Source organism: Peromyscus eremicus, chromosome 2 (genome assembly GCF_949786415.1).
Source record: "Peromyscus eremicus chromosome 2, PerEre_H2_v1, whole genome shotgun sequence".
Classification (NCBI taxonomy): Eukaryota; Metazoa; Chordata; class Mammalia; order Rodentia; family Cricetidae; genus Peromyscus; species Peromyscus eremicus.
In genome coordinates, this window is record NC_081417.1 from 34,684,105 (window position 1) to 34,756,193 (window position 72,089).

General features: G+C 41.0%; 2 protein-coding genes across 3 annotated transcripts in view; one reads left to right on the plus strand and one right to left on the minus strand.

Annotated features, from left to right (window-relative positions):
* Nucleotides 1-8,991, plus strand: part of Sbspon (somatomedin B and thrombospondin type 1 domain containing) — a 29,678-nt gene extending 20,687 nt beyond the window's left edge. Inside the window, exons 3-5 of the mRNA XM_059255679.1 lie at nt 4,274-4,364; nt 5,473-5,649; nt 8,483-8,991. Coding sequence (XP_059111662.1) covers nt 4,274-4,364; nt 5,473-5,649; nt 8,483-8,600 — 386 coding nt within the window. The 3' untranslated portion in view covers nt 8,601-8,991. The remainder of the gene's footprint in view (nt 1-4,273; nt 4,365-5,472; nt 5,650-8,482) is intronic.
* Nucleotides 8,992-21,211: 12,220 nt separating this feature from the next.
* Terf1 (telomeric repeat binding factor 1) lies at nt 21,212-52,278 on the minus strand. 2 transcript variants are annotated; one of them, XM_059253995.1, is made up of 10 exons: nt 51,950-52,278; nt 49,483-49,578; nt 44,874-44,995; nt 43,010-43,096; nt 40,074-40,223; nt 39,410-39,522; nt 32,900-32,959; nt 30,825-30,913; nt 28,285-28,391; nt 21,212-22,144 (listed from the first exon to the last, which is right to left on the minus strand). In XM_059253995.1, exons 1-10 carry the CDS (start codon nt 52,233-52,235, stop codon nt 21,983-21,985), a joined length of 1,272 nt encoding a protein of 423 aa, XP_059109978.1. In that variant the 5' UTR covers nt 52,236-52,278; the 3' UTR covers nt 21,212-21,982. The 2 variants fall into 2 exon arrangements, with proteins under 2 accessions (XP_059109978.1, XP_059109979.1); XM_059253996.1 differs by lacking the exon at nt 51,950-52,278 and adding an exon at nt 51,681-51,795.
* Between the last annotated feature and the right edge of the window lie 19,811 nt (nt 52,279-72,089).

Below are 72,089 nucleotides of genomic sequence, written 5' to 3' on the forward strand. Positions count from 1 at the left end.
AGGAACCTGACACGGGTTTCACTAGGCTACAGTTGAGAAATCAGTGGGGCTGCATTTCATTCCGGGACTCGAGGGGCCAGTTTGTACCATCACACATTCAGACATCCATACCTTCTGGAGATTTAGATATCTTGAGGGTATGGGGATGTCTTATTCTGTTTTTCACAGGGAATAGGACAAGCTCGTTATCTTGTGCTTACACACGAAGACAATAGAGTTCTAGGAGGTAACTGATAGTGTGGGGCTACCAGAACTAACGCTTGGAGCCCATGGCTACAAATCCTGTGCCGATTCCCTCCACATTGTCATCGTTAAAATTAGGATTAGGGAGTCTGGTGACTCAGACAAAAATATAAAAGCCCCAGGAAGCCAGTGAATAAGATTACTCTTTTCTTAATGAGTTTTTCTTGTTTGACTTAAGGTATATGATTATATTTTATCCTAAAAACAAATATAAAAAAAACCGAACTGTTGCACATTACTGAGGTTTATGTGAGTTTTCCTCCCCACAAAAGACCAATGTGCATTAATATAAACTGTGTTTCCAGGTAGGGGCTATTTGCCAAATTTCCCTTTTATTCTCCTCTGCACTGTATGCACAGAGCAGCTTGCTTTTTTTTGTGGCATGCCCTTGTGTCAGAGGGCTTATGAAATTCTCAAAGCAAATTTCATTTACTTTCATGTTCAAAGGAAGTATGTGCAGTGCCGTGCTTTTTAAAAAGTGACACTTGTTGTAAAAGTGAACAATGGTGGGTTCATAGGTTGCCAAAGAGTTGGCAAATGGTCTCTGAACAAAGACTATATTACATCTGAGTATTGCTGCCAGCAAGGGAAAAGGAAGGGGGGACCATCATTTATGGAGAGACTGTGTCCTGAGGCACCAGCGATGTATGCGCTTCCACACAGAAGCAGAGGTGGGGCTGAAGGCAAAAATAACTTTTAAATTATTTACAGCCCTCGAGATATGAAAATTAAGCTTGTGGGTTGTTATTAATGAGTGGCTTTGGTTCAAAGCACTGCAGGTCATCTGGCTCCTGGGCTGGGTGCAGAAGACGCATGTGGGGGGAAGGGTAACCTGGATCCAAACCCTGCAGCCGCTGGCTGGCGTGGGGGCAGGCAGGATCCCGAAGGAACTGGTTTGCTTTTAAGATGTGCCATAAGCCAGGGGTGTTGAGGCTCAGGCAAGAGGATTGGGAGTTCAAGACCAGCCTGGGCTACATAGCAAGACTCTGTCCCCAAACAAACAGTAACACAGACTATCAACATAGAAACTAAACATGAATAGCGGCTCTCCTGTTGTCCAGACTAGTCTTGAACCTCTGATCCTCATACATCTATCTCCTGAGTGATAGGATTATATATATATGAACCACCGTGCATGTTTTTCACCCCACTGGTAGATATAGAACTCGGGACCTCATTCACGTTAAGAGAATGCTCTACTAACTGAGCTACACTGGCAGCCCCTGGACAGTAAGTCCTAAAGACCAGAAGGTGAAATCCAGGCATGGTGGCATGTGCTTATAATGCCTGTGTTAAGAAGATGAAGCCACATGGTCTCTAAAGATCAGTGGCCATAGTGAGCAGCCAGCCTCAACAGAGACCCTGTCTCATGAAACAAGGTGTACAGCTTCAAGGACTGACATCTGAAGTCCCCTCCCTGACTCCTCTGGCGTGAGCACACACATGCACATGCTAGGCCTGGCTTCATCTATGAAAACTTAGTAGACCTTCCTATTTGGGAAGGTCAAAGCCTTGTGGGCTGATGAATCTGCGTTTGCAGCTGCTGCCTGATTGCTGCTGCTGCTGCTGCTGCTGCTGCTACTGCTGCAGCCCCAGCCAGACTTGGAGCCAAGGAAGAGTCTGAGGAGTCAGGTAAAGATAGGGGATTTGATCTCTGACCAATGCTTCCAAAACAACCAACTCCACTGGTTTTGCAGAAGGAACATGTCAATAAAGGGTTACTTCTTTTAAAATAAAAAGAAAGAGAGGGAGAGAGAAATAGAGGAAAAAAGGAAAAGAAAATCTGAAAAAGAATTAAGGCCTGCCATCTTGTGGCTGTCATGGGCCAGGAAAATCAACATGTAGTATGGAGGCTTTCTTTTCTTTTCTTTCCTTTTTCTTCTTCTTTTCTTTTCCTTTCTTTTTTTTTTTTTTTAAACTAGTGCCCTCACATCAGTTTGCTCATGTTAATGATTTTAGCATCTCAAAACCTAACATCAGCTTGTATCTGTCCTTATCTAGAAATTTCTGAAGCAAAAGGCAGAGGGGCTGTTGAGTCACTCAGGCTCTGTCCATACAATCTGTAGATTCACCCAAGCAGGACTGGAGATATTTTGGGAAAAACTGTCTGTTCTGAACTTATACAGCTATGCGTGCGTGCGTGCTCGCGTGTGTGTGTGTGTGTGTGTGTGTGTGTGTGTGTGTGTGTGTATGTGTGTGTGTGTGTATAGAAGTCAGAAGTTGATGTTGGGTATATTCCCCAGTCTGTCTCCACCTTAGTTTTGAGCCAGGGTCTCTCATTGAGCCTGGAGCTCGTTGATTTAGCAGGACTGGCTGGCCAGCGAACCCAGGGATCCTCCTGTCTTTTTCTCCCCAGTGTTAGGATTCTATAGGAACTCCTGCCATGCTTGGATTTTCCTTTTTAATATGATTGCTAGCATGGAGGCCCAGCTTCTTTCCTATGACATCTTTGTGTGTTTGGTTTTTGTTTTGTTTTTTCGAGACAGGGTTTCTCTGTGTAACAGCCCTGGCTGTCCTGGAACTTACTCTGTAGACCAGGCTGGCTTTGAACTCGCAGAGATCAGCCTGCCTCTACTTCCCGAGTGTCGGGACTAAAGGTGTGTGCCACCACCACCAGGCTAAACCAGGACTTCTTAACCTTTTTCTACTTGTGACTCCTTTTCACCTTCCAATTTCCATCCACATTTACCCTAATGAATAAGTATATAAAACAGGTAAATAAATAAAATGTTTACTGTCATAATGAAATTTATTTTAAAACAATTCTTTTTTTTACATATAATTTTACCCCTTATTAAAGGTGAAAGCAAATCCACATACTAATGAGATAGATTGGGCGTACTTATTTTTATGTAAAAAGCAAGTCCTGGTTGAATATTTGGTATACAGGACACAGAACATCTTTGACATTTTTCAGAGTTTGATTGATATTTTGATTTTATAATCATCAATTTTGTGCACACCACCTCACAAAAATATATAGTACAAAGAAGCAGAAAGATGTTTAGGGCCATTTCAGAAGTTGTTGGAAATTTTGTCCTAATCCCAAGTCAAAATCACTGAATGACTTAATTTTTTTTTAAAGAAAGTCAAGTCAGTAACTCAAACAGCAAGTTTTAAATTCTAATACAACACTATATAAAGATATACTGATTTAATGCTTCTATGAAAACATCAAGGCCTTGTTTACCATAGTCGAGTCATTGTATTTCAATAAGGGCAGAGAACTTTGCATCTACACTAAAAACATTACAAACCTTAATACACCACAGCCTCAAAACTGAGCCAGTGTTCCAGCCAGGGTTTCCTGATGTGATGTCCATACACAGGGCAAAGTGTACATATTCAGAATCACGGCTGTGGTGAAGTCACGCGATGTAACGTGGGCGTGCGTTGCTAGAAACAGCTCACACTCATTGTGCATCTGCACATCCAGAAATGTTTTACTCTTGCTCAGATTTCACAACCTTCACATTCGGTTGTAGGGATTTAGTGGGGCAAAGCTACCAGGCTGTGGTTCCCAAGAGGCTTGGGGACACCTGTATTTTCTTGCCTTGCTTCTTCTATTCTTTCTCATTTTTTCCTGCTTGTTTTCTCTTCTTTCCCTTTTCTTTCTTTCATCTATCCTTGAACTTCATTTTCATTGCCTTTTCCTCTCTTCTCTTCTTCTTTTTCTTTCGTTCTCTTTCTCATGCTGTAATATCCATACCACTTTCTTTCCCTTGCCCCCTCCCCATTTTTCTTTTATTTCTGCCAGCTTTTTGTTTTGGTCCCTCTCCTTCCTTTACATTTTCATGCCTGGAGGTCGATATGCTCAGCAGGGGTCTGTGGCGTCCTCTGTAGCTCTCTAGATGCATATAAATACTGATTCAGTTTGCTTCAGAGGATGCTGTAACAGTCTCGCTTGATGCTGTGCCACTAAGACCTTTGGATTTGGGAACAGAGGCCTCAGGCCGGCACAGAACCCAGTTTGGGAAGCCTTATGGAGTACTGGACTGCACAAATACAGTGTAATTCTCCCTTTTTCTAGTCCCTGCATTTATCACTAGTTCTGCATTCAACAAGAAGAGGACAATACAAGCCGCATCTCCACAGTGGTCTACACACACCGAGGATGCTGGGTAATTTGTTGCTTTAAAATTACTGTTACATTTTCCCTGCTTTTCCTTCCTTCCTTCCTTTCCTCCCTCCCTCCCTCCCTCCCTCCCTCCCTCCCTCCCTCCCTCCCTCCTTCTGTCCCTCCTTTCCTCCCTCCCTCCCTTCCACTTCTCTTTGGTTTTTCAAGACAAGGTTTCTCTGTGTAGCCCTGACTGTCCTGGAACTTGCTCTGTAGACCAGGCTGGCCGAGAACTCACAGAAATCTGCCTATCTGGGATTAAAGGAGTACACTACCATACCTGCAACTTCTGAGAGTCTTCATGAACTGTTTTGTGAATTTGAAAGTTGACACACTTTCTTTTGGAGGGCTTCTCATTGATACTTCATGCACGGGCTGGAAGGCATCTCCATGCTCACCTGGGTCCACTCTTCTTCCATCAGATAAGGGAGACCTAACAGCCACATGCTCAGATCCCCAGGATCCTTACTAGCGATGAGTTATTGAATCTCAGATTTTTTCCCTCTTTTTTTTTTTTTTTTGGTTTTTCGAGGCAGGGTTTCTCTGTGTAGCTTTGCGCCTTTCCTGGGACTCACTTGGTAGCCCAGGCTGGCCTCGAACTCACAGAGATCCGCCTGCCTCTGCCTCCCAAGTGCTGGGATTAAAGGTGTGCGCCACCACCGCCCGGCTGAATCTCAGATTTTTACTCTTAAAAAATTATAATGTTTAGTTAAGCATGGTGGTGCACACTTGTAATCCTCACATTTAGGGTGGGGTGGAGTTAAGAGGATCAGGAGTACAAGGCCAGCCTCAGCTGCATTGTTGAGTTTGAGGCCAATATGAGGTATGTGAGCCTCTATCTCAATCTCATGTATGTATGCATATGTATGTATGCATGCATGCATACATGTACCTATGCTGGTTACAGTGGCACATTTGTAATGCCATCACTTAGGAGACTGGGGAGAGAGGATTACTACTAGGTCAACTTGGGCTACCCAATGAAACCTTGTCTAAAAAGTAAAGAATGAATAATCTTTACCATGTGGGGTTGACATGGCCCCTTAACACTTCCTACAGTATCGGGCTGCTTCTAAGAATGGTAACTGACCTCTTGACTTCTTTTGCTCCAGATACTGTATGGAGTTCAGGACAGAGTCCCTGACTCCTCATTGTGCCCTGGACAACCGTCCCCTCACTCGCTGGATGCAGTATCTCCGAGAGGGATACACAGTGTGTGTGGACTGTCAGCCTCCGGCCATGAATTCCGTGAGCCTGCGTTGTTCCGGAGATGGCCTGGATTCTGATGGGTAAGGAAGGGCCACTGACCGAAGGGCTTTTCTGCTCACCCTGAGGATCCGTCCTCTGTGTCCTGAAGAGCTGAGCAGTATGTAGCATATCAACGCAGGGCAGGATGTGAGCAGTGAGGAGAACCTATCCAGGGACCCCTATCCAGGGCTTTGGTTCCCACTGTAGGACTCAGAAGCTCTCTGGAGCAGAAGTACACAGGCCAGCTTGGTTATTGGGGTTCATTTCAGATGAAGCTCCCCAAAGACTACCAAACCTCTGGTCACTCTAAAGTACTATAGACGACTTGACTCTGAATCTCTTGGGTTGGAGAATTAGAACACACACGTTCTTGGTCCTACTTCTTAGGACCAGGTGAACCAGAGTTTTAGTAATCTCGGAGGTCTGGACCTAAAACTTGTCCTATAAAATGTCAGAAAGCAGTTATTTTTGGCTTTTCATCCAATATATCTTTTGTCATAACTACTGTACTCTGGCATTGGTCATAAAAGCAGCCATTGATACTATTTAAAGCTTGGCTTTGTTCTAACAAAACTCTATGTGTGAACCCCAGAATTTAAGTTTTGGATGATTTTCATATGTCATGATATATTACTCTTTTGATTTTTCCTTAACTCTTTGTTGCTGTTTGAAATAGGTTCCCACTCTAGCTAAGGATAGCCTGGAACCCACGACACAGGTCACGGTGGCCTGGAACTCATGGCAATCCTCCAGAATCAGCCTCCAAAATATTGGGATTGCAAACATAGATTACCATACTTGGCTTCTTTTAATTCTTACAAACACAGACGTTGTGGCCGGAGGGACAGCTCAGCAGTGAAGGGTTTGTGCTGCTTTCCCAGAGGACCCGAGTTCAGTCCTCGGCACGCAGGTTGGGGAGCTCACTGCTGCTGCTAACCGCAGCTCGGCTTTTTGGGTTCCCGAAAGACTCACACACATATGCACATAATTAAAAATGAATAAAATCTTTAAAAAATTAATATTCATCCTTAACCCACAAGTCCCATTCAAAAAGATGGAGTGGGCAAATAAGGGGTCATAGTGTGCTGGCCCTGCCAGGTGATTCGAACCCCAGTCATGTTTCCGACCTGCTGTGCCGGAGGTGGGCTTTCTGCGAACAGCGACTCCAGACATTGTGTCTCCCCAAAAGCCTCTCCTGGTCCTGCACTCACTTTCAGTTAGACCCACTAAACGCCTTTTACAGCTAGAAAAAAGGAATCACCGGAGACGCTATGGATAAGAACCAATTTAGTCACACCATAATGGTTTCCAGCATGTCAGGTGTAATTGGTAAAAATAGATTAAAAGTAAAATCCTGACCTTTCCAGTTAGTCATTCATTATTCCCATCATGTTTTAATATTTAATAATTTGGTTCGTGTTTATTAGTCACTTGTGCCTGGCGGTCTCTATTGAGTTAGCCATATGAGCAATAAAGTGGGAAAGGAATTCATATCAAATGAAACCTAATATTTGGATTTAATGTTTTTCTGAATACCTCATCTCTATTTTGACTTTAAATGAATTTATAATTCAATTTGTACCCAATAAAGAGAGCACTTAAACCCTGGTTACTATATGAGTGACTTAATGAATAATATTTTTAATTCTCTGGCTTTGTTTTCTGTACTTTTTCCATTTTTTATTATGAAATCAAAGAGTTGGAATAGGACGAAAGTGGTCATTTGGCTAGACCCTCCTAGCTTAACCATACACAGAACACCATTGTCTGTGTGCAGCACCTACGTTCACCTGGGAGAAATGGACAAGGAAACCCCAAGCAACTCTCTGAACATGAGTGTCCTCAAGTAGGGATTAATCGATACCTTACATTGGCAGAACCCAAGAAAGTCTTCTCTGTGACTGTAGAAAGGGGGTTGGGGGGTGGCTAGAGATGGCTCTGTGGTTAAGAGCACTGGACGCTCTTCCAGAGGATCCAGGTTTGGTTCCCAGCACCCACATGGCAGCTCACAACCATCTGTAAACACAGTCCCAGGGGATCCAATACCCACAAGGATACATTTAGGCAAAACACTCATACACATAACATTTTAAAAAATGAATAAATAATTTAAAAAACTGATGTGTAATATATTTTGAAACTGTGTGATTACTATCTATCTTAGTTATGGTTTCTATTGCTGTGATACAACACTATGATCAAAAGCAATTTGGGAAGTAAAGGGTCTATTTAACCTTATAGTCTATAAGTCTTTCACTGAGGGAAGTCAGGGCAGGAACCTGGAGGCAGGAACTGGAGCAGAGGCCATGGAAGAATGCTGCTTAGTTGTTTGCTCCCCATGGCTTGCTTAGCCTTTCTTACAGTATCTAGGACCACCAGCCTAGGGATGGCAGGGCCCACAGTGAGCTGACCCCGTCACATCAAGCATCAATTTAAAAAAATGTAGGGCTTGCCCACTGGCCAGTCTGGTGGGATCAGTTTCTCAATTGAGGTTCCCTCTTCCTGAATGGCTCTAGCTTGTATCAGATTGATGTAACACCAGTTAGCATATTGTCTTTAAAAACATCAACAAACAGCACATTAGGGCTGGAGAGGTGGCTCAGCCATTAAGAGCACTTGTTACTCTTGTAGAGGACCTGGATTCAGTTCCCAGCACCCACATAGAGGCTAACAACCCAGCTCCAGGGGTTCAAGTACCCTCTTCTGGCCCCTGTGGTCACTAGGCATGCATACACTCACATATGTGAGGGCAAAACAATCATACACACAAATTAAAAATACACAGATCTTTTTAAAAAAAGTTATAACCGTGTAGATTAGAATTTCCTTTGGTTTGCTTTTAGTATAACCTACGTTTCTATAATATTGTTTCAGAAATCAGACTCTTCGCTGGCAAGCCATTGGCAATCCTCGATGTCAAGGGACCTGGAAGAAAGTGCGGCGGGTCGACCAGTGTTCCTGTCCAGAAGTGCACCGCTTCATTTTTATATAGAGCATCGTGGAGTCACTTGGCAGGGTGCTTGCCAGTGGGTTGGGTATTATTAAGCTGAGTTCAACACTTCAGAAGCCTCCAAAAACTACGTCAAGTCCCCGGGCACTCTCCATTGTTTTTGAGAAAGAAAACTTAGGGATAGTTCTCAAGGATCACAATCTCTTTGTTTTTATTTTTACTGAGTTAAGGACCCACACTCAAAGCTCCTATGGCTATGACCTTGACCTTACCTCTGGCCACAGAGTACATGTCTGTTTGTACTAGAATCACTACCATGGGCTCCAGTTTGGGGTAAGTTTTTGTCTAAGGGCATCTACGTATTCTTTGTTTTTATTGGTTTTTTGTTTTGTTGTTTTAAATTAAAGACAAGGTCTCACTATGTAGCCTAGAACTCACTATGTAGACCAGGCTGGCCTCTAATTCATACTCAACTGCCTCTGCTTCATGAATGCTGGGACTAAAGGAGTGTGCCACGATGCTCGGCTATTCTTTGTCTCTATTCTTTTTTTGGAGGGTGCGGGGGTGTGCAGGGTTTCTGTATAGCCCTTGCTGTCCTGGAACTCACTCTGTAGAGCAAGGTGGCATCGAATTCAGAGATCCACCTGTGTCTGCCTCCCCAATGCTAGGATAAAAGACATGTGCTACCTATTCTTAGAAGTTTCTCACTTAAAAAAAAATACACATACGTGACTCTCACACGTAAAGCTCCTATATATTACCTTACAGGTTATAAACTAATTTCAAGTAAATTGTCACAAATAATTTTTCATAGGGAAAGTTATTAAAATTTCATTTGGTGTTTTGTGATGAAAAGCCAACACCCATGCTAAAAATATTTTTAAAGAAGAAATTTTCTTTGGCTAGTTGAAAAGATTAAATATCCATGCTAGATCAATAGGAATTACTTAAAGTGTTACAATTTTCCTGAGATTTGGCACCAATGAATGAGCCAAATGCTTTAGTTCTAAGCACTCTATCATCATTCATAGCTAAGATTGTTTCCAACGTTTAGTGCCTGACGCAGGATCAAACAATCTTGTAATGTCCGACTTCACATTTAGTTGCACTTACTCATTTTCTTTCTACAGCACATGTTTAGGGTGAGACGCAGAGGTACATCTGATAGGAGGCATGGATCTTCCTGCAAATGTCATGATCTCATACACAGGCAATAAAATATTAGCTTTACCTTATGGTTGGAAGATAGGTGTTTGTACCCACATGGCATGGTGTGCTTTCAGGTCTAGGATGGCAAGCTGTGGAGCCTCGTCCAGGTTCTTCATCCTGGACTCTACTTCGGTAAAGGTCATCCTGAGTGTGCCCAAGACTCCAGTACAGGACCTCAGCCTGGTTTCGTTTTGAAGTGGGTTTTCAACTGAGGATTATTTTCTTTGAAGAATTGAATCAATATTTGAAAGCTATAATTCCTTTGGTCTGGATTGAATTGCATAATTATTCACTAACATGGTCAACTAAAATATATATATTTTTGGTACTGGACATGTAACAACAGAAGGCCAACAGAAAGCTTAAAAGGATGGCAAATGTCTGCAATGGTATTTGTGATTATATTTTCATTTAACTGCTAAGGCTGTTTTCATGGAAAATTAATAAAAAACAACTTCAATTGTGGGGCTGGAGAGATGGCTCAGCAGTTAAGTGTGTGCTCAGTACTCTTGTAGAGGACTGGAGTTTGGTTCTCAGCATCCATGGAGGGTGGCTCATAACAACCTGCAGCTCCAGGATGTTTGGTTGGGCACTCTGAGGCCTAAGTAACCAGTTAAGTGTATTGAAAGAGACATGCACCTTTAGGTCTAGGTGAGAAATACAGCTTACTTCTCTTCCTTCCCAAATAAATTACGCAGATAACATAGGTGAGGAGATGGAAGGCAGCCTCAGCTCAGTAACTTTGAATGTATCATTCCCCCCCCCCCCCCCCGACAAGGTCTCATGTAACAGACTGGCCTGGAACCCACTATTTAGTTGAGGGCAGCCTTGAACTCCTGATTCCTCCCCAACATCCCCCAGGTGCTAGCATTACAGGTGTGCATCCTCACTCTAGTTTTTGGTACTGAGGATTGAACCTAGGACATTATGGATGCTAAGAAAGCCCCCTAGCCAACTGGGACACACATTTTTAAGATTGAAAGAAAATGAGATTTTACTGATGGATACACAAGAGCTGGATGAGGTAGAAGGAACTTCATTTTATATCATTTAGAGAAGATGGAATCAGCAGTAAGAACCTTTCTCCAGAAAGGCAGGAGGACCCTCACAGTGCAGGGTGACTTTTTGAAGATCCCCTGTTTGCTGAGCAAAAACTAGGGCCCCTAGAGAGGAACAAAGATTCTTGAGGAGGCTGAGACTCTTCAGCATCAGTAGGTGCATTACACCAGACACAGAACGATGTCTGGGATATCAAAAGACAAAAGAATCCAAACTATTCTAGACAGAGAAATCTGGTTCATATGTATAGGACCAGTAATTAGAACAGTGTATGACAATTTATAATGCAACATTTGAAGCTAAAAGACAAGAGTGATACCTTTGAAATTCGAAAAGGAAATTTTTTCAAAATAAAATTCTATATCCAATAAAATTACTCAACATATACAAGGGATTTTTTAGACATGTAAAACATGCAAGTTTCTACTCTATGCTCCTTTTCTGGGAGGACTTCAGAGGGGTGCTCAACCTAAAGTGGAGTGGAGTGTAAACCAAGCAGGACTACCCAGAGACTAAGGAACAGGCCCAGGAAAGACAAGTGGGATTCTCAGGGTAGAAGGACAGCCCAGACCAGGCTAGCCACACAACTCCCTGCAGGCAGGACAAGAAGGCAATGCAGTGACAGAATGTCTGTCACGTGGTGACAGGCTTGGAGACTTTCAATTTGGTTAGAGGAACTGGGCATATGGAAATTGCAGACACACGGAAACTATAAAGCTCAGGTGTAGACAACAGCCATAGAATTATAATGATATAAACATTACATCATTATACAAAACAATGAAAAAAATCATGACTATTCATTTAGCATGAGGATGACAAATTCTTGACAGTGGAGACACAGATATAGTGAGGAGTGGAGGTGTTGCAAGTGTGTGTGTGGGGCTGGGGTATAGACAGGTGTAAGTGTGTGGGGGTCTGGGGTATAGACAGGTGTAAGTGTGGGGGGGTCTGGGGTATAGTCAGGTGTAAGTGTGTGGGGGTCTGGGGTATAGTCAGGTGTAAGTGTGTGGAGGTCTAGGGGTAGGGGCTGGGATATAGTCGGGTGTAAATGTGTGGGGGGCTGGAGTACAGATGGGTGTAACATGCAGGAGACCTAACACTTGTTCCTATAGCTCAGTGGTTCTCATCTTCCTGATGCTGTGACCCTTTAACATAGTTCCTCATGTGGTGACATCCTACCCATAAATTATTTTCGTTGCTACTTCGTAACTGTAATGTTACTGTTATGAATTGTAATGTAAACATCTGTGTTTTCAGATGGTAACTGTGAAAGGGTCATTTGACTCTCCCAAGGGTCATGACCCACAGGTTGAGAACCACTGCTATAATGAGAGGTCAATGAAAAACAACAGAAAAGCATGAGTGTATTTTTAAAGATAAATATTAAAATACCCGAGAAAAAGTGAAAAGGATTGAGAAAGGCCACTTGTAGGGAGCACTAGAACTTGGTGGAAGGGATCTTCATTTGTAAACCATGGCAAGCAATTTTAATTTTAAAATTACGAAGATGTATTATTTTCATAAGAGTTAAAAGAAAGGCTTCAGGAAGGAATTGTAAGTAAAAATATCAAAATACACCATAAACTGAACATGTCATCATTTCGAGCTACCAAGAATGGTCGACAACAGAAAGGGAATGTACAATTTACCTTGGCGGTTGTATTGCTCACATTTCCTGTTCCCATCACAACTAACTCACAGAGAAGCGTTGTTTTGGCCCAGAGTTTTGGGGAGTTCAAGTTTCTGAGTCTGTTGATCTTGGCCTGTGTTGAGGCAGAACATCAAGCCAGTGTGAGCATGTGTCAGAGGCCCCTCAACTCAGGGAGCAGGAAGAGGGAGGCAGGGACCAGGAGTCAGCTCTAACCTTCAAAGGCTCAGTCCCAGGAGCCTGCTTCCTCCAGTTAAGCTCCACTTCCTGACATCACCTCCCCAACAGCACTGCCTGCTGGGGACCTGCACACTGAAAACATGAACCGGTGGGGAAAAATTCAGTCAAAATACGTTACTCTTCTCTTTCTGTGACCAAATAGATGACTGGAAACGGTCTAAGTGAGAAAGGTTTATGTTGGCTTATAAAATAAGAAGGGATGCCATCCATGATGGGGAGGGTGAAGCCAGGCTATAGGGTCTCAAAGCCTGCTCTTAGTGACTCACTTCCTGTAGGAAGGCTCCACCTCCTAACAGTTTCATAACCTCCCAAAGCATTACCACCAGCCGGAGACCAAGAGTTCAAACACACGAGCATCCTGGGGACATTTTACACCGAAGCCACAGCAATATAAGAATATTTTCCCTGAATTTGATCAATTCTGTGACAGGGACTAGGCCCACCTGTAGTCCCAATTACTGGGAGAGCTGAGGCAGAAGGATCACACGTTCAAGGCCTAGCTTGACTACAGAGAATTTTGTGACACAGCATGACATTTGAATGAGTTAACCCTCACTCTAGGATCCACTGTAAGTAACACTTGATCCTAACAGGCTTGTTTTCTTTTTTTTTAATATTTATTTTTATTTTCAGTTATGTATGAGCAGGTGCACAGGAGTGCAGGGGCCAGCAGAAGCTGGGGTGACAGGTGGTTGTAAGCCACTGGATGTGGGGGCTGGGAACTGAACTTGGGTTTTCTGCAGGAAGAGTATATGTTCTTCACCACTGAGCAATACCTACAGCATGTTTTTAGTTAAAAATGATTTTATGTGTATAGCTGTTTGGCCGGCGTGTGTGTCTTTACCACGTGTGTACCGTGCGTGGCCACAAAGGTCAGAAGAGGGTCAGATCCCCTGGAAGTGGAGTGACAGGTGGTTGTTAGCCACCATGTGAGTGCTGGGAATCGAATCTGGGTCCTCTGGGGGGAAACCTAGTGCTTTCAACTACAAGCCTTCTCTCTGGCCTTTGTGTTTACAGACAAGGTCTCACACTGTAGCCCAAGCTGGCTTCCTTGCTTCAGCCTCCTAAGCAATCAGGCCACAGGGCGAGAGCCATCATTTTGGTCCTGGGTAGTTTTTTTTTTGTTCGTTAGTTTTGTTTTTTAAGAATCAACTTATATCTAAAGCACCAGATACTAAACTACAATCATTTGTCAGACTGAATGGCAAGCTAAAACCAAAAACACTTAACCAACAAAGTGGCTGACAACATCCAAGATCTGAGGGAACGGGGCCTGCAGAGCCCACCTGGTGTGCATCTCACATCTGCAGCGCTAGGACCGGGGTGGGGTGGTGGGGTGGGGTGGGGTGAAGAGGAGGCTGCTGTGGACTAATCCGGCCCACAGAAGAAACAAAGAAAGGAAGAATGAGATGAATAAAGGCAAGGAGTACAGGGTGTGAGGAGTCGTGTAGGAGTTGATGTGGCGTGTGTCCCTCCTCACGTGAGGAAGTTGTGATGAAGGCTTCCGCCAGGGTTATCCACAGAATGAAGGGAGCTGAAGCCTGTTATTCGGTGTGAGGGTGAAGAGAACTACCCGGAAAGGTACCTACTAGCTGCTGAGTAAAATCTCTGTGGAGGAGGACAGGGAGATGCAGAGTGCGCCTTTCATTTAATGTAATTCGGGGTTCTTAAAACTATAAATAAATTCCTGTGAAGAATGATCTGGGAAGACAGAAAGGGCTTTTAGATTTATTTTGTTTTCATTCGAGGCCAGTTCTTGCTCCATACCCAGGCCGGCCATGAATTCATGGCGATCCTCCTACCTCAACTTCCCAAGAGCTCGGATTACAGGCCTGAACCAATGGGATTTTGAAGAGGCTTGGGGAAGCCACCCTATGACCTTTGGAGCTCCTGCTGTGCTCTGCACATGTACAGCATGTGATCCATCACACTGTATCACAGTTCTGTTTCCTGGGATTCAGAAGGGTGAAGCATACATTTAACTTACTTCCTACTCAAAATTCCAAGTTTGTAACAGATACATTTCCCACAAAATTACTCATCATAGGATTGCTATTCCTTATCAGCTTTCAGTGATGCCAGGCTTCTCACCACTTGGTAGCAGGAGAAAGGCTTGGAACATCTATTGATGTCACTGCTAACTGGGATCTGAGAGGGGAAGAGACACCATGAGACAGACATTCGCAAAGAGCACACTCCATCACAGGTGCATTCTGGGCAATTCCCATGCCTCCCTCAATCTGCTGCAGCCACAGACTTCCCCTGACCTGGGCTTCCTTATACTAGTGATATTGACATGCTGGAATAAAGGGGAGAGATCCGAGCTGGAGAGAGCTCAGCGGTTAAGAGCACTGGCTGTTCTTCCAGAGGTCCTGAGTTCAATTCCCAGCAACCACATGGTGGCTCACAACCATCTGTAATGAAGATCTGGCACCCTCTTCTGGCATGCAGGCAGAACACTGTATACATAATAAATAAATCTTTAAAAAAAAAAAAAAAAAAAGAAAAGAAAAGGGAGAGATCCTGCCAGAACAAAGAAGTTTGCATTGTGGGATATTGTTCTGTGATGTGCATATACAATTTAGTGAGAATCAAAATAACTACTTGTGTTCTGCTCTCTGGCATCTAACAGTTAATACTATCGTGCCTATCAGAGATGGCAAGAAATGAGATATTCTGTGCAGTGTGAAGTATTATACATATTTATAAGAGTTTAATATAGATGTGAGTACTTCAAAGACTCACGAGGAAAGGAAAAAACAATTACCTTTTAAAAAGTAAGCATGTAAATAGCTGAAAAAAACCTACTATAATATTCTTTTCATTTGAGAATTATAGATCATATGAAGCCATCACATTTATTGTGTTACAATGTTTTTTAGAATTCTTGGTATTTCAACACAGATATACTGAAGTGAAGACCCACCTTAACACTGAAGTCCTGTGACATGAATGCATTTGTATAGGGTGCAGGCTACGTGGAGGGGTGGGAGGTGGGAATTAAAGCATTTTATGTACCAGTTATCATTTTGTTGGCTTTGCCAGACCTTGTGATCTCTTGAGCCTGAGGCTAGACTCTGTTATCATCTTCTGACTCCAGAGCTGTTAAGCTTAATGTTGCAATTATATTCAGTGCTATGATCTGGTGTGGGAGCCCCGAGATGAGATGGAAATGTGTTCTTTATTCCATATAGTCCAGTAAGATGGACTGCCATCCACACTGGCACCATCTACACCCTCCAGCCAGCTTTCACCACTGTAGGGTGCTTTCTCGCCTTCGGTGGCTCATCTTAGAAGAAGTTCTGCTTAAGTTGGAGGAGAGGGAGACCCTTTTCTGTTGCATTCTCTTCTTCAGCAAGAGGGCCAGGAGTCAAAGTCTAGCTTCTTAGGCCTAAGAGGCTGTGATGAGTTAGCATCCTGTAGATTACATGCCCAAGTTCTCATCAGAAGGCTGGGCTTGGATATAAAGTTCCAGATTCAGAAATGACTTGTGGCTGTAACAAAGGTCGCCCCATTTTTAAACAAAAGGAAACCTAGATCTCAACAGGAAGGGCAGCAAAGCACAGGCTGTGGGCTATCCTGACCTGCCACTTGTCCCTGTGAGTTTGCGGGACACAGGCATACCTATCCACCTGTGTATTATCTGACCAGTTCCTACAGAGTGCATTCCGGCTTGGATGGCCTTTATGGCCCGAATGCCTGAAATAGTTGCAGTCTGGACCTTTACACTAGAAATTTACCAGGACCCTGGTCCTCTGGTGCTGAGATGTTACTAGTGTTGGTGTTGAATTAAAGTTGCCTTTTTGTTATTGTTCTCTCTCTCCCCCTCTCTCTCTCTCTCTCTCTCCTTCACTTTGTTTAAAGATTAAATACTTGTGAGTACCGCATTTTAGAACCTACATACACATTCTTTTAATGGCTGCTCTTGAAATTATATTTAGCTCTAACTTTTCCTGGCTCAAGAGTAGGGTTATTATCCCTACGGTTGGGGAGATGGCCCAGTTCATAATATGCTTGCCATGCAAGCATGATGACCTAAGTTTGATCCTCAGCACCTACCTAAACAAACAAACAAACAACAACAAAATGCTAGCTAGCGCCAAGGAGACAGAGATGAGGAGAATCCTCAGGACGCACTGGCTACCAAGTCTAAACTGGCTAGGTTCCAGGTTCAGTGAGAAACTGTTTCAAAAACACAAGAATGATTGTGGAAGACACTTGGCACCAAACTCCGATTTCGTCTCCACAGTGTACCTGCAGACAGACAGACAGACAGACACATGCACACACACACACTCATATTACACTTTTGAGTGGAACACAAAAGCATAGCAGCCAGCCTGGAAGCAACTCCAAGCGACCGGATATTGGAACAGACAGTGGGTGGAGTCCGTATGACAGAACTCTGGCCACAGTCTGAGGCAACCAGTCCTAGAAACCAAACTTCTGGAATAATCTGCTTAGAATGTGAAGGGGATGAACCTGCAGATCCAAAGCTGCAAGACCTCCATGACACAGGATATCCAAGAGGAGTTCCAGTAGAGTACATGATCGGTGGTGTCGCAGAAACCAGAGGCCTCCAGCCAGACCAATGACTCGTGGCGATGAACACTTGCAAGTGAGCATGATCGGACCAAAGGGTGAACTGGGTGTCTCGGTGCACCACACTACAGCTTTCACCAGACTCTTTTGTTATTTTATTTTATTGTTGTTTTTGCTTTTGTTTTGTTTCTTTGTTTGGTTTTTGGTTTCTCTTTTTAAATTTGGTTTTGATTTTGGAGTGGGGGTTGCAAGGGCAGAGGGCAGATGCGAGGGGACAGGGAGATAAGTGGGACAGGAATGCATGGTGTGAAATCCACAAAGGATCAATAAAAGTAAAAAAAAAAAAAGAAAAAGAAAAAAAAGAAAAGAAGAAAATCTGCTCAGAACAGCCAGGACCTGCTGACACCCTATTGTCTTGCCCCACTTCCTACTTGGGTCCGAACAAAAAGTGCGAAAGTTATACCCAGACGCTGCCTGGTCACTTTCCAGTTTCTTATTCAAGTTTTGTTTACTTCCTCATTCCTCCTCCTCCTCTTCCGATTGAAAGCTGACCCAGTGCGGTCTAAAGGGAGCCCTAACCCCCATTCCATCCCATCTTCTGACTTTCCGTCCCAGGCTCTTTGCTGTTTGCTCAAGTACTTCTTTAAAATATTAAATTTGCATTATCAGCGTAAAAATAAGTCAATTTCATAAGGTACTTCCATACATGTCCTTATAACTTTGTTCTCCTCATATCCCTCTTCCGACTCCCACCATGGTCCCCAGCCTCTAACTCACACTCCCTTTTACTTTCATGTAAAGTCTCATGCATCCCATTAACCCTTTCCTCCCTCTCATAGTATTCTTTTCTGTCCTATACTTATGTATACATACTGTGGTGGTTTGAAAGAAAATGGTCCCCAAAGGGAGTGGCACTATTAGGAGGTGTGGCTTTGTTGGAGTAGGTGGTCTTGTTGGAGGAAGTGTGTCACTGGGGGGGGGGTGGGCTTTGAGGTCTCCTATATGCTCAAGATACCACCCAGTGTCTCAGTTTACTTCCTTTGCCAGCATATCAAGATGTAGGACTCTCAGCCGCAGCACCATGTCTGTCTGCACACTACCATGTCGCAACATCATGATAATGGACTAAACCTCTGAAAGTATAAGCCACCCCAATGAAATGTTTTCCTTTGTAAGAGTTGCTGTGATCACGGTGTCTCTTCACAGCAGTAGAAACCCTAGCTAAGACACATACACACACAGATAGATGCAAACCTTAATCTGGACTCCACCTATGCAGTGATAACTTGTCTGAGTCTTGCTTGTTTTGCTTAACTTCATCTCCAGGTCTATCACCTTTGAAAAACCCCAAAACTGCCCATTTGAAGTTGCTACAGCCTAGATGAAGCAAAACAAAGACAAATCTGAATTGACTCAAGGAACAAACACGTCAGTACACACAGCCACGTTTTTGTGAAAACCTGCATTGCATTGCATGGTTTAGCACCAAGCTGTCCCAGAAGCACAAGCTGTTACCACAGCAACTGCTGAGGTGAGCAGTCAGGGACAGAAAGTAAGCAAAACACCAGCCTTTTATCAAGTTATTGCACCAGGTATGGTGGTATGGCAGAGGCAGGGGAATCTCTGTGAGTTGGAGACTAGGCTAGTCTACACAGTGAGAAGAGACTGTCTCAAACAAAATGAAAGGTCCCTGGATTTTCTTCACTAGGCACTTCTCTGAATCTGTATTAGACATGGGAGCTCCACAGAGCTGACCCAGCAGTAGGTCAGCTTGTTGGTGTCACAGTGGCAGAATGCATCTTTGATGGCCTCACTCTAACCCTTTTATTTACTGTCCAGTGCTGGGGAGAATCCAGGGTGTTGCACATACCTGGTGAGTGCTCTACCTGAGCGACAGGCCTATCTAACAGCTTAAACAATTACATTTTGTAAAAGTCAGTGGCAGCCAGGGGTTGGGGAAGTAAGTGCAGTTTGTAAGAATTCAATAAATCTTCCTGTTACTAGGACTGTTCTGGATCTTGCCTCTGAAGAAGAGGGCAGATTAATATAAATAAAATTGTTTAGAACTCAATATGGAGACAACTGGAGAATCTTGACAAAATGGACTATCACTATTAATTTCTTGATGGTGATATACTATAGTTTTATCAGACATTAGCACCAGGGGAAACTGGGCAAATGCTTTTTATAATTCTTACAATTATATATGAATCTACAATTACCTCAATAACAAAAGGTTTTTTAAAAAGTAACTCAAGGGGGTTGGGGATTTAGCTCAGTGGTAGAGCGCTTGCCTAGCAAGCGCAAGGCCCTGGGTTCGGTCCTCAGCTCTGGAAAAAAAAAAAAAAAAAAAAAAAAAAAAAAAAAAAAAAAAGTAACTCAAAGGATTGAGACTAGGAGACAATGTTTTATAAATATACTGATCAATTTATTTTCTCTATTATTCTTTGAAAAAAACCTATTTTACGTATATGGACACTTTGCCTGTATGTATGTCTGTGCACAACATGCATGCCATATCTCCATGGAGCCCAGAGGTAGGCACTGCATCCCCTGGAATTGGATACAGACAGTTGTGAACTGCCATGTGGGTGCAAGAAATCAAACCCATGTCCTCTGGAAGAGCAGCCAGTGCTCTCAATCATGGAGCCATCTCTGCACCCTACCTATAATTCTTTTCACATATCTACAAGTTATATGAAAAAAAAAGTTGCCTAAAGAAATTTAAAATAGTTTTTGGGGCTGATAAGATGTCTAAGTGGATGAAAGTACTTGCCACCAAGCCTCACAACTTCAATCCCTGCCTTAATTAGGTTTCTATTGCTGTGATAAAACACCATGATCAAAGGCAACTTGAAGAGCAAAGGGTTTATTTCACTTATACTTCGAGGTTCCCAGTCTACCATTGAGGGAAGCCGGGGCAGGAACTCGAGGCAGGAATAAAGATGAAGGAACTGATGAAGTCATGGAGGAGTGCTGCTTGATGGCTTGTTTGGCATGGTTTGCTCAGAATGCTTTTTCTCACGCAACCCAGGACCACCTGCCCAGGACTGGCACTGCCACCTGGGAGCTGTATCTTCCTACCAATCACTAGTGAAGACAATGCCTTACAGACTTGCCTAAGGCATTCAGATGAAGGTATTTCTCAGTTGAGGTTCCTCTTCCCAAGTATCTCCTGTAGCTAGCGTTTTCCTGGTCCTACCTGGCCCAGGATCAGGACAAATCTCTCTCACCCGCCAGTCCCACAGCTGCTCAAATCCAACCAAGTAAACACACAGAGACTTATATTTCTTATAAACTATATGGCTGTGGCAGGCTTCTTGTTATCTAGTTCTTCTATCTTAAATTAACTCATATCTATTAGTCTATAAGTTGCCACGTGGCTTGTGGCTTACCGGTATCTTAACATCTTCTCATGGCGGCAGCTGGCAGCGTCTCTCTGCCTCAGCCTTCCACTTCCCAGAATTCTCTTCTTTCCTTGTCCTGCCTATACTTCCTGCCTGGCTACTGGCCAATCAGTGTTTTATTTATTAACCAATCAGAGCAACACATTTAACATCCCACAGCAATCTCCAGCTTGTGTCAAGTTGACAAGACACTAACTAGCACACTCCCCCAAGTTATTATCTGACTTCCTCATGTATGCCATGGCATGAAGATTTATGCACTCACTAAATAAGAGTGTTAAAAATTCAAAATAAAATAAAAGCTTTTAGTAAGTAAATTTTAATGATGCATCATATTTGTGACTTTTTAAAGCAAAGGGTAAAATAATAGGTATTTTATAATAGCAATTTAGATTTGATGATTTATGAACTATGTTTAGAGTGAGGTCGACTTAGCTTATTTTGACCCAAGCTGCCAGCTATGGGACCAATCAGCAGCATCCTGGGTAAACATGGTCACTGGGTAAACATGGGTGGGAGCTACTGGGTCAGGAAGCACACAGCAATTAGTAATGTTTCTGTTTATTAGATAAATAGGATAACATCAAGTCAAGAGCAACAGGAAAATAAAACATGACACTTTGATAGAAATTAGAGACATTACACAATACCCTGTTTCTAATGTAAATATTTCAACAGGTTGAGATTTTTATTCACTAGCTAAATACAGCACATAAAACTCAAAATGCTAATTATTACTCTTTAACTAAATATTCTAAAGAATAAATTGTTGGTGAAAACCCAACTTCCTTTAAATGAAACTACTGAGAAAAATCAAGCTTGTCAGAACTTTGGATTGTTCTGCACATTTATCACAATAGTAATAAAATCTTCAGTAAGTAGTACATTAGCCATAACTCAAGCAACAAAATCACAAAGGAGTATCCTTCAATTCTTAATAATATTAATTTCTATGTGGCATTTTGTAAGTCTACAGACATGGAATAGAGTAAACAGAAATAGCCGTAAGTAAATACTTTTTATCTTATCAGACTCTTACTTTTGTATTAAAACAGGATGCGGGATGGGGTACTGAATTTGATAGGGTTCAACATATCTATATTTTACAAAAATAAAGATTCTTAAAGAAAACAATGATGGCATATAATTTTACTTTTACAGTACAATTTGTAACAAAACTATCACAAAAAAATAATGCTTTCAACAAAAACGTGCAGCTACATCAGTGACCAGAAAGTTTTAAACAAAATGTAGTGTTTCAAGTATTTCACTGTCCTTTGTTAACGTGGAGACAAACCCATTCAGCCTTCAGGGGCTCAGTTAATCAGCTTTAGTTTCTTCATCGTTCTCCACCTGTCTTTTAACATGACACTTGTTCGGTTGTTGAACTTATAATGTGAGAGTATTTTAGCCCAATTTCCCTCTCCATATTTCTTTACACCACACTTCAAAAATCTGTCCTCTTCCCAAAGCCATGCCTGTTGAAAAGACATAGAAGTTACTCAAAGAAACATTCTTTAAAGAGAATACATCTTTTAAAAGTCAAAGCAATGCTCTGTTTCTTAAAAAGGAAAATTATTTTCCTATATTCTTTTATACATATCAACACACATACATATATGGTTTTATAAGATCTTACCATTACCCATGTAATATTACAGGGTAGTGTTACAGAAGCTTAGCCAGCTAAGATGGGACAGCTATACAGTAACAGTCTGTCTAACTTCAGACTCACTTGAGATATCTCAAGCAGCTTTTATCTAACCCTTCATAGATCACTCCACATTTCTAAATAGAACTCATGACTGTTTAGTACCTCACTAATGAACTCCGTGAACATTCTTTCCCTGTGCTGGGGGAGGTACACGTACTCACGCACGCACGCATGCACGCAAGTCTTCTGTAAGACAGACTTTCAAAAACACAACCACTCAATTTAAGCTGGGAGAAAATGCTAAAAAAAATTTAAATAAAATCTAATACTTTGCATAGACAAAGTACTAACATTTAGTATTTGGGATACGTGGCCAACTAATTATTCCTTCTTTTCGTGTGATAAAGAGGGGTTTGAGTGTCTACACACTATTTGTACACTAATGCTCACTGCTGTACTATCCACAACACTAAAATGAGGAAGTAAGCCAGGTCCATCAATGAATGAAAGAATTTTCAGCATACGGTATATAGGGAATATTATTTATTATTAAAAGGGAAATTCTGGCAACATGCTTTAGCCTTAAGAATATTATGCTAAGTGAAATAATTTAGATATGAAAAGACAAGTACTAGGGCTAGAGAGATGGCTCAGTAATAAAATCACTTCTTGTTCTTCCAGATGACCTGAGTTCAGTTCCCAGCATCCACATGACAGTTTATTAAATATCTGCAACTCAAGTTCTAGGGGATTCAATGCCCCCTTTTGACCTCTATGGCACCAGGTACACTTGTGGTACACATAAATACATGCAGGTAAACACTCACATAAAAATGACACATGTACTGAATGACTTCACTGATACGAGGTACCTAGAATGGTCAACCTCAGAGACAGACAATAAAAAGGACAGTTAGGAAGCACAGCAGAGGAAAGGAGGAGTGTTTCAATGGGTGCAGAATTTGTTTTGAAAGTTATGGGTAGACTGTGGCAACAATATGAAAATATGAATATGCTTAATGCTACTACACTGCATACTTAAAAATGATTAAGACGTGGTGAAGAGATGGTTCAGGAGTTAAGAACATATTCCGTTCTTGCAAAGGATCCAAGTTTGGGTCCTAGAATTTTGATGGGTGGCTCACAACTGCTTGTAACTCCAGCTCAGGAGACCAGACACTTTGAGTTCTTTACTCACATGCACAAACCCCTACCTGAGAAACATACATAAATAAAAATGATAAGCCTTAAAAATCTTAAGATGATACATTTGCCATTATGTATATTTTACTACAATTGAAAAAAAAATAAAATTCTTATTAGAAAATTCTGGTGTTAAAAATAGGAAAACCAACGTGACCTGAAGACAGATAGGAGATGAAAACTATGTCACAGATGACTGCACACCAGAGAAACTGGCACTGACCACAGCCAAAACCCTTTCAGGTTTGTATGCTACTCTAAGACTGTGTCTTCTACGTTGTACCTTCACAATGACATAATTTATAGTAAAAGAAAAGCTTGTTATAATAATTCACACTATGTAATCTCTGTGTGGAGGATATACTTTTGAAAGGCATTTACTTTTTTCCTTTATGGACTAAGTTTATAAAAGGATCTACAAATTTTAATGAGGCAGGCTCAAGGACTTTTGTCTAACAGATAAGAAAAAAAAGCTATCCAAGTAGAAATTGAGTAATTTAAATAAAAAAATAACAACTGAAAGCTCCAATACAACATAGAATGAAGTGTGTCAGCCACCTCCTGAAAAGAGTTCTCTATCACAAGGTCAACAGTGGATAGCTGAAAAATAAAAAGAGATGTTGGCAGTGTCCACATAACTTTTTTTGGCAAAGCAAACAGTGGCATAATCAATACCCATATATCCTATAGATCATACAGTTGATACTCTCCCGACAAAAGAAAAACTGTTCTCTCATAGTTATCTATAAATGACACCTGTGCTCTATCCTCAAATACAACTGGGAAAGATTGTGTGAGGCCGAGATTTCTGGTTTCCAGTTTGATAAGCAAAGCTCTTGGAAATTATCCTCCTATCCACAATGGGACAATCAGAACAACCTGAAAACTAGTCTTCTTATATCCATCAGAGAACTAGTCAAGGGGCAGACAGAAGAGAAGCAAAGGAATTACTGAAAGCTAGTTGTGGTGGATGACTGTAAGTCCCAGTACTAGTGAGGTAAAGAGAGGAGAAGCAGGGATTCAAGGGCGGCCTTGGCTACATAAAGAGTCTGAGGTCAGCCTGAGCTACATGATAGCACATTTCAAATTAAAAATAATAAATACCCAATTGAGGAGCAGGTGAGTGACCTGTGACCTGCCTGCCAGCTGGACTGTATCCACCCCCTAGGTTCTGTTCTCCCAAGACCCACTTCACAGCCCAACCCCTCCCACCTCACCATCCTCCCTGTGGCCAGCCCATCCCCACAATTCCACAGACTCCTGGACCATGCCCAGGTACAGTCCACAGCAGTCTAAAGAACAGGTGAGTGACCTGCCTCCCAGCCAAGCTGCCACATTCCCCAGAGCCTGATCCCTGGGACACATCCCCTGGCCCTCCACCTTGCCCATAGCCCTGACAGCTTTACAGGAGGCCGAGATGGTCCTGGGTCCTCTAGATAAGACACCACCCACTGCCTGCTAACAAGCCCTAAGCCCACCCAACAAACCCATACTATACTGTACCCTCTCCACTGTGCTCCATATTGTGGCCTACAACTTTGAAGGAAGACTTTGGCTTTACCAGAGGCCAGGTCAGATCTAGGGACCCAAGGCTCCCAAAACCCTGACAGAGACCCCTATTGGACCTGAAGACTCACTAGTCACTAGAACCCTTGGCCATTTAGGTTAGAAGACCAGAGAGAAAAGAGAAACAAACAAACAAACAAAAAACCCACTCATCCAACAAAGACAAGTGCAGGAATCAACACCAAGACCTATAACCACCCCAAATCCAGATGCCTAAATGCCAATGTAAGAACACAATCAATAACAGAAAGGGCAATAGGCATCACCAGAGCCCAGCTATACAACAACGGCAAGACCTGAACAGTCCAATGCAGCTGACACACAAGAAAACAAACTTAAAAATGACTTTATGAAGACAGGGGGCCCTACAGGGGATATGAAAAAAAACCCTTAAAGAAATTGAGAAAAAGACAAACAAAAAATTGAAGGAAATCAATAATCCCTTAAAGAATGCCAAGAAAGCCAAGAAAAAACAAACAAGCAAGCAAACAACAACAAAACAGGTGAAGGAAATGGTTCAAGACCTGACAATGGAAATGAAAGCAATAATGAAAACACAAACTGAAGGAATTCTGGAAATGGAAAATCTGGGCAAGCGAACAGGAACTATAAACGCAAGCATCACCAACAGAATACAAGAGAGGAAACAGAATCTCAGGCACTGAAGATACGATAGAGGAAATAGATTCATTGGCCAAAGAAACTGTTAAATCTAAAAAAATTCCCAACACAAAATATCCAGGAAATCTGGGACACTATGAAAAGACCAAACCTAAGAATAACAGGAATGGAAGAAGGAGAATCCCAGCTCAAAAACCCAGAAAATATATTCAATAATATCATAGAAGAAAATTTTCTCAACCTAAAGGACATGTCTGTAAGGGTACAAGAATCTTACAGAACACCAAATAGACTGGACCAGAAAAAAGTCGCCTCACTACATAATAATTAAAACACTAAACATACATCCTAAAGAAAGAATATTGAAAGCTGCAAAGGAAGAAGGTCAATTAACATATAAAGGCAGACCTATCAGAATTACATCCAACTTCTCAATGGAGACTCGAAACACCAGAAAAGTCTGGACAGATAGATGTCTTACAGACCCTAAGGATGCCAGCTCAGACTACTATATCCAGCAAAACTTTCAATCACCATAGATGGAGAATGCCAGCCGAGACTACTATATCCAGCAAAACTTTCAGTCACCATAGTTGGGAGAAAATAGGATATTATATGACAAAGTCAAATTTAAACAGTATCTATTCACAAATCCAGACCTACAAAAGGTACTGGAAGAAAAACTCCAACCCAAGGAAGTTAGCTACACCTACGAAAACACAGCAGTAGATAATCCAACACCAGCAAAACCCAAAGAAGGGAAAACACAAACACAAACACACACATACACACCACACCACCACCACCACCACCACCACCACCACCACCACCACCACCAGGAATTAACAATCAGTGGTCATTAACATCTCTCAGTATCAATGGACTCAATTCGCCAATAAAAAGATACAGGCTAACAGAATAGATACAAAAACAGTATCCATCCTTCCCTTGCATACAAGAAAATGTATCAAAGATAGACACTACCTCAGAGTAAAGAGTTGGGAAAAGATTTTCCACTCAAACAGACCTAAGAAGTAAGCTGGTGTAGCTATCCTAGTATCTAAAAAATAGACTTCAAACAAAAATTAATCAAAAGAGATGTAGAAGGACATTTCATACTCATCAAAGGAAAAATCTGAATATTTATGCCCCAAATGTATTTTTGGAGCTCCTACATTTGTAAAAAAACCATTACTAAAACTTAATTTACATATTGAACCCCACACATTAATAGTGGGAGACTTCCAACATTCTACTCTCACCAATGGACAGGTTGTCCAGACAGAAACTAAACAGAGAAATAACGGACATTATGACACAAATGGATCTAACAGATATCTACAGAACATTTCACCCAAACACCAAAGAATATTCTTCTCAGTACCTCATGGAATCTTCTCCAAAACTGACCATCTACTCTGTCACAAAGCAAGTCTCAACAGGTACAAAAAAACTGAAATAACCCCCTGTATCTTATTGGATCACCATGGGTTAGAATTCAACAAGCCAGGGGTGGCGCACGTCTTTAATCCCAGCGCTCAGAGGCAGAGGCTGGCGGATCTCTGTGAGTTCGAGGCCAGCCTGGGCTACAGAGTGAGTTCCAGGAAAGGCGCAAAGCTACACAGAGAAACCCTGTCTCGAACCGCCCCCCCCCCCCAAAAAAAAAAGAATTCAACAACAACACAAACTATAGAAAGCCTAAAAACACACGGAAATGGAACAACTCTCAACTGAACTATACCACTGGGTCAAGGAAGAAACAAAGAAATTGGAGACTCCCTAGAATTCAGTGAAAATGAATGCACAACACACCCAAACCTATGGAACAGAGTGAAAGGACTATCTAAAAGGCAAGTTTCCCTTTTCTAAAAGGAAAGTTCCCATCGGTAAGTGCCTGCATAGAGACTTTGGAGAAATCTCATACTAGCTACTTAAGGGCACACCTGAAAGCTCTGGAACAGAAAGAAGCAACCTCACCCAGGAGGAGTAGACAGCAGGAAAAAGGAAACAGGGCCGAAATCAATAAAGTAGAAATAAAGAGAACAATACAAAGAACCAATGAAACGAAGAGTTCTTTGAGCAAATCAACAAGATAGACAAGCTAACTAAAAAGGAGATGGAGAATATCTAAATTAACAACATCAGAAATGAAAAGGGACTTAACAACAGACAATGAAGAAATTCGAGAATCATTAGGTCATACTTCAAAAACCTGGAATTCACAAATTTGGAAAATCTAAAAGAAATGGAGAAACTTCTTGATAGATACCACACACCAAAATTAAATCAAGATTGAGGGGCCAGGCAATGGTGGCGTACACCTTTAATCCCAGCACTTGGGAGGCAGAGGCAGGAGGATCTCTACAGGGTGAGTTCCAGGGCAGCCAGGTCTACACAGAGAAATCCTGTCTTAAAACAAAACAAAACAAAACAAAACACCCCTGATCAAATGGTGTATTTTCTACTTTGTGTGTAGTTTTCAAATGCCTAAGAACCTTAAAGTTAGACCTTTTAGGAAAACAAGTATAAGTACTTAAATATTTATAAATATTATTCAAATATAGCGAAAAATACCTGTTTTTTCCTACGATTGTGTTTTTCATCAGTGTCTGGCTGATTCTTTGAACTACATAATCTACTGCTTCTAATGGTTCTTCTATTTTTTTCTGTCATTATTTCACCTGTGAATAAAAACACCAACATTAATATTGCTTCACATTAGAAGAAAGGGTGGACTTTCCAACAGGTTACCATGAATTTCCTGTTTACTTTAGCTACTCTAAGAAATGAGCTCTATATGTTGAATTCTTTTTCCTTCAAACCTGGAAGCAACCTAAGTCTAGGAATCCACTTGACTAACACAGAAGTGTCCGCTCACCTCCAGGAACATATCTAATCACCTGAGTATAGAAGGAAAAGTACTTTTGGTATAGGATCACTGAAGTCTTTTTATGACATTTAATAACAGAATACATATTGTTCTCTCTTCTCAGATATACATCAACAACAATCACCAAGACAAACCAACAGTAGGATGCACCATAAAGAAACAAAATCCTTTAAGGAACTGGTAAGAGGATTCAGCCCATAACGTTCTTAGTGTACAGTCTGGTTATCCAAGTTCTACCCCTGGGGGAAGGAGACAATCGCCTCCCGAAAGTGGTCCTCTGACAACCGGAACTTGGGAGGCCACAGCAGAGGACTGACTACTGCAGGTTCACGGCCAGCTTAGGACATAGGCCACAGCAGAGGACTGACTACTGCAGGTTCATGGCCAGCTTAGGACATAGGCCACAGCAGAGGACTGACTACTGCAGGCTCATGGCCAGCTTAGGACATAGACCACAGCAGAGGACTGACTACTGCAGGCTCATGGCCAGCTTAGGGTATAGGCCACAGCAGAGGACTGACTACTGCAGGTTCATGGCCAGCTTAGGACATAGGCCACAGCAGAGGACTGACTACTGCAGGCTCATGGCCAGCTTAGGACATAGACCACAGCAGAGGACTGACTACTGCAGGTTCATGGCCAGCTTAGGACATAGGCCATAGCAGAGGACTGACTACTGCAGGCTCATGGCCAGCTTAGGACATAGACCACAGCAGAGGACTGACTACTGCAGGTTCATGGCCAGCTTAGGACATAGGCCACAGCAGAGGACTGACTACTGCAGGTTCACGGCCAGCTTAGGATATAGGTACTTTTTGTCTACTACAAACTGTTCTCAGACCACTATAGAATTAAACATGAACTCAAAAACAGAATGATATTTAGAATATCCTTCAATTATTTGGAGATTAGAAAACTATTTAGAACATCCTTCAGTTATCTGGAGATTAAATAAGCAAGTTCAAAGTGAAAAATCACTTTAATTAAATGGAAATCCAAAACCAAAGCAGTAATTAAGGAGGGATGTCTGGCACTCAGCACATGTCCTAGGAAAACCTGGTCAGGGAAGAGAGAAAAGTAACTCACACACAAAGGTGGGAGAAGGCACGTTAATGTCAGACTTCGACACTGAAGCAACTCAAAATCAACCTGTTTGCTAAGCTGTGGCCAGAAAGTATTTCTAAAGAGTATTATATATTTAGACAAAAAGTTTTAAAGACACACAAGGGACAGTAGATAGTCTTCAGCATGTAAGAATTAGAAACTACAGACTTAAGAAACATTTAGACAAATAGGAATAAAATGAAGATGCGAAAAGGGAATCCTAATTAAAGGATTCATGGAGAATAAATTTAAATCAATAAGGTAGAATTTCATAGGGATTGTATCAAGAAAACAATGCTACAAACCCTGATTACATAAAACATAAAAACTAGGCACGGTGTCCCACACAAGTAAACTCTGGAGGCCAAGTAAGAGGATCATGAGTTTGAGATAGGGCTAGACTACACGCTAGATTCTAAACTGAACAAAATCACTCTAATTTTGTTAGTTTGACTCCAAACCAACTAAAAACAGCTAACTAAGAAAAACAGAAGATTGGCTTTTGGGGAGACTTTTGCTTAAATCATTCTACACTCTAAAGCTTAATTTATACTTAAAGAACAAATAGAGCCAACCATCAAAGCACTTCATATTCTTTATTCAAACTTAAAAAATTATAATCATTTATTTATGAGTGGGCATGTGCATGTGTATCTGTGGAGGTCAGAGGGCAACATGGAAGAGTGGCATGTATTTTATTCAGGCATGTATTATAGTGCAGCTGGCAATGATTCAATATTAATGAGCCAACACCACAGTGTCTTTAAATAGAACAAACATAAAACAAGACTGTGTACTGATTAGTTGATAAAAATGTTATTGAAGATCGAGGAACCTAACCTTTTGTATTTTCCCTAGAAGTACAGATTCCGAATTTATTTATTCAGTGTTAATAATGAGCTTTGATTCCATTCATAGCTCAAAAAAGTTGCTGAATACAGTTAAGCAGAAAATCAATGCTACTCCCACACATAGCCAAATAACTCAGACTAGACCATCAACAAGAGCTCACTTTCTGAAGTCAGCTTTTGGTCTTCTGAGGGGCCTTTTGTGCTGTGGTGGTAAGGTAAACAGCTAGAGCACTTGTCTCTACTTCTAAAACTATAGTAACAGTACTCACTTTGAAGATTTCCCATTCTTGCTTCTTTCTTATTAAAATCTGGTTGACTGCTTTCATGTTTCAATTTAGATATGACGTTCTTGTGAGACCTAAATAAAAACAAGAGAGTTAGTTAGTGATTAATTCCAGAGTCTAGTGAAGGCACAGAAGGAAATGACTTGTCACCTTTGTTATAGGATCTTCTACACTGGCCCGCTTCTCTTGGTGCTCTTCTTACCTATCACCTCATGTTAAGTTTTAATATTTCTATTGTCAAACTTTCCTTTATTTCATCTTTTTATGGTTCATCTACTCAGAAATCAAGATTCTATCAGTTATCCAAATAGACTGAGGATGAAAAACAAGACAAAAACAAAAGAACTCCCAAACCCTCCTCAAATTGCAAAGAATTTATTTTTCTTCTCTCCTTTGGCTTCTAAAATCATTTTCTGCAGAATTTTCAAAATTCCTTCATTTGATGGTAGATCACATACTTTTCATCTCCCAAGACTTTTTTTTTTTTTTTTTTAAAAGGCAAGTTTATACTGGAAATAATGTATGTGGCATTTTTTTTAACAGCCTTGCAAAGACAGCATTATTCTTATTTTAAATAGAAGCAACTTAGAACCTAAAAAGCAGTGTGCCTGAACTTTATAGGTATGTTAGCCCCACCTAAAATGTAGACATTTTAGCTATACTTTTATCCACGAAAACACTCTGCAATGAGCAAGTCCTTTCTCACCTTTCCTTTCTCCTAAAATGTTCTATTCTATTGTATTGTATTCTCTAGAATGCTATTCTCAAACTCTTCACCTCTAAGTCTAGCCCCCATTCCCATCCCTGATCCACCTTGGGACAATATTTTTCTCCTTTTGACCTTTTCAAGAAGGGAATAGCTTACTCTTCAACCTCCTAGAAGTCACAGGGTTCCAATAATGGGCCTTCACACTGTTTTTACAGTGCAGGGGATTGCACCGAGGTCCTTACATATGCTAAGCAAGGGCTCCATCACTGAGCTCTCTCACCAGCTCCAATAGTTTTTATTTCCTAATGAATGCACTCCTGCTTCCACAGGATTTCTCAGCCACTCAGGAATGCTACAGATACCACCTGCTATCATTCTTCATTGCCAGTCACCATCCTTTCAAGAACTTCCCACCATTTATATATCTTTCTTATACCTAAGAGGTATGATTAAGAATTATTTCAAAGCCGGGCGGTGGTGGCTCATGCCTTCAATCCCAGCACTCGGGAGGCAGAGGCAGGCGATCTCTGTGAGTTGGAGGCCAGCTTGGTCTACAAAGCAAGTTCCAGGAAAGGCGCAAAGCTACACAGAGAAACCCTGTCTCGAAAAACCAAAAAAAAAAAAAAAAAGACTTATTCAAGTTAGGCATGGTGGTGCATGCCTGTAATCTTAGCACTAAGAGGCTGAGGCAGGATGATCAATGCAAATTTGAAGCCAGCACAGACTTTACACTAAGTTCCAGACTAGCCCGGGCTGCACACTGAGAACCTCTTCCCTCTCCTCCCCAGATTTTATATATATATATATATTCTAATACAGTGTTTTTATGGACAAATCATATAACATCTTGGATTCTTAAATCCTAGTCACCAATCCTTTCCACACTAAGTTAGCCAACTCCTCCCATATATTCACTCAGCAACCCAACTGATATTTCTGAAATCATTTACACACTTTCTGCTCTTTGGATATTTTAAATTGTCTCGCACAGCATTTATAGTAGATCAGAAAGAGTTTTTCAAATAATTTTATATAATTGGAATATGGGACACACATAAGAAAATGTAATTTCTAGTCCTTTCCTGTGAGCCTTATGATGATAGAATACCAGAATAAGCTCACATGCTCCCTATCTGTTAGTCTAATAATCTATTGGAAACTATGCAAAACAACCCTAGATTCCATATCAAAGTCTTTATAGCTAGAAATTCTAAGATATTTCAGGGTCTTGAATATCTGTTGAGTTAAAGAGGACTCTGAGCTATATTTAATTATGCCAATTATAACATATTTAAATCTACATGAATTGCTTCATCAATGATTTTAGGGACAAAGAAAAATATCACTTTACCTTATTACGGATATTGTATCCACTAAAGATTCAGTTTCTGTAGACTGTTGGCCATTAACACTTTAAAAGAAAAATAAGATTCTAAGAATATATACAAATGAAACTTGGTGTAAGAAAAGTACCTGGCATAGTCAAGACATATTTCAATCCACAAGAAACATCTTGGGTTAAGGACTTACGGAGTCCATTAAAAGGTGGTCACTTTTTGCTCAGATGTGCTTAAGAAGTACAAATCAAACTTCCCAAAACACAAGTTAAGCATAGTTAGCACTGCAACCAAGAATTTATCATGTTTTTCTTTAGAAAACTCCTATTCCATGAAGCTCTCTTTTAACAGCTTTACTGAGTACAACTGATACATGAAAAACACCAAAAGTGTTTAATGTATGTAATTTGATAGGTTCAAGTTTATTTTCTTGTCTTTCTAATCGGTCTCAAATTGAGCTTCTGGAGGATGTGGCAGTAGGTGGGAAGTGAGACAATGTCTTATGAAACCCAGAGCAGACTCAAACTCATGCCCCCCCTGCTTTCTCTTCCAAGTGCTCTAGCATCAATCCATGCACCACCACACCCACTGAACTCGATTTTTCCTGGGTTAGCTTTCAGAATAGTTTTGATATTTGCTTGATTACCAATTTCAATCCTGTCTCTAGTTTTGACTTTCCTCTCTATAATTAGTACTCAGTTAAATTTTTAATTTGTTTTTGGTAAGAAGCCAGGCATGATGGGTACTGAGCCAATTAAGATGTTCAAAGTTAATCAGGCTTCTTCAACAAAGTCTGGGGTATAACCCAGTGGGTAGAATGTTTGCCTAGAATGTATAAAGCTCTAGGTTTGATAAAACACACAGCCACTGCCACAGCCACAGTCTCTCTCTCTCCTCTCTCTCTCTCTCTCTCTCTCTCTCTCTCTCTCTCTCTCACACACACACACACACACACACACACACACCAAACAAATGAAAAAACAAACCCAAAGCAAATAAAACACTAATAGTAAAAAAATTTTCAAAGAATTCATAGTATTATGATAAACAGATAATTTATTAAAAAGTTAAGGTTTATCATGGATACATGATTTGATACCTTGCACTGTGGGAGCACATACCTAACAATTCTAATCAGAGAGCTAGGCAAAATTTCACACAGGTGATCTTTGAAGGAGACTTTGAATAGAAAATATGAGCTTATCTAGAAGAGAATAAAAAGAAGGGAACCCAGGAAAGGAGGAACCAAGGAACTTTTCTAAGAACAAAAGATAGTATTTTAAGATCACAGAACTCTGTTCTGTGTTGCTAGATAGTATAAGGCAGGTGGGCAAAGGGGAGTTAATGTTAAAGTCCTCTGCAAAAACAACAAAGAGCAAAATCTGAAAAGCACCCTGTGGTGACAGTGGGTTCCCCAAAATATTGTGCACCCTAATAAACTTATCTGGGGTCAGACAACAGAACAGCCACTAGATATAGAGGCCAGAAAATGGTGGCAGACACACCTTTAATGCTAGCATTCCAGAGGCAGAAATCCGTCTGGATCTCTGTGAGTTCAAGGCCACACTGGAAACAGCCAGGCATGGTAACAAGAGCCTTTAATCCCAGGAAGTAATGGCAGAAAGCAGAAAGGTATATAAGGTGTGAAAACCAGGAACTAGGCTGGTTAAGCTTTTAGGCTTCTGAGCAACAAACAGTTCAGCTGAGATTCATTCTGGATGAGGACTCAGAGGCTTCCAGTCTGAGGAAATAGGATCAGCTGAGGAATTGGCAAGGTGAGGAAGCTGTGTCTTGTTCTGCTTCTCTGACCTTCCAGCGCTCACCCCAATACCTGGCCTTGGGTTTGTTTTTATTAATAAGAACTTTTAAGATACGTGCTTCCACACCTTCTTTCCTTGTTTTCAATTTAAAGAGTTATTTCTGTTTATGTGCATGTGTGCTGTGCCTGCACATGCATGTGTTCCATGTGAGACAGTGAGAAGAGGGTACTGGAGTCACAGACAGTAGTTAGTGGGCACCAAACCTGGGTGCTCTGCAAGAGCAGCAAATGCTCTTAACTGCTGAGCCACTACTCCAGCCCTGGCAAAGTTCCTTTTTCCCCTTTTCATGCGTTTGACAGAGTCTTGCTGTATAAGTAGCCTATGTTGGCTCTGAACTCAAGAGCCTCTTGCTCCAGGCTCCCAAGTGTTGGGATTACAAGTATGGGGAAACATGCTTACCTTAGAAATTTTTTCTTTCCATATAATTTCACAGATAGAATATTGTTCTGACAAGCTGGGTGACATGGTGTACACCTATGATTCTAGCACTTGAGGTGAAGATAGGTAGATCAAAGTTCAGGGTCACCCTCTGATACACCACCACTTCTGAGCTTTGTGGTCATTAAGTAAATAAGGGTTATTTGAATCCAGGTACCACAAGAATGCAAATGTCAACTGCTAACTCAGATAACTGAAATGAGGGTGGGAAGCCTGCAAATGCAGCAGATATCCTGGTCAAAGTATGATTTACATTACTCAATGTTTAAAAAAACATGCAATCATGAAACGTTAGAGCTAGAACAAAAAATCATCCTGAGTGAGGCCATTCAGACCCAGAAAGATAAATATACATACTCACTTATATGAGGATGTTAGCTGTTAAGTCACTGATAAACAAGCTACAATCCATATCGCCACAGAGGTTAAGAAGACAATAAGGGACTGGGGAAGAGGGATGGGTCTCCCTAGGAAATGGAAATAGAATAGCTGCAGATGGACAAGAAGGAGGGGTTGGAATTGGATGATCAAACAGGGAAGGAGAAGAGGGAGGAGATGGAAGGAATATGGGAGGGAAAGCTAAAACTAAGAGCTATTTGAGGGGTCATATGGAAACCTCATACAGTAGTAGCTTCCTATTAATATATACATACATAAAGGTAATCTAAATGAAATTGTCAAGTAACAGGAGAGACACAGCCTCAACTGAACATCTCTTGTCATCAAATGATGCTTCCAGTACAGGGAATAGGTTACATCTACTTGAGTTGTTGACCAAAGGGTTATGGTTAAGGCTATTGGTAGCTTTCCACAAACTGACAATAAGACCCTATTGCTAAAGACAACACCTACACAACTCAATGAACATTAAGAAATTAAGCTGGTGCCTACATAGATCCTTCACCTCTACTGACTACTGTTCATGGTACATGAGTATAACTCTGCATGCTACCAAAGAAGAACAGTAAAGACCAACCCAGCTACAAATCCTTCAATTTACAAAGGTGACCTTCCTGCAAGATACACTGGGGCAACAGTGGCTCAAAACTTGTGGGAGTGACCAAACAATACCTGACTGGAGTTAAGGCCCACTCCATGAGATGGAACTCATGCTCGGCACTGTTTAGGTGACCAAGAGCCTGAGACTAGATAGTCTTAAATACTATGTTCTGCTAATAAAAACAAATACTACTGTTCTGCTAAAGGAATGTAGCAATAAAATGACTCCTAACAACATTCTGCTATCCTCATAGATCTGTCTGTGTCTTATTCAGCCATCATCAGAAGCTGCTTCTTGTAGCAGATAGAAACAAGTACAGAGACTCACAACTAGACAATATACAGAGTGAAAGACTTTACTTACAACACTCAGCCTTAAAAGGGATGTCTCCATCAAATCCCTCTCTTCAGGGTTCAGAGAATTATGTGGAAGAGAAGATAAGTGTGTTAGAGTCAGAAGGGATGGAAGACAGCAAGGAAACAAGGCCTTCTAGACACAACAGGGCTGGCATACATAGGAACTTCAGAGACTGGCAGCATGCACAGGGCCTGCATAGATCTGCACCAGATGGGGTCCTGGTGCTGAGAGGGGAAGTGGACACATGCCCCTATCACTAACCAAGAAACTATCTCCAACTGATAACCACTTGAAAATAATAAAAAAATTAGTTTTCTTTAAGGGAGTCTCACTGGGGAAAGAAACCATTCTTTGGCCTCAAACTTATAGAGATCTGCCTGCCTTTGCCTCCCGAATGTTGGCATTAAAGGCATGCACCACCACTGGCCAGCAAGAAACCATTCTTAAGGGTAGGCCCCATGCCCAGAAGTAGATGGCCAACATAAAATGAATTCAGCAATAACTTTGGAGGTTTTTTGTCTCATAATGCTAAGTCAGGGTGTTTTATTCCTTTTCTATCTTACAGGTCTTTTGTATATATTGTATATAATATGGCTTCTGGTTTTGGTTTTTCTGGGATTCCTGAGTATGCAAATATGTATCTCTGCACCTATATATGTTTCTTGTACTTTTTCTTTGACTCTTTTTCTTGTTTGGTTGTTTTGTCATATTTATTTTTTATTCATTGAATTTTATTATTATTCCTTAGACGCCCATTTGTTTTCTAATGAGAGAGGGAAAGGATGTGGATCTGGATGGGAGGGGAGATGGGGAGAAACTGGGAAGACTAGGTAGGGGAGGGGAAACCATAATTAGAATAGACTGTATTTTTAAAAATCTATTTTCAATTTAAAAAAAAGTATGATTCATGTCCTGCCCTGGGTTCACTCTCTTAGTACTGTAAGCTAAAAGTTTTAAGCTGGGAAGAAATCTAAACATTTCCCTTTGCAAAGCCAACCCTGGAAGTTACTTTAAGGATGTATTTGTGTGGTACCAAGCTACATTATAACCTTGGATACAAATCACCAGAGCAGTATTGCTGAGATGGGATCCAGAGTCTTGTAAAGACAGTTGGATATATGGAGTCAAGGAGAGTCAAGAGTGTAGAGAGCAGACGAGAACATGAAGGGTTCTACTTTACACTCTGGACTATGTCTGTGTCTAGGAGAGCTTCTCAAAAAAGGTGAGTGGTGCTACATAAGGAGAGGAGATAGGAAATGGACTTATTATCTCTAAGCATTATGATTTATGTCTTAATTCTATAATATAGCACTATTACATTGGGCAAGAAGGCTTAAATTACATGAATGTACTGGTCTCAGGATTATTTATTTTCCAAACAAAATAAAGTAATAGAGCCAAAATGAGACTTTAGTGCAGCCTTTGAGATGAATGAGGAGCAAGCCATGCTCTGACACACAGGAACAAAAAGGAGAAGATTCTAGAATGATTTAGCCTTAGTCCTAAGGGTTACAACAAAGTGTTTCTCTAACTTGGGGCCCAACCCCCACCTCTAAATAAGTAGTTAAGATAGCATCCTTGGAACTTTAAGTATTATGTGGGCTACTAAATCCATTCATCCAGAAATGAAAAGGTCTTAACTATCTAGCCTTGGGTTAAGTATACAACAACAGAAAGAATTTATCATGGGTTAAACAGGAGAAATCTTGGGTCAACAAATAGCTCAGTGGGTAAAAGCACTCTGTAAATCTGATGACTTCACTTAAATTCCCAGAATCCATCCTGGAAGGAAGGAACCAGCTACCAGAAGTCCTCTAACCTTTACACATGCACTATGGTACACATATGAATGCATATATACACACACAACAAGAATAATAAATAAAATTAAAAAAATAAAGAATCTTTATAATGGTCAAACTTTATCTTCTTCAACAGGGTTAGCTCATAAAACAAAACTGCACTATTCCCCCTTAGTGTCTTGAGAAATGGCTTAGTGAGTGGATAAAGGTTACTGTTTCTTTGGGGCCAAGCTGGACTACCCAGAAATTTATTATCTGGGGCCCACATGATAGAGAGCCAACTCCCACAGGCTGTTCTCTTACAAACACACACACACACACACACACACACACACACACACACACACACACTTTAACCCTCCTCCCACTCCACTCCAGCTGAGTGTGGTGGCACAGTCCTATAAATGTAGTGTTTGGGTGGTGCAGGCAGGAGGCTCAGGATCTGTTCAAAGTGAGCCTCGGTGACCAAGTGAATGTTTGGTCAAGAGTAGCCTCAGTTACACAAAAAGCTGTCCAAAAGAATAAAACAAAAACCAAACATCAAACAAGCACCACTCTTTGGCTGAGGATGTAGTTCAAACAGACAAAAACCCTAAAGCAAAACCAACCTTGAAAATCCCTGAAAACAACCTGAGACTGAACTACTGCCTTACAGCAGACAGGACTAACTAGGGTACTTCTTCCAGCACTGGAGCCAACTGCTGGCTTTTGTTTTTTGAGTAGAGCACGAAATCCTTGAAAAATATAGAGAACAATATCTTAAAATACCAGAATAACTTAGTATATACCAAAGGCAAGTAGGATCTGAGCTCAAATAAGAGGCAGAAATGAACCAGGTTTCTAATTTCCACTTCATTTCTTAAGCACACCTTCACTAAAAATAGTAAATAAATCTATACACATTAAACTGGTATTTTCTCACTCATTACTTTGCTTAACATATCATCCATGTAAATCATGAAATAACTCTATGGTACTCTAAGTATTCAAACCATCAATTAGAGAACCCAGCAATTACTCAATTATTACTTTATAATGGCTTACTAGCATCACTTATGGTAAAGATAAAATATTCCCAAACCCTTGAAAAAAATCCAGAGCACACACCTTTCTCCTTTACTCAAATCCACTTCCGTCTCTGTTTCATTATGAGCAGCGATGGGCTTATCCTCAGAAGCGACTGCCCTTGCTCTCTCATTTTCCACTACTTTTGTTGCTGCCTTAAGAAAAGGTGGAATGTGGAAGGGAAGGAGAAAAAAGAATACATCAGGCATTTTAAACAGGTCACACATCTTTGATAGCTGTAGCAGAAGTATCTGTTCACAGGCTAACAGAAGGTACCAAATTATGTTCATGATTCTGACGATGCTCGCAACTCCACTAGCTATTGTTTGGTTTATAGGCACTGTGGAAGGTTTTTACCTCTTGTAAATACATTTGATAGACACAATGTTCTCTAGGCGATTTAAACAAAATTTTGGTAGCTGGAGACATGTCTTAGTGGTTAAGAGCTTCTCTTGCTGATGACAAGTTCAGTTCCCCATACCTGAATCAGGTGGCTCCCGACTGCTCCAGGGAATGTGATGCCCTCTGCTGGCCTCTGCTGGCACACATACACATGTGTACCTAAATATTTTGGAGTATAATTACCTCAAAGATACTCCGCTTTAATCGCCATTAACTTAAAATGCAGGTTAGATAATAAGACTTTCTCTTTCAAGTACTCTCCTTCATTATAACAATTTCTCTCTCCTTAAGATAACATGTGTACCTTTATTAGAAAAGTTGATGATTTTTCATTTAGCACACAATCCACATAACTCTTAACTTTCTCCATCATGTAGTTATAGCTGAAGTGTTGAAAAAAGGAGTGGAATGCATCTTTCTGAGAGATTATCCTGAGTAATTTCCTTTCTAAAGACTAAAGGAAAAACAGAAATGTATTAATACAAAACATTTCAAATATATATTTGATTGAAAAACAATTATTTCGTAAACATAATCTCAAGATACAATTTTAAAAACCCATGTATTTTCTTCCTTTTTAATGCCCCTACATTTCTGAATGTTTTGTTTCAGACACATAGGAGGAAACAGATTATAAACTTAATTGTCCACTGCCCAGTTTAAAAACAAAACCCTATCAATATGTTTAAAATCTGTTTACTTCCATAATCTGATTGCATCCCATTTTTTTTTTTGTCCTCACCTCTACTGTTCCCCAGAATTCAGAATTGACTATCTTTATAAATTGCTTAGGGCTAAAGGTGTGCACAGCTCATCAGAAGCAGAGTGCTTGTCTAGTCTAAGCATTACAATGGGTTCTGTTCCCAGTACTGCTGCTTCCCCAAGGTACATTTCTTTACACTTGTATAACATACTTATATGTCTATAAATAAGGTAGTGTTGTTCACCAGTTCTAACGTGATTTATAGATTCTGGTGTGCATATGTGATGCCTGCATCAATGCCAGTCTCCCCTTATTGCTCTCTGCCTGATGTTTTTGGTCAGGTTATCTCACTGAACCTGGTCCTCACTGATTGGCTAGACTGGTTAGCCACTAAGCCCCAGTGATCCTCCAGTCTCTGCTTCCCAACACCAGGATTAGGTACCTGCCACCATGTCTGGCTTTCTATGTGGGCATTGGGAATCTGAGTGCAGGTCTTCATACTTTGGCATAGCAAGCAATTTACTTCACTGCAGCATCCCTGAAGTCCTGTGACTTTAATCTTATACAAACAGTAGCATTTGTAAAAGTGTGTTTTTCCTTAATTCTATGTTCCTGGCAATTACTTATGTTAATGTATAGGAAAAGTTATTTGTACCACTGTCTAGTATATTGATCAGTCATCATTCGTTCATTTAGCTGCTTGATGAACTGAGGTTATTTGCTATTACTGCAATGCTCAAACAATTTCTCTTACTCCTTTTGTGCTCAATATAAATTTTTCTTATACAGTAGTTGTCTCAATGCTGGATAAGCAATAAATACTATAGAACTTGAAAAGACTGTAGGCTTGATCCTAGACTGTCTCAGTAAGATCTAGGATTTTCCTGTTTGTCTTTAAAACTTCATGGCTTTTAGCATATAGAGAAAACATAAGTTATTCTAAGATATTTATCTAGAAATGGAACTCACTGGAATGTGTGCTTGCATATTTTTCCTTGACTCTCTAATGCGTCAATTTATACTTCAGAGAGGAAGATAAGCAGGCATCTAAACACTTGGCCATCCTGTGGGCCAACTGTTGGTGTTCTAACCAATGAAAACTGCTGCCAGGCTGAAAGTATGGGAACTAGGTCAATGAGTTAGTTGGCAATGTCTCACTGATTTTGCCAACACTAGGGAAGTTGAATACTTTCTCCTAAGTACTTTATGTTTATTGTTCCTAAGTTTTTCTCTAATGAGACAGAAACAGTTTTCATTAATCTAGTAATACTAAGAAGGCAACACATGAGTAGGAAATCCAACAAAATCATCAGGCTCTCTGCTGAAATTTCTGGGGTATTATATCCTAGGAGAAGGGTCAAATCAGATAATGTCTTACCTAAAGCAAGAATGAAATAACTTAAATGTCCAGCACAGGAAAGTTAAATTACTACCTACTCATACAACAACAACAAAAAGAAATGAATAAACTACTATAATCACAACCTTGTATATGATTCCACTATAAAGCAGATCTTTAGGGAGAGAAGACTGGTTAGTAGTTATGCTGGGAAAGACAAACACTTTTTCAAATGACCAGAAGATTTGCTTGAGTGTAGGATTACAGGTATGTACTATACCATGCCTGGCTGATCTTTCTTTTTGGTGGTGCCAAGGACCAAATCTAGCACTTGTACATGTTAGGCAAGTGCTATAGTGCCACCATAGAGCTTCATTCTGAGCTAGCTAGTTTCCTGATGGAGGGGCTCCTCACACAAGTGTGTTTCTTGGTGCAAACATATCTACTTAAATACCCAGAACACACTGCTTTCTTCTAGAGGGATAGATGTTCAATAAAAAATTTGCTAGAAATATAAGATTATCTTTTCTTTCTTTGAAGATATTTAATTTACCCCAACAATACTGTTTTTAGTATTTTAACAACCAGAGGTCTACTGACCATATTAATATACACAGACAAACTGCAAATGATCATATAACAAACTCCAGCTGGGTGTGGTGTCACACTCTTGAGATCCCATCTCAAAAAAAGGAAAAAGGGAAAGAAAAAGGAAAAAGAAAGTACAGAAAATGGGGAAAGGCCCGGTAGTATGTGTCTACAGTCCTAGTACTATAGTGGTGAAGGCTAAATTATCTTGAGTTTTGAGGTAAGCCTTGGATACAGAAACAGATTTTATCTCAACAATACAACAATAAAAATCAATCAATCAATAAATGAGGTGACGGATTCTAGAAAAGTAAACAAGTTACACTGCCTCTCTATATTTATGCTGCCTAATGCGGCAGCCCCCAAACTCCCAATGTAACTGCTGAGCCCTTGAAATGTGACTATCAAGTCGGCCATACTGTAAATATAAGTACTTGATATACAAAAGGGTAACTAAAATAGTACATTTTTGTACTAATCATTAGAATTATTTTTTTAATATACTGAGTTTGGTAAAGCATTCCTTTTCTCTTTCAATTTTCTTTCCATTTTCCTCACCCCATATAAACAGCTGTAAAATTAATTCTATTGTTTTAATATAAATAATTACCGTGTGAGATTCTGGATCACCAAATATTCTTTCGAACACTTCTTCTGCTTCCTTAAAGCTGCCATTCTCCATACAAACAGCCACAGCCTTAAAGATGACATATACAAATCTTAAGTTGCTTTTTAAAATACCCAACCATTATTTGACTAAGTGCATAGTTAATTCTGAAAGGCGTCATTTAAAACATTTTTATGTATTTTATTTGATAAAGATATAGTTTTTCAATGATGAAATAATTATGGTTTAAAAAGTTTTAAAAATTCTTAATAGCTCTGTACACATTTACAATGATATACCCAGCATCTCTAAGCAGTAATTAATAGATTAGAAGTGAATTTATTATCTGGAAAGACTACTGATCCCGCTGCTCATTTCTATATGCTGTACATGGTGGAGACAGTACACCTACCCCCGACAGAACTGTTATGTGAGTGCTGGAGAGATGGCTCAGTCGTTAAAGGCTAGGCTCACAACCCAAAATGAAGAACTGTTATGTGAAATGCATACAACAGCGTGGCAAAAGTAACAATGTCCTAAATGTCACTGTCCCCTTCTCAACTGTCTAGTAATGTAGTAAACAGTCAGCTTTCTTTAGAGTCTCAAAGATTGTGAAAACATGAAAAACCTCTTTTTTGTAAGTTGAATTCTTCGAAGAAGCAGGTGTTTTTCTACACAATGTCTTATCTCGGGGTCCTAACTTCATTTGGCATCACACTAAGTAGGAAACCACCTTGGGTTTCTCTCTCTTGTGCAACTTAAGAAAAAAAAAAATTACAAACCTTCTAAAGCTGAGGAAAAACGTATTGAACTAAGGAAGTATTTGCTTTAACTGCAGGCAGATGTTTGGCTCTTCTGGTTTCTTATTCTTAAGCAGTGTACTAAAATTCAAGTCTTAGCATGGTTAAAATTCTACATATTCTCATCACAAAAATCCACGCACAGCATGTGTGAGGCCCTGGGCTCAGTCCCCAGCACCAGAACCAACACCCTATAATAAACAAGCAACCTGCTATTTTTCCTCTGTATTTATAATCCTTTCGTTAAAAAAAGAGAAGAGCTTGAATCCTTAAAGTTTGTTTGGAACTTTAAATAGCTACAGTGCTTCCTGCAACACAGAGGCAACCTACACCTAGATATGAAACATTAAGTTCTGGGCTTGGTGCTCATGTGAAGGCTGTAAACCGAGGGCCAATGCTCTAAATGAGAAGATTTCATTAAGATTTTCACTAGGTTTATAGCCCAACTTCTGACAGGTTATTTTTATTCTGGATGTTAGATGTTTTCCTATTTGTGACAGTTAATATTCACTCTCAAATTTACTGGACTTAGAAGCGTATTTCCAGAATGGACTAACTGAGAAGTGAAAACCTACCCTCAACATTGGCAGCACTATTCCATGGGTGAGGGTTGTTGTGGGCTGAATAAAAACAAGTAAGTGGACACTGGCACTCATCTCTTCCCTGCTGCCCGACTGCAGACACGAGATGACCAACCACTTCACACTCCTATGCTATGCCTCCCCCAACATGGGCTGTATCTCCTTAAATTATAAGCTAAAACAAACCCTTCTTCTCTGATTACCTTTTCCATTTTTTTTCCTCAGAAGATTGATTTTTCTTTATGTGTATAAATCTGTGTGCGCACACATGTGTGCAGGTACCTGCAGAGACCAGAACAGGGAAGTGGAGTTCCAGGTGGCTGTGAACTCCTAATGTTGTGCTGAGAATTGAACTGCTCTTAACCACTAAACCATCTCTACAGCCTGTCCTTAAGATGCTTCTTGTTAGGGATTTTGTTTCATCAATGAGAAAAGCAACTGATACAATTTTCTAGCAAAACAGCAAGCACAAAATAATACTCATACCTGAATTTTAATTAAATTCTGTATTTCTTCATGAAGTTTGTCACGTTCCTTTTCAATTGAATCCCAAATCATCAGGGCTGATTCCAAGGGTGTAAGACGCTCATCACTTTCAAACTGTGCATCTTTTAAAACAGAAAAGCAAATTAATTGTAAGTTAAGTAGAACCTTAAAAACTTCGCCTTTTTCAAACTTATCAACTATATACTATATGCCAGCCATTTTTCGTACACAACAGTTAAGGAAAATGATTTTTGTAAGTTAATTTGTTCACAAAAAAAGAAAGAAAAAAAGAAAAACCACTGAAATTATAAAAACCAGAAACTTTTTATTAATTTTTAAAAATTTCTTTCTTTTAAGACAGGTCTTGCTATGTAGCCCAGTTCTTAAGCTCCAGTTCTTTCTTTCTGTCTGGGCCTCTAGAGTGCTGGGAACACAGGTATGTACCACCATGCCTGGCTACAATTTTAAGTGTCTTGAAGGTAAAAATGCTCTTATTCCATCATACAACTATATTTTAAATTTTGGGGAAGGAACCATTTACTAGCTATATTACTCTAAAGCTCTAGTTTCATAACTGTTATGGTTCATTTCAACTCAACTAACTACACAATAAGTGAATATACTGAAGAGAATTTTAAGGTTGGGTATAACTTCATATACTAAATAGCACATCCATATTAGCAATTTTATGGATTTAAATTTTCTGTTGGCCTCTTTTGGCATTTCCAATATTTCAGGCTAAAAAAATAATAATTTATAATCCAAGTTGTACTCAGTACTTAAGATTCAAACACAAAGAACAAACCATAACACATGGTAACTCAAGTCTATAATCCCAGCACTTGTGAGGCTAAGGCAGGAGCATGACTCACAATTCAAGCCTAGCCTGGGTGAGACCTTGTTTCAAAACAAAAATAAAAACAAGTTCTGTCCATGTGGACTTCATAATCCATAAATGACATAATGTGGACAAGCCAATATACCTAGTACGTTCCTAGAAGTACATTATTATGCCAGGGGCTCTATGTTTGCTCTACTTGAGAATCATTCAGAAATTTTCAAACACATGGATGACTAGGTACATCTGGAAACTGCTTAAGCTCTAGAATATGACCTCGGGATACAGTTCAGTAGAACACTTACTCTGCACACATGAAGCCAAGTGCTGTAAGAAGAAATAACAAATAAGGATAATGAGAAAATAACCAAGAAATATAGACAGGATAAAAAGAACATTTGGGAAAACTGAGATGGAATATAAGGCAGGGACACAAAAGACATTCTTACTAATAAAGAAAGCTTATCAGGCAACTTTCTTTGTTTTCTGAAGTAGGACTAGAAACCTGGGAGAGGCAGATACCAGGACTTTTAAAGACCACTTACTGTGTGTCTCAAAGAACAGCTCATCTCAGCAGATGGCATGATTCTGTGCCCAAAAGACTCTAATAACTACTACAAAACACCTGGATTTGATAAACACTTTTAGAGAAGTAGCAGAATATAAAATCAAAATGCAAAATTCAGTAGCTTTCCTTTACACCAATAATAAGTTTGTTGAGAGAGGCACCAGGAAAAAAATCTTGATCACAGTAAAATAAAGAACTTAGGATTAAACCTAAGCCAGGCGGTAAGAGGTCTGTACAATGAAAAATTTAAGATACTGAAGAAGTTGGAGACACCAGAAGATGAAAAGACCTCCCATACTCACTGACTGACAGAATATTGAAAAATGGCTACCGTTATGAAAGTGATTAACAGATTCAACGTAATTTATTATTTATTATTTTTTTTCTTACTTTATTTTATGAGCATTAGTGTGAAGGTGTCAGATCTCCTGGAACTGGAGTTACAGACAGTTGTGAGGGGCCATGTGGGTGCTGGGAATTGACCCTGGGTCCTCTTAACCACTGAGCCATCTCTCCGGCCCCTCAACGTAATTTATAAACATTCCACTTACATTTCTCATAGAACCAGGGGAAAAATGCTAAAATCCAAGTGAAGAACAAAAGGCCCCAGCATGGAGCAGAACGGCAAAGCGATAGGGATCACATAACCACCTTCCCTCTAAGTAGAACAGGTGGAAATGTAAAGTCGTGTTGCAAAGGACAAGGAGCTGACATGGAAACAATGAGAGTGAGGCAAGCCCAAGTTCTGAAGAATCTCTGTGGAGGTGAGCTGCTAATGTGCACCTGCCTCCTCTTTTCTTGCCTGGGCTTACTTTTGGATGGGGTTTGAAGACCTGGTCGAGTAGGCAGCATTTTACAGGGAAAAGAGAAATCAGAAAAGCTTCTGATGGGTTCCTTGACATTGGATTGGTAGACTGGAAACTAAAGAAACTGAAAACACATGACTGGCTTTTCCTCACAGTGCATCTTCTGAACTCTGTCTGCTGAAGTGTAAGAGGCCTGGAAATTCCTAATCTTAGATCTGAAGAAATAAAGAGTCAGGCATGGTGGCACACACCTATAAGTCCTTGTGTCAGGAGGACTATGAGTTTCTGGACAGCCTGAGGTACATAAAAGTTTTTGAGATGAGAAAACTTGTTATAAACATCCCCCCCCCCCCCCGAGATGTCTTATTTTTCAGTTCTGTGGGGCTGGAGACAGGAGCCAATATGGCAGCTACTACCTACTTATAAGCACTTAGCAGTTAAAACGCAACTAGTTGAAACAGATTGCTTTAAATATAAAATACTACATCATAAACTTACTACAAAAATAAGACACCTCATCAACCTTTCGTACACTACATGTTGGCATATTTTAAAAATACTGGATTACTGGGTTAAACAAGATACCATTAAAATTAATTCTACTTTCTTTTAGTTGTCTTAATTTAATTACTAAAACATCTTAAATTTCAAACATGGACCACTTTTCTACTGGGAAGTGCTACTATGGGGAATTACTAAAAGATCACCGAAAATCCAATGGGTCTATAGCTTAATGGTGCCACATTCACCTTCAAGTCAAAGGCCCTGGGTACACGGCACTGCAAAACACGAACAAACAAAACCCTAATCTTTAACTATGATGAAACTGATTCTTGCTCGATGATCTTTGTGATTTTTATCTAAGATATAAATTCAAAACAGAATCCTGGTACACTTAAAGATTAAGCCACGGAGTCAGGATAGATATATATGGCTCACTGGTATAGCATTTGTCTAATACGCACGAGACCCTGGGTTCAGTCTCTGTCTCTGCAAAAATGAACAAACAAAACAAGTCAACCACAGCTTAGTTACAAAATCTGTTTTTTATCCCTTGAAGGGAAGATTACCTGGAAAGAAACTAAGATATACAGAGTAACTATTATGTGTAAAGCACTGCTAAGCAGTTTAGAATATTCTGCCACATCTGATTTACAAAACCACCCAATTAACTACAATACTGTAAGTTATGGTCCGAAATTTTCCAATTGTGTCTACATCACCTTGTTAGCTTTTTCAGCCACAGGCCCTAACCTACACATAGCCTTCTCTTCTGCATCTATTTTAGCCCTGCTGTGTAGTAGTTTCCATCTAGTTCAAATATTCCATCCTAGAGGTAAGCGTAAAAAGACCCAGGAAGTCCCTGAAACTTACCAGATGTACAAGCCCCTCCCTTATGGCTAAGTAGGGGCTACTTAGGAGAGGAGACTCCCTAACCTGTTGAACTGCCTACAAGTTATCCAGGGAGCTCCAGAGTTTCAGCTTTCCTGAGCTGCCACTCATACTGGGATGAGCTTTTGGTGATGCAATTGTTTTTGAGTTGTCCATGATCCTGTAAGTAACTACAATAAACCAACTGGTTCACCAAGTTAGAATTTGGTGTCAACATTACTCCGGTTTGTCATGGGTTCCATATTGTGGGGAGATTGTAAATTGCCCCAGGAATAATATCAGACACCAAGCCCCTAATTTCATTCTCCAAATAAAGCAGGTTATATGGCTTAGGTATAGTTTAGTATGGTGCTAATAGTCTGAGAGTTTATATAATACATTTTTATAAGTAAGCAGTTCTATGTAAGTACTGCTCACCAACAAATATTGCTGGGAAAGTATTTTATAAATTATAAAAACCAACATAAAGTAATTATTTTTACCAAACAGCCTTCTAAATGACCATGTTGTAAATATGAGTCATGATTGATAAAATAAAGTTGTTCATTATAATCTAAAATGAACCATAAAAATAAGGGAGACAGATTACAACTACAAATTATGTTTTTTTGTACAAGGACAGGCATCAAGTTTCAACAGCTGCCAGTAAACAGTGTGTATGGTGGCTGTCATCACTTCACCTGAAATCTCCAAGAGTCTATGAAATGTAGTCCTCCCTCCATAACATCTGAATCATCTGGGAGCCAAACTCATGGTGAGGCAGAATGGCTCTCTTGTTTTAAGAAGCCCTTTAAATAATATGAAGCAGGCTAAAGCTTGAGAGCCACTGTTCTAGAAAGACAAAACTGTATTTCTTTATTTGCTTTAGATATGCTTATGTGTATGCCAGATGTATAGGCAAACTTTCTCTCCTTGCCACAAAAGGAAAATATAGTGCTCATCAGTTTCTCATGTCTTATATTTAGATATAAGTTAAAAGATTTCTAATATCAAATTTGTATTTACCAAGAGATTTTCCTGCTGCAATTCTTGTCAAAAACTGACATATATACACAGTTCTCAATTGGTAAGCTGTAAGCCTGGGTAGTCCATGAATAATAGCTAAAAAAGAAAAGAAAGACTTTTATTAAAATATTATCACAATCTAGTAGCCACAATACAGTGTTAAGTATTAGATTATAACACTTGGGATGGCTATTCTTGGTTCTCAACTTGACTACATCTAGAATTAACTAAAACCAAAAAATGGCTGGACACACCTATGAGTGATTTTTTTTTTTTTTTTCTTAATTGGACTATCTGAAGTGGGAAGATCCACTTCTAATTTGGAATTTAGGTGGGAAGACAAACCTTTGATCCAGATCTTCTGAGGTGGGAAGATCCACCTCTAATCTGGGCCACATGTTTTGCTGGAAGCCTATATAAAAGAGATGTAAGAGGGAAGTTCTTTTTGCCAGTGTCCTCCCACCCTCGATAAACATTCCTTCATTGACATTAGAGCCTACTTCCTACTTTGGGATTCCGGCATATACTGAAGACCAGCTAAGACATCAAGCCTCATGGATTGAACAATTAATTACTGGATTTTTGGACTCTGTACACAGGTAGCCATTATGGATTAGCTGGACCACAGCCTGTAAATAATTCTAATAAATTCTTTTTCTATATATAGATTTATTCTGTAGCTTCTGTTACTCTAGAGAACCTTCACTAATCTAACGCTCAACAAAAACTGATCATAAACATAGACCTATAGATTCTAATTGTTCAATCTTTTAAAAATCAGAAAGTTTTGTAACATATTGTTCTTACAAAATGTAACTCAATTGTGAAAAACTCAAAATTGCTTTTACAAGTAGTACTAAGGAAAGATTCATATCTAAATTATAAAATGTATCAAACCACTACTTTGAAATTTATACTATGAAATCCTTTATATTATAGGAAATATTATACATATGTCAAGGTTTCCATTGAGTTTGTTCAAATCATAAAGATCGATTTTAAAACATTTATTTCTCAAATATTTGAATACTCACAAAGATGCACTTGGCAGTGAATATGTATACTGGTGAGCCAACCATATTCCTGGATATCTCACACTTACACAGGCCAGAGGGCAAACTTTGGGTCTCATTCTTCAGGCACTGTCAAACTTTTTTTTTTTTAACATTTAAACAAAAGTTTTATTTTATGTGTATGGGTGTTTTGTCCGCATGTCTGTCTGTGTAACGTGTGTTCAGTGCATGATGCTGAGACCAGAAGAGAGCATTAGATACTCTGGAACTGGAATCACAGACTCTGCCATGTGAGTGCTGAGACTCAAGCCCAGGTTTTCTGGAAGAGCAGTCGGCGCTCTTAACTACTGAGCCACTTCTCCTCATCTCCCTTCTCCCTTTTAAGACAAGGCCTTCCACTGGCCTGAAGCTTGTCAAATCAGGCTGGCCAGTGAACCTTGTCTTCCCAGTGCTGCGAATACAATGTGTTCAGCTTTTTTATATGGGTTCTGGGGAATCAAACTAAGGTCCTGGGCTTGTAAGATAAGCATTCACAAGCTGTACTACCCCCGCTAGGCACGCCTCCCTCCTCCCAACTTCTTAAAATTTTCTATATTCATCTGCTGTAGTTTGGATCTAGAACGCTTCCTTCTCAAGGCTTGGTCCACACACTTGCTGAGACTGTAGAACTTTAGGACACGGAGCCTCCTGCAGATTTTAAGTCATCGAGGGTGTCTTTTTAAGGGGCCGTAGGACCTTTATTCCTGTCTCTCTTACATCCTGGCATCAAAAAAGTTCTGCTCCCTTGTAGCTGCCACCTTTGACAGTCTGCTCTCTCCTGGATACACTGCTCTTAAGTTAAATTATGCTCCGTTAAGTTGAGATTATGCCCCGTGTTTGAAAGACTGCCACCTTCGCTCTCCTGCTCCACTAGGAGCTGGGCACCATGATGAGCTGACTCTTCCAGGTTCCAGGCACAGAAACACCCAGAACTGTGCAAGATATACCTCTTCTTTCCATGCGCTGATTACGTCAGATGTATGTTACAGCACACAAGGCCAAAAGACTGCATATGTATTAATTAACAGGAGTCCACTGCGATGTCTCCAACTCTACTCTATCACCACGGAGTAACCGTAGCCTATTCTCAACGGAAGTACAGTGAAGTGACTTCAATTCAGGATTTAATTTTCTACCGTTACTTACCCATGCCATGGCGCCAGCCTTATCTGTGAGGAACCTTTTTAAAACTGTAACGTGACACCCGGATCTAGAGCACCCCTCTTCCCCTACTAGCACCTCAGATGAACTAACTCACTTTTCTATAAAGGCGGCGGGGGGCGGGGCTCCCAGCTAACGGGAGGAGGCGGCGGCTTTCGCGCGGCCGGGGTCTTCCGTGAACCCGCCCGGGGTGTGCGGGAAAGCAGGTCTCGGCCCGCAGGGCAGCCCCCGGGCCGTGCACGGCCGGCACTCACCTTCCGCGCTGTCACGAGTCCGGCGGAAGTCCTCGGAGCGGCCGTCGCGGAAGGCTCGGCACAGAGACAGGCAGAGGAAGTCGAGCATCCAGCCGGCTGCCACGGCCTCGGCCTCGGCCACCAGGTTCGCGTTCTCCTCCTCCGGGACCCCCGGCTGCACCTGGCCCTCGAGCCGCTCCGCGTCGTCTCCCGCCGGCTCCGTCACCTCCTTCCCTGGAGAGTCCGCATCCTCCCGCTCAGCACAGCCCCGCGCACTCCGGACCTCTGAGCTGACAGCGCCCGCCATGTTAAACCGAAGGCGCGCGGAGGGCCTCTGCGGGCGCCGGGCGCCGATTGGCTGGCGTTGGGCGTGGACGTCAGCCAATCGCGCCGCTGGGATGGGCTAGTGGCTGGAGCTTAGCTTCCCATTGGCTGGAACCTGCTAAATTGCCTGTCAGTCTGAGGCAGGGCGGATAATTTTTAAAAAAATACAACCCGCCTTTGGGGGCGGTGGTGGCGGAAACCCTCAATCCCAGCGCTCTGGAGGCAGAGGCAGGTGAGTTTCCGTGCAGCCCTACGGAGGAGTTCCTTTTGGAGCACACGCTCCAAAGCTACAGAGAGAAACCGTGTCTCGAACCTTCCACCGCCCCCTTCCCCGGCCGAAAACACAAGTTAGTTAAAATGGAGCGGGTTTTCGCCTGCAGTTTTTTGACTTCATGGCACTGTGCTGTCTGTAATCCCAGAAGCACTAAGGAGATGGAGGCAGGAAGATTAGGAATTCAGGGTTCAGCTACAGAGTCCAGGTCAGCCTGGGGCACATGGAAAAAGAAAGGGTAATTAGAACTTGCCCTCAGGGGAAAATGTCACATTGCATAACAAGCCTCACTCAAGAGATTGATTGGGACCAAAATATCCAGGAGGGTGGCTTCCTCCCTGGTGTGAGAAACATCAGGAAACAGAACAGGATACAGACCTCAGATAGGACTTCTTAGGGGGCAGAGCTTTCCAGGGTAGCTTGGGATTGGTAGGTTTTTGGGGTCTGATTCTGGGGCAAGCTCAGGGATGGGTGGGATTTCAAGCCTTAGTCCTGGGGTCAAGTCAGGGTCAAGATGTTTTTTCCTTGGCCCTTTTCATCCTCAAGAACTGCTTCTAGCTTGCTGTCCCCTTCTGTTTCAGAAGAGCAAAGGAGCCACACCTTAGGTGTTCTGGCACAAAGTGTGGGTCAGGTGGGAACAAAAGGGAATTCAAAAGCCTTTCTGCATGGAGAATTATTCATATGCTGTCTAACCCCAGGCTGTGAATGAAAAAGCAGAGGAAGCCTTTGTAGGATAAAAGGACCAGCCAAAGAAATACACTTTGGCCTTGAAACTAGAGCCAAAGAAACACCCTGACCCTGAGACCAGAGCCAAACGGTTAAAAATGACAGTGAAAGAAACACACTTTGGTCCTGAAACCAAAACCCAAGAAATACACTCCTTGACCAACTCAACACAAAAACCAACCAACCCCTGAGCATGAAATCTAGCCAATCTCTGAACTTGTCCAAGCTCAGGGATTGAAATTCCACCAATTCCTGGAAAATCTCCCTGGAAAAATTCTGCCTCTAAGAAGCCCTATATAAGCCCTGTGGCTATTCAGTTTGGGAGCTGCCTTTTTCCACCCTGGCAGAGGCAGCTGCCTTCCTGGATTCTTCCCTCCAATAAATCTTTTGAATGAGGTTTGGGTGAGACCTTTGGCTGGAATGGAATGGAGCCGAGAAGTAACAATTTTCACCTGAGCTGGAGCAAAGCGGAACTGTAACACTCCCCTAGTTACACTCCCAGTAACAACTTTGCTGGAGCCATTGTTAATGAAGAACAAAGATTTCTCCTCCCCAGGGAATAGGGGTAGCTTATTCTTAGTCAACTATGGGTGACAGTGGACTGAAGACAGATTCAGGTTGCCCCTAACGCCATGTTCTACTGTGTGGAAGTGATGACATGAACTTTTATGGTCACAGAACAGAAGGGCAGCCATGAGTCAACTCATTTACCAGTCACTGGAGAAGACAGCCAGGAGATGGGTGTCAGAACACATGCAGTCCAGACATCATCATGTGAGAATTCTAGTCACTTGTGAGAACACTCCAAAAACACAAGAGACTTGTGACCTCAGTTTCTTCAAAGCACGGAACTGTTCTTGGAATGTGTTTTTGTGTTCCTCCCAGGTGTAGCAGACAGGAGTGAGTTTGCTTCAGATTACTCATCATTGCTTGCTGTTGTTACTCGATTAAATGTTTCGACTATCCTTTATATGTCTCTGTGGGAAAACATATTTTTGACTGATGTGGCTTGTCCTTGTGATTGTATACAGCTTGAGCTCATGAGAACTTTACTCATGTGACCTTTGTTAACTCTCGAAGTATAAATTGTCTGATGCTCTGAGTGTTAAGAAAGGTCACATGAGACTTTATTCCATCTTATTTATCATCTCCATTCTACCAGGTCCCAATGCCTCTAGAGTGATGACCGGTGGGTTACAGCAAAAAGAAATAACTCCTCGGAGTGTTTAGGTGCTTTGTAAATGATGCTCTTAGTTTTGAGGTTGGTGGGAACTAGTGGCCTGCCGAGAATACAATTCAAAGATTGTAGCCAATAGTTAAAGGAATATTAAGTCAGATACAGAGATAGGTGATAAATCGTTGTAAGGGAATTAACATTAGCCCATAATTTTCACTTTAGATCTACAGTATTCTGATTCTCCACAACTGGGAATTTGACTCAGTTAATCCATCTGAAGCATGTTCTACACAGGTGTGGCTGTTTTGGGACTATCAGTTCATAGAGTAGCAATGGTAGGTATATTTTTTTCTAAACAATTTTAGAAAATTGAACTGTGGTGCATGTAAAACAGCTAAATAAAAATCTTTTGGGGGGCAGGGAGGGAGGAAGTGTTGGAGATTGAACCAAGGGACTAGTGCTTTCTAGGCCTATAATAGAACTTGTTAGGGGCTCAGTGGTTAAGAGATCTTACTGCTCTTCCAGAAGATTAGAGTCTCATTCCCAGCACCAACATGGGGCACCTGACAACTACCTCTAACTCCAGCTCCAGAGGATCTGAAGCTCTCACTTGGCCTTCACAGGCACGCACGCGCGCACACACACACACACACACACACACACACACACACTCAGAGAGACTTACCAAAAAAAGCACCATTTACCCAGGGCTGTTTTAAAGAAGGCAGAGCTAGTAGTTAGGGATGGGAGTGGGTTAGGTGAAGAGAGAAAATCTTCAGTTTATGATTTTCAAGGTCACCCCAGTCAGGTTTAGTGCAATCTCAGCACTTACGGACATGGAGGCAGAAGGATCAGAGTTCCAGGCCACAAAGTGGCCTACAAGTTAGAGACTAGTCTGGACTATGTGAGACTGAATAAATAAATATTATTAAGTAAATAAAAGCCACTTGCTAGCTGAATGTGATGCTACATACCTATAATCCCACTATTTGGGAAGCTCAGATATTGTAAATCTCAGGCCAATCTAGGGCCTGGAAATATATCTCAGTGCTAGAGTGCTTGTGTAGTGTGCCCAGCACCACCATACATACATACATACATACATACATACATAGAGCCATCCCTTTGGGTAAAATTAGGAAATTCTACTTTCTGGCCAAGTTCAGTTTGTACGCTTTGTATAGTTGCCCATAACTTTGACTTTATCAAAGTTATCCAATAGGCTGTTACAAAGGAGAGGTTCCATTGGTCCAGTGATGCTCCTGACAGTGAAACTGGAAACCAAAGATGGGATGCTGGGAGGTGGATTTGACTTCTCCAGTGGGATTTCTGACCATTGGGGCTTTTCCACACTGCTGGCTCTGGTTTCTCACTGTAGAAGAGGGGATTGTGGATGCTATCAATGCCATCAAAGCTACTGAAGAAATGGCCGTGCAACTTAGATAATAAGTCCCATGATGTCACATTTTCTAGGACTGTTTTTTTTTTTATTTTATCTTGAACTGTTTTTCTGAGGAACACTTTGAAATCCAGCTTTTAAATTCTTCTATCCACCATGTTTAATATTTGTGTTTTTACTGTGAACTGAAGTTTTATGAAGAAGCTACTACTATGTTAAAGGCAGAGTAGACTTGAGGATTGTGGAGAGATGGAATGTTGTAGATTTAGACCTCAGATTTCCTTAGGCTGTCTTCAGTTCAGTTAATAGGTGTATGTTACCAACCTTTGTATATACTGAGAGATATGTTCCTACTTGTAGAGACCAGGTCTTACTATATAGCCCATACTAGTGGAAACTCAGTATCTTTCTGCCTCAGCCTTGAGAGAGCTGGGATTTCAGGGGAGTATGAGCACGCCCAGCTCCCCATCTTCAGAATTACTTCAGTAAACTACTGCCAAGAACTGCAGGAGTGTTTATAGCAGAAACCAAGCAGGTTTCAGCAAGGAAATATTAATTTAGACATGCTAATATTTTAGAGCTTTTAACATATCCTAAGAGTCTGTAGAATCGATGTTCAGCATGATACTTCCCTCCCTCCCTCCCTCCCTCCCTCCCTCCCTCCCTCCCTCTCCCCCTTCCTTCCTTCAATAGTCTCTCACTACAAGTGCATGCTGCGCTGGCACTTGTATATACAAGTGTGTGCCACCATCTGGGCCCTGCCTCTATTTTTTTTTTTTTTTTTTTTTTTTTTTGGTTTTTCGAGACAGGGTTTCTCTGTGTAGCTTTGCGCCTCTCCTGGAACTCACTTGGTAGCCCAGGCTGGCCTCGAACTCACGGAGATCCGCCTGGCTCTGCCTCCCGAGTGCTGGGATTAAAGGCGTGCGCCACCACTGCCCGGCCTGCCTCTATTTTTGATAGGACACAATCACTGTGGTGTGAAGGCTAGCCCTGCAAGGAAACACAATTGTTACACATCACTTAACAGGGATATGCTAAATGCAGAATTAGGATATATATTGCCCATGTATGGGTATTATAGAGCCAGGTGATACCCATGCCTGAGATACACATCTGTATGGGATGGGCCAATCATTAGCCATGGCCCTTCAATGCACTCAGGAGACAAGTAAACAGGAAGTGAATGAGGCTGCTGCTGTTGCAACATGACCTAAATTCTGTTTTACAGTACATTTTTGTAAGTAGAAGCAGCACACTGAAATAGTGATAAATAATTTTAACTCTGCATTTGGCTCTGTGTTTCTTATTTAATAAGACTGTTCAGAATTACATCTACAATGGATAGAGCCACTTTTATGTTCTATATTATAAGGACTCACTTGTTCAGAGGAATTTGCAAACATTATTATTAGCTTAACATGTACATACTGTTAATGGTTTGCTTTTTTCAGTTCAACTTCCTTAGCCCAGATGCCCTTGGAGGAGTGTACAGGTTGGTAGTGGTAGACACCGTCTTAGACTCTGCATTTCAGCCAGTGCCTGAGTCCAGACGTCCATGGAATGATGTTAGAGAGCAAGGGATGATGACAGGAGACATCACATGTCTCAGAATGCAGTTGACCACCTGCCCATGGGAGTAGACAGCTCCTAAGTGGCTGCCTGCCTTCGATGTGTGCCCAGCTGAGTATTCTAGAGGGAGATGAGATGATGGGCAGTTTTTAGACTGTGAACATGCTGCCTTCCCAGACTGCTGTCTGTTGGAACACATCACAATTTAGAGACTCAACTCCTATCTCTGCTCATGGCTTTCGTGGTGACAACAGATATCAGGAACTTCAGCATTCGGTCATTGTGTGATCCTTTCCCTCCAAAATAAAAGGGTAACACCATGAGTGCATAAACCGGCAACACCGTCAGTTGTGACCAAGTATTATGGGCTGTAATTGTCTTTGCTGTCACACGACTGACAGTAGGTTTGTTTATGTCCTTGTCGTCCCAAACTCAGGAGTAATGCCTTCCTTGCATTATGTCATTGCCACAGTGACAGCACTAGGTCGTAGGAAGTTCTCAGCTTCCTTATACTCCTAGTGCGACAGTCTTCCTAAACAGGTCCACCATTGGCTGAAATGTTTGCAGTGCATGGCAGCCAATGGAAGATTTTGGGATTTGTTCTCCATGAACATTTATTTTAATGCTGTATTTAAGAAAAATACCTTCTGGTGTATGCTTTAAGCAATTCACTGATTAGTCAATATTTTTAATAAAATACATCTGCCCAAAGCAAACGCGATAGCATGTGTGAGTACAAGAAAGTGACAGCAAACTGTTGAGAGCCACAGGGTCCCCTTTCTACTCTTCCCGCCCTGGCGAGAAATCATCTCTGGCTGAAACCATGCGCCCTGGTGATGGGTTTCCCCTGTTGAATAGAAAAGCGTGGGACCTATGCCGACCACAATAGCATGGTCTCAACTTAACAACACAGTACCTCAGCTGCATATGTAATTTCTAAGTTTTTAGAAGTCACATATAAAAAAACTAAAAGAAATAAATTAATACTAGAATCATAGTTTATTTAACTCAACCAATCCAAAGTAAATTATAGGTTTAGGGATGATGAAAGGAAAATACTGGGTACAAAGTTTCAGGTAGTTAAGAGGGATAAATACCACTGTTCTATTGCACAGCATTTTGTTTGTTTGTTTGTTTTGTTTTTGGTTTTTTTTTAAAGCTTCAGTCTCTTTCTCTTCCTTTTATTAAAAATAGATTCTGTTCAAGGCCAGGTGGTGGTGGTGCACACCTTTAATCCCAGCACTTGAGAGGCAGACCCAGGCAGATCTCTGTGAGTTCGAGGCCAGCCTGGTCTACAGAGTGAGATCCAGGACAGGCACCAAAACTACACAGAGAAACCCTGTCTCGAAAAACAAACAAAAAATAGATTCTTTTCTTACATAATATACCCCGATTATGATTTTCCCTCCTTCTACTCCTGCCAGTCCCTGCACATGACCCCTCCCATCCAGATCTACTCCCTTTCTGTCTCTCATTACAAGACAAACAAGCTTTTAAGGGATAATTATATAAAATATAATAAGGTAAAACAAAAGCTACCACATCAGAGTTACAATCACCTCAGAGTTACTATCACATCAAAGTTGGACAACACACACAGACAGAAGGAGAAACAGCCCAAGAGAAGGCATAAGAATCAGTTTGCACGCTAAAGAATCCATAAAAAACACTAAACTAGAAGTCATTTTATATGTTTGTATATATATATATATACACACACATACACCTGGTGCAGATGAGTGCAGCCCCTGTGCATGCTGCTTCAGTCTCTGTGAGTTCATATGACCTTGCTTTCTTGGTGTCCTCCCTTCCCTCTGGCTCTTATATTCTCTCTCTCTCTCTCTCTCTCTCTCTCTCTCTCTCTCTCTCTCTCTCTCCCTCCCTCCCTCCCTCCCTCCCTCCCTCCCTCCCTCCCTCCCTCCCTCCCTCCCTCTCTCTCTCTCTCTCTCTCTCTCTCTCTCTCTCTCTCTCTCTCTCTCTCTACATAGGGTTTCTTTGTGTAACCTGGCTATCCTGGAACTCACTCTGTAGACCAGGCTGGCCTCAAACTCAGGACTTGCTTGCCTCTGCTTCCTGTGTGCTGGGATTAAAGGCGTGCACCACCACCACCCAGTTGGCTTTTACACTTTTTCTGCCTCTGCCTCCTCTTCTGCAGGGTTCCTTGAACCCTGAGAGGATGGATTTGATGGAGACATTGTTGTGGGATATTCAGACATGGATTTAAGCCAATAGGAAATCTTTATTAGCCGGCTTGCGACTACACTGGGTGTTTGGGATCCCAGTGTCTCACCAAGCCTTTCTCAGGATGTGCTTTTAAAAACAAAAACCATATTCTGGGTTGACACACTTCAATTAACAAGAACAGTTAGCCAGAAGCAGAACTACAGAAGCCAAAAAGCAATTTGGTACACATTTAGAGACTTTACTAGAACTATGGGCTTTGATGGATTAGGTAGTATTGTCTACATGCTGAGTTTTACAACTGGAATTTAACTTCCATCATGTAGGTCTTGGGGTATGCTAAGGTCTGGGGCCATGTTACAACATCTCATTTAAGGATGAGTGTTCCAAGGTTTCCCACTTTGCATAATGTCTTGCTGTGAGTCTCTGTATATTATTTGCATCTGCCAGTAGTAGTTAATAATGTAGTTAATTATGTAGACTGTAAATCTCCCTCCTTTTCTTTTCTTTTCTTTTCTTTTCTTTCTTTTCTTTTCTTTTCTTTTCTTTTCTTCCATTCTATTTTGCTCTTGAGTACTAGGATCAAATCCAGAGCCTTCCACATGTTAGTTAGGCAAACACTCTACCTTGAAGCTGTATCCATAGCCCATGACCAAGAAATTATGAATGGAACATACCATAGAGCACGTTCAGTAACTTGATCACTGCACTTTTCCTGTAGTTGAATCATTTACTTTTCTCGTTGCTGTGTGTCCTAGTTGGCCTTTTTGTCAACTTGACATAAGCTGGAGTAATATGAGAAGGAGCCACAGTTGAGAAAATACCTCCATGTGGTTGGCTTATAGGCAAGCATATAGGGGATTTTCTTAATTAATGATTGATATGGGAGAATCCAGTCCACTGCAGATGGTGTTGACTCTGGGCATATGGTCCTGGGTGATATAAGAAAGCAAGCTGAGTTCCCGCCTCCTTGCTCCTTAGTTCCTGCCCTGACGTCACTCAGTCATAGTGTGATCCGAGCATTGCAAACTGAAATAAATCCTATCCTCTCCTGGTTGCTTTTGGTCATGGTGTTACATCATGATAGAGACCCGGACTAAGATACTATGGCTAAATGCCTGACAAAGCAGCTTCAGAACAGAAAGGTTTGTTTGGGCCACAGTTTGTGATATAGTCCATCATGGCTGGGAAGGTGTGATGGCGAGAATAGCTTAGCTGTGGTGCATGTGCATTAAACAGCCAGTCACATTGTGTCTCCAGTCACGGAGCAAAGATACTCAAGTAATGGATGTTCACTTGCCTGGGACCATATCCATAGTGGTGTAGCACACATTCAGGGTGGGCTCCCTCCTCAGCTAACACCTTGAGAAATGCCCTCAACAGACATACCCAGAGCTGTGCCCATTAGGTGATTCTAAATTCAGTCAAGGTGACAATGAAAGTTAAATATCACAGATATTATATACAATAGCTGGGGCAACACTTTGAGAAATGCTATTGCAAACTACTGTAGAAATGTAGGCAGTAGGGTCTCACTGTTTATCCCACACTTACCTCAAACTTGTGATTCTTCTGCCTCAGCCTCCCTAGTGCTGAGATTATGGTATGGGCCACCACACTCAGCTGTCTTTACTGTGAACTAAAGGTTATAGAAACCTCAGGTCACTTGTCTCTTTGAGCACATACTTCTAGAAGACACATTTTGTTTATTTGATGCAAATGTTATCTCTTCTTGGCATTCTTCACACCTTACCAATCATGTCTCAGATCTTGCCTGGCTATTCCTTTTCTTATTCCTCTTTGAATGTTGAAGTGTCCTCAACCTTAGGGTTTGAAATCCTTCTAAATCTATTGTCCCATTGCTTAGTTGTTAAACAGCATCTAGGCCCTTTTAAGACCCAAGACTATTACCCCATCTAAACATTACCACTGGGCATCATTCTTTGGGTTATTGTGCTTCTAAATATGACAATCAAAATATAACCCTTTCTCCATCAAATGAGACCCTTATCTGATCTTCCACGTTATATTAAAGGTGCCATAATTTACTTAACCACTTAATGGGGCCCCAAACATAGGCTTCTTCTGATGTATGTTACAAACCACATCTAATCCTTCAATGGTTGTGGTTAGTCTACTTTCAAAATAACCATTATTTCCCTGTGTGTCTGCACTCCCAGCCAAGTGACCCCCCATTTCTCATTTAGATATGCATTCACCTCATAATGAGTACCAGTGCTTCTACCTTTGGCCCACATGCTCGTTCATCTACATAATATCTGAAATCCCTTTTTAAAATGTAAATCAAAACTCATCATTTATCTTTATAAATCCTATAATGAGCTGTTTGGGTTGTTTTCAGGGCTAGGGATGAAACACAAGGTCTTTTTTTATGGATGTAGGGCAAGCTCCATATCTTGATATACATCTGTAGTTCTTGATTTTTATTCTTTTTCTTTTTTGGTTTTTCAAGACAGGGTTTCTCTGCGTGTAGCCCTGGCTGTCCTGGAACTCACTTTGTAGACGAGGCTGTCCTTGAACTCACAAATATCCACCTGCCTCTGCCTCCTGAGGGCTAGGATTAAAGGCATGTGCCACCATGCCCTGCTTTCTTGATTTTTTAAAGGACAGTGTCTGATATCCTATGCTAGCCTAGAACTGCTTCAGCCTTCTAAGTGATGGATTATAGGTGTGCATCACAACACCTGACTTCCCTCACTCATAGAATAAAATCCAAACTCCTTACTAAGTCCTAAAAGAACTTACATGATCTTGTCCTTCTGAGCTTTGTGTCTCTCTTCTTTTCCCTTTTATTGAAAATTGATTCTTTTATAATATATTCTGATTATGGTTTCCCCTCTTTCTACTCCTCCCAGTTCCTTCCCATCTTCACTCCCATACAGATCTACTCCTTTACTGTCTCTCATTAGAAAAGAACAGATTTCTAAGAGATAACAACAAAACATAACAAAATAAAATATAATATGATAAAGCAAAAACTGTCATATCGAAGTTGGACATGGTAATTCAACAGAAGGAAAAGAATCCCAAGAGCAGGCACAGGAGTCAGAGACCCACTCATTCTTACACTCAGGAGTCTCATCAAAATACTAAGCTAAAAACTGTAATACATAGAGGGCCTGGTAAGGACCCATGTAGCCTCTGTGCTTGCTGCTCCAGTCTCTGAGAGTTCTTGTTCTCCTGGTGTCCTCCCTCTTCTCTGGCTCTTACACTCTTTCCACCTCCTCTTCCTCAGGATTCCCTGAAGGGAGGGATTTGATGGAGACCTCTCATTAACCTCCGCATGATGTCTGGCTGTGGGTCTCTGCATCTGTTCCCATCTGTTGCCAGAGGAAGCTTCTCTGATGATGACTGGATAAGACAGATCTATAAGTATAGTAAAATATCTTTAGGAGTCATTTTATTGGTACTTTTTCTCCTTCTTTGAACCAGTAGTGTTTGACCCTCTTGGCTATCTAGTCTCTGGTTCTTGGTTACCCAAGAAGCATCAGGTTTGAGTTCCTTCTCATGGAGTGGACCATAAGTCAAATCAGACATTGGTTGGCTACTCCTACAAGTTCTGTGCCACCATTGCCCTAGCATATCTTGCAGGCAGAACAGATGGTAGGTCAAAAGTTTTGTGGCTGGGTTGGTGTTTACATTTCTTTTTCAGTAGTCTGCAGATTACCTTCCTGTAGCAAAGATACTAGAACATGGGGGTGAAGGTTCCATGTTAGGCACCAGCTGGACTTCTGCATGCTCATTGAGTGTGTGAGTATTATCCTCAGCAATGGGGCCTTGCTGACAGTTTGCAGAGAGCAACCTTTTGTCTTAGCAACAACCTGGATTATTTGGGGACCTTCTTGGGACCTCCATGGGATCTCCTTGACCAACAACTCAATTGAATGCAACCTAGTCCCACTACTGGAATCTTCATGTGGGAACAAGAGATGGCCAGTTGAGCCTTCATAACCCCCATTATTAGAAGACTTCATTAGAATCACCTTCATATATTTTAGAAAGTTTCTACTGCATTAGGTTTCCATATCATCTCTCAAATTCCCCTCAATTCCAGCTGTCTCTCCTCTCTCCTACCTAATCCTGTCCCCATCACCTTGAAGACTGCCCATAAAATATATTTCCCTCTCCCAGGGAAATCCATGTGTCCCCTCTTGACCCTTCAGCTTTATCTAACTTCTTTGGATCTATGAATTGTAGCTTGGTTATCATTTACTTAACAGCTAATATCCACCTATAAATGAATTCAGGCTGGGCAGTGGTAGCACATGCCTTTAATCCCAGTGCCCACCAGAGGCAGGTGGATCTCTGTGAGTTTGAGGCCAGCCTGGTCTACAAAGTGAGTTCCAGGAAAGGTGCAAAGCTACATAGAGAAACCCTGTCTCGAAAAAAAACCAAAAAAAAAAAAAAAAAAAAAAAAGAATTCATACTGTATCTTTCTGGGTCTGGGTACCTCTCTCAGGATGATTATTTCTTGTTTACCTGCAAATGATGATCTGTTTACCTGAAAATTTCATGATGTCATTTTTTTAATAGCCAAGTAATACTCCTTTGTGTAAATGTGCCACATTATCTTTATCCATTTTTCTGTTGAGGGACATTTAGGTTGCTTCCAGTTTCTGGCTATCATGGATAAAGCCACAATGAATATGGTTGAGCAAGTGTCCTTGTGGTAGGATAGAGTGTCCTTTGGGTATATGCCCAAGAGTGGTAAATAAATCCACTCCAAAGGCTTATCCTCTAGTGCTATAATACCTGTAGGAGACAAATTAGTTGGGGAAATAAGTCAGTTTAAAGGCATAGAAGGACCCACACCAATGCCTTGTTTCACCTGGATTTGAAAAGCAGTTTTGTTCCTTGCCTCTTGAGATAATATTTGAGGACTGTCCAACACTGTCTTTTCTTCTAGAGTTTTAAATAGATTGGTTAGTGCATAATTAGATAAACAAATTTTGATTTTGCCGAAATTGTGTTGGAATTATCAAGAACAGCACACGAGGCTGAGGAGGAATTGGCAAACAAATTTCTTTCCCCTGCCATGCCCTAGCTTCCCTAGGTTGTAAAGCTAACATTTTCATAGGCTTTCCTAAACCATCCTCCTCCTCCTCCTCACAAAAAAAAAAAAAAGAGAGAATTCAAGATTAGATTGGTTATCAGATTCCTCCCTCCGTGTTTCAGGGTCATATCCAGGTAATGGAGGATGTGTATTTAAATGAGCTCAAGTAAGAGGGCTGAGGGAGTCCTCACTGGCATAGATATTGTGGTGCTTTTTTTACTTTTGATTTTGCTTGAATGGGGAAAATATCCTTTCTTTGCCTTTTTTTTTCTTTTTTCTTTTAACCAGTTTTAAGGTTTGATTATCCAGTTTATATTCATTCAAGGAATTAGCAATCTCTTCATCATAATTAATATCCTCTTTATTTTCTTTAGGTATTTTATTTATTTATTTTTTAAATTGTATGTTTTAATTAATATTTTTTCATTTATTTTACATACCGACCAGTTTCTCCTCCCTTCTCTCCTCCCTTTTCCTATCCCAGACTCCCATCTATCTCCCCGCACTCCCATCCACTCCTCTTCTATCTCCATTTAGAAAGGGGCAGACCTCCCATGGGCTTGAACAAAGCATGGCACATCAAGTTGAGATAGGACCGAGCTCCTTCCCCTACATCAAGGCTCAGTAAGGTAATCCATCATGGGAACAAGTTCCCAAAAGCCAGCTAAGCACCAGGGACAGGTCCTGATCTCACTGCTAGGAGCCTTACAAACAGACCAAGCTACACAACTGCCACACACATGTAGAGGACCTAGGTTGGTCCCATGCAGGCTCCCTAACTGTTGGTCCAGAGTCCATGTCCTCCCATGAGCTCAGGTCAGCTGTCTTTGTGGGTTCCCCTGAAGAAAGGAGGACTCCCAGAGCTCGACCCAGTGCTTGGCTGTGGATCTCTGCATCTGCTTCCATCAGTTATTGGATAAAGGCTCTCTGATGACAATGAGGTAACCCAGACCCAGAAAGACAAACATGGTATGTACTCACTCATAAGTGGATGTTAGGAGTAAAGTACAGGATAACCAACCTACAATCCACAGCCCCAGAGAGGCTAGATAACAAGGAGGGCCCAAAGAGGGATACATGGATTTCTCTGGGAAGGAGAAATAGAAGAGATCTATCTCCTGGGTAAACTGGGGGCGGAGGGAGGGGGAGAATAGGGGATGGGAACTTGAGGGGGGGTTGAGTGGGCTGGACTCAGAAGAGGAGAGTAAAGAAAGAGACATCTTGATGGGGGGACACTTTGGGGTTAGGGGAAGTCTCAGGAGTCCACAAGGATAACCTTAGCTAAGACTCCTAGCAATAGTGGAGAGGGTGCCTGAACTGGCCATCTACTGTAATCAGATTAGTGATTATCCTTAAGTATTTTAATACTTAAGGAAGTATTTTGCAGTCTGAATTAATGTCCAAGTGACCCAGAATTGAATAGGGATCTTCCCCCTTTTAAAAATGCCTTTTCAATATTTTTTCAGACTCTGTCCCATACTTCTTTATCTAAAGTTTTTTCTTCTGGAAGTCAGGGATTATAATCATAAACAACTCAGTCAATCTAATAGTTGTGATTTAATATTTGTGCTCCTCCTTTCTTTAAAATATAATGCATAAGCTTGATATAAGGCAAAGCCTTCCCAGGTTCCTGCCCTGTTAGTCTCACTCACCTCCTGTGGCCCCACCCTTTTATCTCCATTATCAGGACTTGAGGTCTCTGATTCATGGCGCCTCTTGTTTACTGCTCTAGAATGGTGGTGCAACCTGGGAGAATGGAGCCGAGAAATGAAGCCGACTAAAGACTCATGCAGTAGCCAACTTTATTCAGAGCATCAGACAATTTATACTCTGAAGGTTAAGAAGAGTCACATGAGCCAAGTGTATAGTCACAAGGTCAAGCTGAGCGTGGCAGACAAGCCACATGTGATGGACAAGCTGCACATGGCAAAAACATAATTTTTCAATAGAGGCATATACAAATAAAAATAACCAGTTGTGATGAATAAGCTGAAGTAAACTCAAGTCTTATCCACTACACCTGGGAGGAGCATGAAAACACATTCCAAGAACATTTTAATGTTTTTGAAGAAACTGAGGTCACAAGGCTCTTGTTCTATTTTCTTGGCATTTTTCTCACAAGCACTCAGAATTCTCCTCACACGACTCCATTCTTGGACTATATTCTGACAGGAGTCTTCCTGTTTCTGTTTCCCAGGTTCTAAGGGTTTGCTGCCTTGGGCCGAATGTCAACTTCTTTTTGTCCTCTCTAGTTTCCCACCCCTGCTGTGGGATGGTCTCTATGTCAAGTGTGTTGTTGATTGGTCAGTAAATAAATCACTGATTGGCCATTGGCTAGGCAGGAAGTATAGGCGGGACAAGGAAAAGAATTCTGGGAAGTGGAAGGCTGGGAGGGAGACACTGCCAGCCGCCATCAGGACAAGGAAGATGTAAGGTACGAGTAAGCCATGAGCCATGTGGCAAAGTAAAGATTAATAGAAATGGGCTAAATATAAGAGTAAGAGCTAGACAATAACAGGCCTGAGCTAATGGCCAAGCAGTTTAAATAATGTAAGAGTCTATGTGTTTATTTTATAAGTGGGCTCTGAGACTGGCGGGACTTGGTGGCGGGAGCTGGAGAGAAATTCTCCAGCAACAAATGGCGTCCAACGTGGTGGCAAGAGTTTCCACCTAAAAACTTAGAAAAAAGATTCTAAAACGGAACTAAAAACAGCTTCCTAATTGTCTCTCTCAAATAAGTGGCAGCTGCCGGTTTGAGCTACTGGCGGGTTCCTAATATGCACTCTCGACCTGCAATATGGTAGGAATGAGGCCTCTACAAGTAACACATTAAGCTATATGATGGATTTAGCCTTTGCTAATACAAAACAAAAAAAAGAAGTTTCTGGGTTACACGCTGCTTGGATAAAAGCATAGACCCACGATAGCTCCCAGAGCTGGCGGTAAACGTAGCCATGTTGGGAAGCTGAAATGGGCGGAGCCAGCAGCCACAGCTGCTGCAGTTTAAGGCAAGAGATTCACAATAAGACAGATTCAGATGTAATAATTTACAATGTATGTAAAAGATACGTAGGCTTAAAAGAGACAAAAAAAATGATATATAGAGTTATAAAAACAAATACATAATTTTAAAAAATAAAGTCTTTAAAGAGACAGTAAAGGTAATATAAAAAATAAGCCACGTAAAGATGACTACCACACAGAGAATCTGGATTATGTTCTCTTTGATATTCGTAACTACAAAAAAACATTTGATTGTAAAAGCTGTTAAATTATGCCAAAATGTATATTTTAAAGGTACCTTGACTTCAAAATTTGGATATAAGGATATGTTGCTTTGGAAAAGAGTCTCTGCTCTTGTTTCCACAGAAAGCCAGAGACTATGGATTTGTTCCAGATTAAGATACATCAGGTTTGACCAGCCAAGACCCCCTGAAAGGTCTCCAATGACACCATGGCCCAGATGATTCAACATCCAGAATGGTTTCAAGTCAACTGGCTCAGACGATACACTCTCATGGACTATTCCATAATCCTAAAAATTTTCTTTGTATCCCCATAAGATACAGCGCCCCCCTCCAGCAGGAAATAGTAAGAGAAGCTACGCCCAAATTCCCAAATATACCAAGCTGGCTTTAGAGATGGAATTGGCTCACTCCCCCTCTAAACCCAGACATATTGCTCAAAAAAAAAAAAAATGGTTAAGAGATTCTTATGTCCCAAATCAGAAGAGCCCTCTGGTGTGGGACAGAGAAAAAACAATATTTTTATTTAAAGCAGGTTAATTATAAATACAATCTCTTTCTAAAAAAAAAAAGGGAATAGTTTAGATATGATAGGATGAAAGGGTAGATTAATGAACCTACTTTTAAAGAGTAACAACTTGTTTAAAATGTTTTACATTGCTATAGATTTTAGTTTATTGATACAAATTTAAACTTAATTTTGTTATACTGTATATATATTTCTATTCTTGTTTGAGGTATTATGTTTATGTAACTCATTTAAAATTATAATGGATAATTAAAAAATAGATTAATAATTAGTCATCTATGATAATCATATTTGTAGCCATGTTAGTTAAGTCTTCTAGGTATACATAGTTATATTTCAGATAGATAGGTAGTCTTCAAACACTTCAAAGACCTACAGAATATGGCATTTAAAATGTTTTAAAAATTTAGACTTTCTGGACAATGAGACATGTCTGCTCCTGACAGCACCGATTTACTTCAGAGAGGAGGATGGGCATCGAAGACACTCCATACGGAGTTTATCTTCACCTTGACAAAAATAGCCATTTGGGCAAGAAACTGTTCTTGCCTGGACTGCCTGATCAACTGGACATGCAGGACCCATACAAAGGTGACCACTGAACTTTGCTTGACAAAATGGTCCTTCAGGTTCCTGCTTTGCAGAGAAAACTGCCAGACATTCTACAGGACACAGAGAAAAATGAATAAGAGACTCTAGGCCTGTGGGCTGAAGACAGATGCCCCAACTTTACAAGAGAACTTTGAATGACTGTCCAAGCTGCCAGCTGTCTCTGTCTACCCTACAAGACTCCTAAAAGTTGCTTATATCCTTCTCCATTTCTCAGGTAGTAATATATCCTTCTGAGGTCTTTGATGTGGTTAAAGACTAGATACTTACAATTTTCCTTAGTTATAATAAAAGATAAGTTAGATATAAAACCTTAAACTTACAAATATAAGATAGATAGGATCTCTTCTTTAATATTGTAACTGTAATTCTTGCTTGATAATTGTTTTGTTATATGTAATTTTACTATGTTAAAGTTAAAACCTTCCTTTTTAAGAAAAGAAAAAGGGGAAGTGCTGTGGGATGGTCTCTATGTCAAGTGTGTTGCTGATTGGTCAGTAAATAAATCACTGATTGGCCATTGGCTAGGCAGGAAGTATAGGCGGGACAAGGAAAAGAATTCTGGGAAGTGGAAGGCTGGGAGGGAGACACTGCCAGCCGCCATCAGGACAAGGAAGATGTAAGGTACGAGTAAGCCATGAGCCATGTGGCAAAGTAAAGATTAATAGAAATGGGCTAAATATAAGAGTAAGAGCTAGACAATAACAGGCCTGAGCTAATGGCCAAGCAGTTTAAATAATGTAAGAGTCTATGTGTTTATTTTATAAGTGGGCTCTGAGACTGGCGGGACTTGGTGGCGGGAGCTGGAGAGAAATTCTCCAGCAACACACCCCTTTGTTTTTTGATTTTACCCGGAATTCATTGATTCAGCTAAGCCTGGCCAGTGAGCCTCAAGGAGCCTGTCTATGCCTCCTCGGCATTGGGGCCAAAAGTGTGCTACCTACTATGTCTGGAATTTCTGTGTGGGTTTTGGGGATTTCACTCAAGTCCTCCTGCTTGTGATGCAAGTATTTTACCAAATGAGCCATCTCTCCAACCTCAGATCATCCTTATTAGAGAAAAATTTCACAGAATTTGAGACCCTTTTTCAAAGAATTAAATAGGTCAGAAATGTCTGTGCATACCTATAATCCCAGCACTATGGAGGTTGAGGCTGGAAGAAACAGAGTTCAAGACTAACCTGGGCTGTAGCATGATTCCACCTTAAGAACAAACAAACAAACAAACAAACAAACAAACAAAATGACCAGTGAGGGGCTTTGGATGTAGCTCAATGGTAGAGTGCTAGCTAGTACTCAGCAAGTTCAAACTCCAGGACCACAACAAATAAAGTAAGTTAGATACTATAAGACTTTGCTGTGCTCATCCACAGAAAATAGAGCCTTCAACTCAACTTCTGTTTTTGTCACTTTCTCTATAGGAGGTTAGATCAAATCCCTTGAGCAGATATTAGTGATGATAATAATGATCATATCCAGCACTCTTTAGTCCATTTGGGCTACTATAACAGACTGGATCAATTATAAATGATAGAAATTTGTTTCTCACAGTTATGAAGGCTAGAAAAGCCCCAATAATATGTCTGGTAAGGGCTCACTCTGTGAATAAAAGATGGTGTTTTCTTCCTGTGTCCTCACAGTGTGCGTGGGCACCCAACTCCTTGTGACCTGGATTTATAAGGATACACATTCCATTTATGAAGGTAAACCCCTGGTGACTTAATCGCTTCCCAGAAGGCTCTATCTATCTTTAAATTTTTTATTTTATGAGACTGAGTCTTAATGTGTAGCTCAGACTTGAACTGAAATACAGATTTTCTGCCTCAGCTTTTTGAGTATTTGGATTATGTGTGTGATCACCATGTACCACAAAGTCCTCATGTCTTGCTACTCCATTGATCATTAGGTTCCCACATATGAGTTGGTGGTGGGGAGGAACCAATATTCAGACTAAATAACACATTTCCAACATTTGTTGTATGAATAATAGATGCCAGATACTTTCCTAAGTGCGTTGCATGTATTAGCTTATTTCATTTGCAGAGCTAGTGTTAGAGGTAGATACAATTGTTAACCCATGGTTTTATAAATCTGCTGCATAACGAGGATTACTAATTCACCTGAGGCTAGTGAGTTAGCTAGTTAGTAAGCTAAGGGCTCAGGACTCTTGAGTCCACACTTCGCTCTTTCTTCCTATGAGGTCCTGGGGGATACAGGGAGTGCTTACAAACCAGAATGGACTTTCCCCATTCTTTAAAAGCTGATCTCCACATTCTATTTTTCTCTAAAGATTTAAGCCCGAATCACCCGCGTGCAGCAGCACCCTTTGCGAATAATCACGAGAATATGAAGGAGGGCTGCCAGAGCCTCCCGTTTAATGACTAACGGTCTCACAACTTACTAAATTATTCTTCCGTACACAAGGTTATTTCAGCTGGAAAAGAATAATATTTTGTCTCAAGAGCATGTTAACTGAAATTATTTTTAACTTAGGTCACAGTCACCAGAGTCATTAGCAAATCTTAATTTTCTTACGCTAAGGGATCCGGAGGTTCTCTGTGAAAGACGTTCAAATTCTGTTCAATTAATTTTTCAGAAGAGGGATACTCCAGCACCCTTTTGGCTTTGGAGTCCCTAGAACCATAAGTAGGAGGGGCTCGGCATCAGTAGGTGATGGCTTACAGGGTTCTAATGTGCTTCCTAGGACTCTGGTTAGGACATCATTCTATCAGTATCAGAAAAGGGGCTCTGACTGCATTTGCCTGTAGTCTCTGCCCCTCATTAACTGACTCAAGGGAAACTAGGTAATCACATTGTGCCTGGATTTCCTGCTCTGGAAAGTGGAGGCCACTGTAGACGTTCCCTTGTAGGAGTGCTGTGGGCATTGCAATTTGGGACAAAGAAAGCACTTGGACCAGTCTCTGGCATGTTATAAGTACTCAGTAATATGGCTGCTGCTGAGTTTTCCCTTTCTTCTGGCTTTCAGATCATTTTACACAGAATCTTTCTGCGAACATTGTCTTATCTTTGTTGTGATGGGCCATGCTTACTTCATCAA

Excerpts from the sequence above, each read along its gene's own strand:
- Terf1 (XM_059253995.1), bottom strand. The coding sequence starts at position 52,235 with ATGGCGGGCGCTGTCAGCTCAGAGGTCCGGAGTGCGCGGGGCTGTGCT. Across the intron at positions 49,579-51,949 it reads GACTCGTGACAGCGCGGAAG|CTATTATTCATGGACTACCC; the intron begins GTGAGTGCCGGC and ends TTTCTTTTTTAG. Across the intron at positions 22,145-28,284 it reads ACAATCGTAGGAAAAAACAG|GCATGGCTTTGGGAAGAGGA; the intron begins GTATTTTTCGCT and ends TCTTTTCAACAG.